General features: G+C 53.0%; 2 protein-coding genes and 1 pseudogene across 2 annotated transcripts; 2 read left to right on the top strand and 1 right to left on the bottom strand.

Moving 5' to 3' along the window:
- Positions 1 to 16,342: 16,342 nt before the first annotated feature.
- Positions 16,343 to 22,286, top strand: LOC129082707 (kallikrein-7-like). The gene is made up of 7 exons (XM_054588420.1): positions 16,343 to 16,380; positions 16,880 to 17,028; positions 17,459 to 17,612; positions 17,786 to 18,099; positions 18,567 to 18,703; positions 20,209 to 20,276; positions 22,229 to 22,286. The coding sequence occupies exons 1-7, from the start codon at positions 16,343 to 16,345 to the stop codon at positions 22,284 to 22,286; spliced, it is 918 nt and encodes a 305-aa protein (XP_054444395.1).
- Positions 22,287 to 26,846: 4,560 nt separating this feature from the next.
- On the top strand, positions 26,847 to 40,858 carry LOC129082706 (kallikrein-7-like). The gene is made up of 7 exons (XM_054588419.1): positions 26,847 to 26,884; positions 27,346 to 27,476; positions 27,942 to 28,095; positions 28,270 to 28,517; positions 28,921 to 29,057; positions 30,570 to 30,682; positions 40,654 to 40,858. The coding sequence occupies exons 1-7, from the start codon at positions 26,847 to 26,849 to the stop codon at positions 40,856 to 40,858; spliced, it is 1,026 nt and encodes a 341-aa protein (XP_054444394.1).
- Positions 40,859 to 43,680: 2,822 nt separating this feature from the next.
- On the bottom strand, positions 43,681 to 49,914 carry LOC129082705 (histone acetyltransferase p300-like; annotated as a pseudogene).
- Between the last annotated feature and the right edge of the window lie 16,332 nt (positions 49,915 to 66,246).

Below are 66,246 nucleotides of genomic sequence, written 5' to 3'. Positions count from 1 at the left end.
TTAAAAGATTTTATTTCTTTATTTTTAGACAGAGGGGCAGGGAAGGAGAAAGAGGGGGAGAGAAGCATCAATGTGAGGTTGCTTCTCGCGCGCCCCCCACTGAGGACCTGGCCCGCAGCCCAGGCAGGTGCCCTGACTGGGAATCGAAACGGCGACCCTTTGGTTCACAGGCTGACACTCAATCCACTGAGCCACACCAGCCAGGGCTGCTTACATAAAATTATTAATGACATGCAAGAATGTTGATGCTATCTGATATAAACTAAAAAAGATACAACAATGCGTATGCATGCGCTCCTCACTGTGTAAAACAAAATGGTCACAGAATACAGTCCTGAAAGAGCAGGTACTAACAGCAAGAGGTTATAGTCATGGGATGTCTCCTTGCTTCCATTTCTGTTTCTGCACCTGCGCACTTTTATAACCTGAAAAACACAGGTGGGAGCCTCTGAAGAGCTCAGAGTCAGGAGAGACAACCTAAAGAGAGAAAGACAGGAGAGAAAAATGCATCTGGTTCTGAGATTTTACTATGTCTCCTTTGCCCCCACTGCTCCAGTGGCAGGTTTCTCTACAATTTCCAGGCATCGGCTTTCCCCATCCATTAAATGAGGGGGGGGGGGGCAGAGAACGAGAGCAAGAGAGAGAGAGAGAAGGAAGAGGGGAAGAAGGGGGAACAGAAACGCTCCCGTGAGCACCGAGAGCTTAGAGTAGGCGAAGGCATTGGGGGTGGGAATCGGGGGGTGGACTTCTGTCCTCATAGAATGTGGGGGGGGGGCGACTCTGGAAGGAGGAGGGAGGAGGACGAGCCCCCTGTGGCTGAGAGCTTGGCAAGGTCTCCAGACGCCTGGCCTCCTGGGCCAGGGGCAGTCAGGCCCTGCTCACTCAGGGGGCTTCTCCCACCCAGGACTCACCCCTCTCCACCGTTACCCAGTCTTTCTCTGAGAAGACCCTTCTGATCAACATCCTGAAGATATGGCCTCCCCTTATCTCACTCCTCTTTTGACCCTTTCTCCACACTTAGGTAAACACCTCCAAACGGCAGATATTGTGCTGAAACAAATATTATACAGAGAGGAAACCAAGACGCACAAAACAAAGGAGCCAAGGCTACATAAACCTTTGCTTAGACCCAAAGCCTAGGCCCCCGGCCTCCGTTCACACCTGGAAGTCTGAGCACCCAGACCCCTCGCTTTTTCAGACCCAGGATTCTGGCCCCACACCCCTCCTCCCTTAGACCCAAAATGGAAAGCCCCAGGCGTCTCCTCCCTTACACACAAAAGCCTGGACCCCTGGCCTCGCCCTTTCTCTGAGTCACTGTTAAAAATGCAGGTTAAAAAATGCCTGTGGTTTTGGCCCCCCCCTCCACGGAGCTCTGTCACCTTCCCTTCTCTCCCACATGCTACTCCACGTCAGTGTTCCATCTACAATGGTCAAACGTAGCAAAACATGGCAGCCGCACAGAGTCTGGCTGGAGATGCTCGGCCCTGCCTCTCAGCTCTTCTCTACGGGTCTGGAGGCGGAAATCTCTGCTGGGACTTGTGATCGTTCTCTTGTGGGACTTTTACAAAGAAAGCCAAGGTATCGCTAAGCTTGGATAGAAAGTCAGATGCAGAGAACGTGTTTCTATTACAGGGCATGTGATGTAGTTAACATCTCACATCAAGACTTGACCCCGATATTCATAAAAATTATAACAGTCAGGAATGTTGGGGTCATCTTAAGGAGGTAGAATGTCTGTTACACCAAAACACATGAGGGTGGAGGTTCCTAAGTGGGGAGATGTCTCTAAGGAAGGAAGAAGTGAGTCCAATAGCTCAGAAACAGTTAGTCTTCAAATCCAAGGTGACGCATCCAGAGATTCCGGGGTCATTGTCCCTGGAATCCCCCCACCCAAGGCACAGCTGGCAGGACAGTTAGAGTCCAGTTCTCAGGTGTGACCATGAGCTAGAACATCCGTCCTCACACGTAGGTTCAGAAGGTAGATTTGAGGGCACGGGTCGTAAAGGTCAGGGGGTCTGGATGGGATTGAGGAAGGAGTCAGGAACTAAAGTGAAGGTCATGTCAGGACTGGCAATTGGGAACATTGTCAACCATGGAGGTTGCATTATGAATAGACTCACGGGGTCCTGAGTTTGTCCAGCCAACCTAGAATCTGGCCGAATGGGAGGGAGTCTCAGGACTCCTTCCTTTGCAGAGCGGAGGCTTGTGCAATGGTGAGACCCTCAGCAGCCCCCGGCTTTCAAACGCTGTCTCTTCTGCCTTCTGAGCGAGATGACTTCTCTCAAGAGACCTCACCTATTTTAAACCTCCTTTTTCTCCTCTACAAACACAAGGAAGGCAATACTCGCATGAATCTAGGTGAGGAATAATGACAAGTTCTCGCAAGTGTCTGACACACCACGCTACACTTACAACAAGAAGTGGAAGGTGCTGTGCAGTGGAGAATTCTGTCAAAACAAACATTGGAGCTGGAATTACGCTTGAATTCAGGGACCGCCATCATGCTCACCTTCTCTTGAGCTCTCGATTAATCCCACCGGGCCTGCCCGTTGCACGGCAACACCGCCCATCAAGCGAGAGAGCCGGAAGTCCCACCCACCAACTCCCTCACCACTAGCGCCGTTCCGCCCATTGCCGTGGTCTGTTGGTTTTCTCCCCTAAATGCTCCTCGAGTCCATCCACCAATTACTGTCTCCACCTCCCAAATGGCCTCCCCCGCGTCACCCTCATCTCTCCCCTGGACAACAGCATCGGTCCCTTGGGACTCCACACCACTTCTGATCTTCCTTCACAGAGCAGCCGGACTGATGTTTCCCGATAACAAAGGATTTATGTCCATGCCCGGAATGAGGCCAGTGGTTCCTTATTGTGCATCAGGAAAGGCTACCTCGCCGTGACCTTCCATGGGCTTCACTGTCTGGTTCCGGACAACCTCCTTCTCCGAGCTCCATCGCGACCGCGTTCCATCCCACGACGTTTGCACCTGCTGTTTGCTCCACCTGACACTCCCCAGGCCCCTTCCTTTTCTCCCAGGCCTTCCGTGCTCACAGCCCTTCCCACTCTCAGGTCCTTGTTCCTCCCTGGGTCAAAGCCACCTGGAAGGGCTCTCGCAATCCTCTGCACCTGTACTGCAGAGCGCACATCGAGGCTGTGAGTTGACATTTGTACATCACGGATGTGACTACTTTTCCTATTACACTTGACTCTGTTGCTGGGAGAGAGGAACTGTGAGGGTCCGGGTCTGTGCTCCCCTGTGTCCTCAGCCCCGAGCCCAGCCCGGGACACAGCTGACCTCAGCGTGTATTTTCTAAGTGTGTAAATGATGAGTCTGGAAGGGGCTGTGAGAGGAGAACTGGAGAAAGAGCCACGACTGCAGGCAGCGTTGGGATTCTTTGTTACTTTGGTTCCACGTGGAGATTCTAGTTAGAATGAGACTTTGGTTTATGGTTTGGGATTAAATTTTCAACTTGATAGGTGTGAGAACAGAAAAGAAGTCAAACCAGAACACAGACCAGCAGATGACATGAGAGGAAGGGGCTCCATGGAGCGTTAATTCACCAGCTCAGCGACCTCACCGTGACCCAGACCACCGCCATCTCTCTGTCTGTCTGTCTGCGGGGCTACGGCTTTGTCTAAGGGAGACTTTGCTCCCTGCTTCCAGGAGGGCTGCCTCACTTCCAGAAATTACATCCACAAGGGACGCCATCCAAAAGGAGGATGAGAACTCCTCCTGTGTCCCACGATGGAAGCAAGAAGAACTTCCCAGAACTGACCCAGGGCTGATCGCTCACTCTTCATTGGTCCGCACTGCATCACATGTCCAGTTCTAAACCAATCCCTGCAAAGCAGAATATGGCTCTCTCTTTGGGGCGGTAAAGCTCCTCTGCACTCATTGAGGAGAGCAGATTATCCAAACGAAATCCAGGTTCTGACAAATGGCAGAAGGACCAAATAAATGCCTGGGTAGGCAACAGGAGTGTCTACTCTGGGGCCAAATTATGGGAGAGAGAGAGAGAGAGAGAACTGTATTAGAGGTCAGAATTGAGATATAAAAAGTGGACTCCCATTCAGGAATGAAACATATTTTGGTGCTCACTCTGCTTAGGATTCGCTGATCCCAAGGAGCCCCATGTGTCCTCCCACTCCCTCCCTCCGCATTCTGTTTAGATGTGTTCTTCACATGGAGTCATTCCAACCATCTTGCCTAATGTAATAGCCACAAGGCTCCCGAGGAAGAGGGACACCAGCAGCACCCTGTCCCTGCTCCTGGTCTGCTTTCCTCCATTGCACTTACGGCCTCATGGAAACTAAATCTGGAGCTGCCGTTTCTTTATTCAAGTTCTCCACTCCCTGGGACAAGAGCTTCTGTGAGGGGGTTTTGGCTGTTTTGGTGATGCCGTGTCCTCGGGGGTAGGACAGATTCTGGCTCAGAGCAAACACTCAGTGGGTATGACTGGAATGAATGCAATGCACAGAGATGAACGTTCAAAGGCATGCCTGCCATTGTTGTTACGATCAAAGTGATTCCAACCCTCTTCAAAGGGAACGAGGTCACTAAAATCGGGGGAAAACTGTAGTGTAGAATATTATAGCACAATATCAAAGAAGGAGAAATGATCTAAATGTACTAGGAGGAATAAATGTTTCAGACTTTTATAGAGTAAATAAATTGTTATCTGAGATAAAATGTAGTACATTTTCATTCAAATACATATGTTTAAAAATCAAAGTGAAGCAGTGAACATTTCGTGGCTGGAGTGAGGAGAGCCTTCTATGAGATTTGTACACTGTATCAGTGTAGGGGTGGGGTCGGCCTCAAAGACACATCTGGAGTTCGGCCTGGAAATGGTCCTACAGGCTGACCAGGGTCGGGTGTTGGGTCCAGACCACGCAGGAGAGGGAATGAGGACCAAAAAAAAAAAAAAAAAAAAAGACCAAGGCAGAGGCCCCAGGACACAGTCCCTTCCTGAGCACGGCGGGTCCCTGACGCCTGCTCAGCCCCTTGGCGCCAGCCCCTGGTCCCTGGGCCACCGGGTGGAGGTAGAATGAGCTGGGGCCAAACCCCCAGGGACGGCCCTGCCCGGGCCTCAGAAGTGAGGATGAGGGTAGAATGCAGGCCTGTGGGTTCAGCGGCCTCAGGGGTTCCAGGTGAGCATTCGAGGACCCCGGGCACAGCGGCAGGTGTGCTATAAGAGGAAACCACAGCACAGGGTTTGACATGGTGTGATAAGGACAAGGATGAGGACCAGGTCAGGTCAGATCCACCGCAGGTGAGAAGACCTCGCGTTTTGGGTAGGGAGGTGCATCTGGATGCACAGCTGACTCTTGCTCCTAAGGGGAGGGCCGCAGGGGCTGAAACTCCTGGTTGTGAGAAGCGGGGGCTCAGGTCTGCCGTTCTCTGGTCTTGTGCTTAAAAAGAACCCTGATATAGAATTATAAATGGGGAGGGAGAGAACGTCCGATCCCTAGGGTCTGAGTGGAAGGGAGTCCCCAGCCTGGACCTCGGTGGCTGAGGAAGGAGGGGCGTGCAGACCAGGGTTCCCGGGTCGGAGGGAGCAGAGGGGCCTAGGGACCAGGACCTCTGCTTCCTGACCTCTTTGTCTTCGTAGCCCCAGCAGAAGACGCGTGTCCTCCGCGTGGCAGCCCCCGGAGGCTCAGAGCAGCCCCATGGCCGGTCCCCGTCTCTCAGTCCTGCTGACCCTGCTGCTGTCCTTCGCCCTGGGATCTGCTGGGCTAGAAGGTAGGCCGCCCTGGGAGGCCCGACCTTGCCCCTGAGCCTCACACTGTCCCCGCATTCTCTCCGCGGGCCCCCCACCCCCTGCAGCCGCTTCCTCCCAAGCAGACAGGATCCTCCTCCTGGGCCTCTTTCCTCCTGCTTCCCTCTCTCTCCTGGGGTCTCCGTGCCCCCCACACTGCCTCCTGCCCTCAGTGTCTCTCCCATCAGCCTCTGGGGTTACCTCCTGCCCAGACGCTCTCCTGGGTCCTGAGCAGGATCCCTCCGCCTCTGCCTGCAGCGGCCTCTGCCCTGTGCTCAGCCCCTGCCTCTGCCCTTCTCCACGTCCCTCTGCCTGCCTGTCTGTCTGTCTGTCTGTCTCTCCATCGCTCTCTGGGAACCCTGCCCCGGTGGCTTCAGTTTCCCCTGGTGCCTGCTACCCATGCTTTCTCCGTGTCTCCATCCAGCCAACAACACCAGGGAAAGGATTGTTAATGGATTTCCTTGTGCAAGAGGCCACCAGCCCTGGCAGGTGGCCCTGTTTCACGGTGATGAGTTCCAGTGTTCGGGCGTGCTGGTCAGCAAGTTTTGGGTGCTCACTGTCGCCCACTGTCACACGAGGTACATGACAGGGGAGCCACGGGGACCCCTTTTCTCTTTTGGGTTCTTGTCTACGTCTCTCACTGGACCTCTGACCTACTAGTACTGGCTCCTTGTCCCCTTATGTCTGGGGATTTGCCCTTGTCTCTTAGTCATAGTATCTCTCTCTGAATGTTGCCTTTTTTTCCCCCCCGCCAAAGTGAGTACCTTGTGCACATGGGCAGTGAGATTCTGTTCGATGTGAATCGTGAGGTGATCAAGGCAACAGCGTCGTTCATCCACCCCCGGTACAACAGTGTCACGTTCGCTCATGACATCATGCTTGTGAAGCTGAGCCACCCAGCCCCGCTCTCGCCAGCTCTGAGCATAGCCTATGTGCCCTCCAGCTGCGCACACGCTGGGGCCCGATGTACCGTGTCTGGCTGGGGCCTCACCTACTACAAAGCAGGTGAGGCTGCCCCTCTGACCAAGTAGCCCAGGCCCTGCTCCCTTTGCCCTCAGATCCAGGAGACACATAACAGACCCACGATCCCAGGCTCCAAAGCCCCTCCTCCTTCAGACCAGACACCCGGGAGTCCAGGCCCTCCGCCATCAGACCCGGAAGCCCTGCCCTGCAGGACATTCCCCGTAGACGCATGGTCCTTGGACCCCAGACCTCGGTCCCACGGACCCACAGACCTCAGGCCCTTCCACCCTTGGTCCCAGGAGTTCAAACACAAGCCCCCTCCTGCCTCCGAACCAGCAGTCAAAGAGACAGGTCCCTTTTCATGACCACAGCATCGTGTTGCCCAGCCTCACCTTTTCAATAGCCCATGCCCTCATTCTTTACGTCAGTATTCAGGGGTCCCTGGACCAAGCCTCTGACCATCCCCTACCTCCCCCAACAGCGACAAATCCATCCGTGCTCATGTGCTCCAACGTCAATATCATGTCTGCCCACGACTGCAGTAATTTCTTCGATATCGGGAGAGGAAATCATGCGATATGCGCTGCTCCCCCTGATGAAAACTCCCAGACCTGCAAAGTGAGTCCCTCCTCGCCTGCCGGGGGCCCTGCTTCCTCTCAGCCCGGAGCCTGTCCTCCCTCTCCCTGGAGCCTGGGGCGCCACCCTGGTGCCGAACCTTCCCTACCCCCTGACTAGGCTCGCTTTCCTGCTCTCTCACCCGTCCTCTGCTCGCTCAGAGTGGGATCGCGGGGGGCGGGGGGCCCGGTGTGGCCCTGGGGGTAGACGCGAAGTTGAAGGTTAGAAACCAAGGAGGGTGGGGGGAGAATGGGGCGGGGCTATGGAAAAAGCTGAGCAGCCCGGGCCACAAGCACAGCTTGAATGGGCACCAAAAGCTCGGTGACCAAGATGAGTCTTATTCCAATGAAATATTTAAATATACTCCATGTAAAAAAATCCATGATGGACAAAATATCAAAATTGTTAACAAAGAGCAATGAGAAGCAACAGGATTTTCCATGGGCCCCTCTGTGCTTCAGCACAGCACAGTCCTGGCCTCCTGTTGATCAAGACTTGGAATGTTGGTTTCTCATGGATTTTTTCATGTTGAATTCATTTTTAAGGTGTGCATGAATATGCTCATTGAAATCACCGAGATGTGCCTGAGCTGAGGTCCTGCTCATGTATCTTTGATCCGGGTCCTAGATTTCGGAAAAGAATGAGTCCCCACCCCCCACCCACTCTGTGACCCCCTTCATCATCTCTGTCACCCCTTCTTTGTCTAGAGAATCTTCTTCCCTCATCACTCTTCACACCTCATTTCATTTCCTATTTTCTCCCGGTCCTCTCTGTGTTGGGTCTCTCTCTCTCTCTCTCTCTCTCTCTCTCTCATCTTTGCCTCTTAGCGTCCCCACCACCGTTTCTCATGTCGGCGCTGGGAACTTTCGGGGGGGTGAAATGGAGTGTGTTGGACGGTTGATGGGACAGGGGGGTGTGTTCTCAGCATCAGGGGGTCCCCTACCCCACTGGGGGCCGAGCTCACTACTGTGCAAGCTGTGCTGGGACCCAGCGCCCCACCCTCGGGACAGGCCCACACCTGGTCCAACGCGCTCCTCTTGCCGTCTGAACCGGCGTGTGCTTGAAGCGGGGGGTCCGCACTTGTATTTCCCATGGCTCCCTGTGAATGAGGGCGTTAGTCCTGAGCTTGGTGTCCCTGACGACCCTGTCCTCCATCCCTGGGTGGGGAAATGTTTCAGATTCTCTGAGGATGATGAACCTTCTCCCCGGGGGGCAGGCAGTTGACGAAGTTAGTTGTTGGGGAGAAAAACAAAAACAAAAACAAAAACACGTACGGGCGCTGACTTCTTTAACGGCCACACCCCCTCCCTGTGATTGGTTCCCTTGGGCAGAGCTAAAGCTACTGTCTTCAGAAAAGCTGATTCGTCCTTTGCACGTGATAGTATTAATTCCTGCTCTCCCATTGGTCCACAGAGACAATGAGCCTCTTCCCATTGGTCAGGGTGGAAGGATGAGGTCTGGCAGGGCAAGGACTTGATAACCATGGGGTGTGTGAGGCCTCAGTGCTGGTGGCTCTGAGGCCAAAGGTCATCTCCTCTCTCCCCTCCAGGGTGACTCAGGGGGACCGCTGGTGTGCAACGGCATGCTGCAGGGCCTGGTGTCCTTCGGCTTTTTCCCTTGCGTCCCTAAATTTGAACCGGTTCTGTTCACCCGAGTGTGCAAGTACCGCAAATGGATATACGAGACCATTAGAGCTAATTCTTAATCTCAACATGCTCCCATCTCCCCATCCCTACGCCCTGAAAGCAAATTGACAGAAATGAAGACACCCCGATTGGTCATGAGCAGAGAGAAGACAGGGTGGGGGCTGGGAAGGGAGGCCAGAAGGGGGAAATGTAGGCATCTGTCCTGGTGTCAACTACAAAAATAAAGAAAAATAGACATGCATGACTTATGGCTGTATTTGACTTTACCATTTTCAAAGTCTCATGAAAACATATTCTATGTCCTAATAAAACCATAAAATTAGCAAAAACCTATAAAGACAACACACACACACACAAACCTCAGTCTGGAAAACATGCAGTGAGACCTGATTTTTGTAGAAGGAAGGGGAAACGAGGCGAGTCCAGAGTCTTATTCATCACATTTCACCCAGGAATTGCAGTGAATCCAAAATGTGGGCAAGGACTGAGTTCGTGGCAGCACCATGTGTCCCAGCAAAACAGCGGGAACCCTGAACATGTCCTTAGTGGTTGCGTTGTTTATATAAACAATAAGCTGTTGTAGGACAAGGACACTCATGGAGCTGTTGAGCATAATACTTGTGCAGAGTTGTCAGTGTCCTGCAAGGACGTTGATGCTGCCCTGACCGATGGCTCAGTCGGTTGGGCGTTGTTTCTCGGGACAAGAGGTCTCTGGTTCGATTCCCGGTCGGGGTGCGTGTCTGGGGTGTGAGTATGGTCCCACGTCAGGGTGAATGCGAGAGGCAACCAACTGATGTTTCTCTCTCACATCCATGTTTCTCTCTCCTTCTCCTTCTCTTTTCTAAAACGTATAAGTAAAATGTTTTTTACAAAATAATTGTTAATGCTATGTGATGTTAAAAAAAAGGAAAACACGAAAATGTATATGCATGTGGTCCTCACCATATAAAATGAAGGATTCACAGAACAAAATCTGACCGAGCACGTACCAAAGCACATGTGCACATAGTCATGGGGTGTCGCCTTCCTTCCATTACCATTTCTGGGCCTGCGCACCTTTATAACCTGAAAAAAACTGGTGGGAACCTCGGGATCTCAGGGTGGGCAGAGGAGGCCTCGGGAGAGAAAGACGGGAGAGGGAAGTGCTTTTGCTCTTGCGCCCTCCCCCTGCACCCTGATCACCCTTGTCCAGTGACGTGTGTCTCACATTGTCCAGAACAGACTGAGAGAGAGAGAAGGAAGAGGGAAGATGGGAGGAGAACAGAAACGCCTCCTTCGTACGTGGCAAAGGGATGGGAGAGAGCCTCTGAGCATTTCACAGGTGACAAACTCAGACGGCGGGAGGAGGTTTGCAGGATGGTTAGTGCCGGCCCGTGGGCAGGACACAGGGCCCCAACGAGGGCCTGCTCACGTGAGCACCCAGAGTCTGGAGTAGGAGAGGCCAATGGGGCTGGGAACCCTTTGTGTGAGGGTGGGCGACTGTCCTCACACAATGCGGGCAGGGGGCTCTGGAAGGAGGAGGGAGGAGGAAGGGGCGCCTGTGTCTCGGGGCATGACAAGGTCTCCGGAGCCCTGGCCCCCGGCTCCTGGCAGTGAGGCCCTGCTCACAGGCGGCTTCTCCACCCCAGACCCACCCCGCTCCACCGCCACGGCGGGCTTCCTCCCAGAGGTCCTTCTGACCGACTGCCTCCCAATCTTCCTTGTCCTCATCCCACCCCTCTTTTGAGTCTCCCTTCATCCCCAACTAAAGACGCCCCCGTGGCAGAAATCGCGCGGACGCCAATATTCTGCGCAGAGGACACCGAGCCCCCCTCCTCCCACAACACGCAGCGGCCAAGGCGCCCACACTCCCTTCCTCAGACCCAAAGCCTAGGCCCGCGGCCTCCGCTCACACCTGGAAGTCTGAGCACCCAGACCCCTCGCTTTCTCAGGCCCGGGATTCTGGCCACGCGCCCCTCCTCCCTTAGGCCCTAAATGGAAAGCCCCAGGCGCCTCCTCCCTTACAGACAAAGCCCGGACCCCTAGCCTCGCCCTTTCTCTGGGTCACTGACAGGTTAAAAAAATGCCTGGGGTTTTGGCCCCCCACCCCCACGGAGCTCTGTCACCTTCCCGTCCCTCTCACATGCTACTCCATGTCAGTGTTCCATCTAGAATGGTAAAAAGTAGCAAAACATGGCAGTTGCAAAGAGTCTGGCTGGAGACACCCGGTCCTGCCTCTCAGCTCCTTTACAGGAGTCTGGAGGCGGAAAACTCTGCTGGGACTTGTGATCGTCCTCTCGTGGGAGTTTTACAAAGAAAGCCAAGGTATCGCTAAGATTGGATAGAAAGTCAGATACAGAGAACATGTTTCTTTTACAGCGCACATTGTATAATAAACATCTCACATCAATATTTGACGAAAGTATTTGTATAAATTATAACAATCACGAGTGTTGGGGTCATCTCCTCCCAATACAAGGGTATTTATCTCTGCAGGCCTGGAGAAGAGATCATGCTGGCCTTTAAAGTTGTTTTTGTTCCAGATGCATAAAACCAACGACCAGGGCTGGCTCAAGGGTAAGGCTAACCTAACATGCAGGCCTTAGGACATGACTTCTCACAGTAACGCGCTCAGTTAAAAAAAAAAATTTTTTTTCGGAAAATGCTGGGGGGCTACTTTCAGTCAGCAACCTTGTAAGCGTTGCCAGGCAGTTATATTCTCACTCTTGTTTCTCCTCATTTCATCACCCCCTCGAGTCACTCGCTGCCCCACACTCCTCCTCGCTTCCTCACGGCGTAGAAGCTCTGCAGCCAGGGAACCAGTACACACGCAAAGCTAAGACCCGTCCTCACGCAAAACTGGGAGCAACTCTGCCAGACCCTTATCCCTCCGGCCCAGGAGACCAGACCTTCCTGCCACAGAACCCACAGTCAAGGGCCAGGCCCTTTCATCCCGAGCGCAGAAGTCTGGACGTCTGCTGAGGTCATTTCCTTGGTGATTTCACGTGAAGACGACCCCTCATTCTACTTCATAGTGAAGCAGGGCTGGGTCCCCTCAGAGAGGCACTGTGATTCACCAGGAAGCAGCAAAGCTGCGTCAAGTCCTGCCCACCTATCACTTCTAAGGAGACCGTGGGAGGCTGTGGAACCCACCAAGGGGGTCCTGGCCTGGACTGCGGACCAGGCTGCCCCCCAGACGTTACCAGTGACTCCGCATTTTCCATCTTCAGTGCTGAAGCTGACGAAGTCCTCAGTGACCCTTGTGTCCCGCTCGTTCCCCGGCATGACCATGGACTTGACTACAGGAACAAGATGGTGGATCATATGGTCCATGCGGCATCCAAATGCTTAGAGCCCCCGGGACCACCAGCTCCAGTGAGCGGAGGACAGGCCCTCAGTTACTTGTAAGCTCTTGGGCCAAATCTATCCGTCAATCCAGTGATAATGCCCTGACCTCCGCGTTTTATATACCAAGCCGCTCATGTAGAAATGGGGGGCTTCGGGGGCCCCGTGTTGTCAGGCACCATCAATAAAATGTTACCCAGCCCCCCCTCTCAAGAAAAAGCTGTTCTGATGATGACGTGAGAGGTGAGAGGATAATATAGCTTCCAGCTCATAAAAGTGCCAGGCAGGCTTTTTACCCCTCTGGTCTGTAGCTCAAAGGCCAATGAGACAGGTCAACTCACCTTCAGTCACTAATTCAACACTTTCTTGAACGGATCTGACGGGCCCAGGACTCTACCATATGAGGCCCGATTCCTGTGGGGATGCACGTGAGGTGGGGGAGCCGGACACGAACACGTGCGTATGAAATAAACAAGATACAAGGTTAAGTGCTATAATGAAACATCGTAAATGATAAAGAGATGGAAAGTGACAGACAACTGGCTTATATTCTGAACCAGGAGAGAAGGCCTCTAGCAGGGAGTGACATTTGGCCAAAGTAGGATTTAGCGGAGATTGAGAACCTCGGGATCGGCCGTGGTTCTATTCAAACTGGAGAGAAAGGCTCAGAGCGTCACAAAGGGCTCCTGCGAGCCCTCCAGTTCCCCGCTTCTCCGTGGGAAAATGCGTCAGAGCAAGACACAAAAGGCAGGGTCCAACGGTCCTCCTCCAGGTGGAAAAGGACACACCAGGGACCACAGTTTTGTTCGATGGGTGAGAAGCGATGAGCCCCGAGAAACGTGTCAGAAATCTCACGGGCAACTGCGGACCCACGGAAGGGGCGTTAGACGCGGACGGGGGTGGAGGGAAGGGTTGCTCTCTCTGGGAACTTACACCTCTGCCCCCTCAGCGGCCCTCGGTCGTGCGGAAGTAGAACTCTCCCCACGGGCCGTGGGAGGACGACTACCCTGGGCAAGTCCCAGAGGCACACGACCTCCCTCTCCCTGTCTGAGTGTCCGTTTGCGACAATTGTGCTGACTCTGCCATCGACCGGCTAGTCAGCCACTTTTGTTTGGCATGTGATTGGGTTTCCGAGCGCTGCTGCCTGTTACTATTGCTTTCGGGGGAGTAGTGCTCTCTTCCTGTGGTACAAGTAACGCTGACACGCGCCTCGCTGCTGCCTCAAAGACACCCCATCCCCAGGATGACAAATTTGGGGATTTCCCGCAGATAAAACACTCTCTCTCCCATTGGCTGCACCTCCAGTCCTCAGGGCCCTCCCTGGCTTCGTCTCCTTCATGGAAGCCCCGCCCCCCTTTGTCAATGATTGGTCCCTGAAGACGATGCTCTAGTGCGCTCCTCCCCATTGGCCAGGGTCACTGTCATTCTTTCAGTGCTCCTGCCCTGAGGGCCAGTGTGTCTGGATAGTTCCTAGAGACATTGCTTTCTTTCCTCAGAGTTTCCCATCATTGTGTGCGTGCGTGCGTGCGTGCGTGCGTGCGTGTGCGTGTGTGTGTGTGTGTGTGTGTAGAACACTACCCAATTCTCCGATGTTAGGTAAATGGATTCAATGCTCTCCTCACCAGAGGCCAGGAAGGAAGACTTACCAGCTCAGTCCCCACGGTCTCCTCTCTGCATTGGACCCTCAGGGCACCATCCTCTTCTTTCATTAGCCAGGATTTTCCTCACTACCCTTAGATATCCTATTATGTCCCAGTACACAGAGAGGTTAATTTCTAGTATTAAAATTTTGAGTGGCTGATGACATGGAGGGGAAGAGACTTGTCCAAGGTGAACCTGGAATTCAGAAGCAGAGTGGACTGTGCATAAGGAGAGACCACCTCCCCGTGACCTTCCATGGGCTTCACTGTCTGGTTCCGGACAACCTCCTTCTCTGAGCTCCCGGCGCCCGCATTCCATCCCACAACGTTTGCACCTGCTGTTTGCCCCACCTGACACTCGCCAGGCCCCTTCCTTTTCTCCCAGGCCTTCCGTGCTCACAGCCCTTCCCACTCTCAGGTCCTTGTTCCTCCCTGGGTCAAAGCCACCTGGAAGGGCTCTCGCAATCCTCTGCACCTGTACTGCAGAGCGCACATCGAGGCTGTGAGTTGACATTTGTACATCACGGATGTGACTACTTTTCCTATTACACTTGACTCTGTTCCTGGGAGAGAGGAACTGTGAGGGTCTGGGTCTGTGTTCCCCTGTGTCCTCAGCCCCGAGCCCAGCCCGGGACATAGCTGACCTCAGCGTGTATTTTCTAAGTGTGTAAATGATGAGTCTGGAAGGGGCTGTGGGAGGAGAACTGGAGAAAGAGCCACGACTGCAGGCAGCGTTGGGATTTTTGTTACTTTGGTTCCACGTGGAGGTTCTAGTTAGAATGAGACTTTGGTTTATGGTTTGGGATTAAATTTTCAACTTGATAGGTGTGAGAACAAAAAAGAAGTCAAACCAGAACACAGACCAGCAGATGACATGAGAGGAAGGGGCTCCATGGAGCGTTAATTCACCAGCTCAGCGACCTCACCGTGACCCAGACCGCTGCCATCTCTCTGTCTGTCTGTCTGTCTGTCTGCGGGGCTACGGCTTTGTCTAAGGGAGACTTTGCTCCCTGCTTCCAGGAGGGCTGCCTCGCTTCAAGAATTTACATCCACAAGGGACGCCATCCAAAAGAAGGATGAGAACTCCTCCTGTGTCCCACGATGGAAGCAAGAAGAACTTCCCAGAACTAACCCAGGGCTGATCGCTCACTCTTCAAGGTCCGCACTGCATCACATGTCCACTTCTAAACCAATCCCTGCAAAGCAGAATATGGCTCTCTCTTTGGGGCGGTAAAGCTCCTCTGCACTCATTGAGGAGAGCAGATTATCCAAACGAAATCCAGGTTCTGACAAATGGCAGAAGGACCAAATAAATGCCTGGGTAGGCAACAGGAGTGTCTACTCTGGGGCCAAATTATGGGAGAGAGAGAGAGAGAACTGTATTAGAGGTCAGAATTGAGATATAAAAAGTGGACTCCCATTCAGGAATGAAACATATTTTGGCGCTCACTCTGCTTAGGATTCGCTGATCCCAAGGAGCCCATATTGCCTAATGTAATAGCCACAAGGCTCCCGAGGAAGAGGGACACAGCAGCAATCTGTCCCTGCTCCTGGTCTACTTTCCTCCATTGCACTTATGGCCTCATGGGAACTAAATCTGGAGCTGCCGCTTCTTTATTCAAGTTCTCCACTCCCTGGGACAAGAGCTTCTGTGAGGGGGTTTTGGCTTTTTGGTGATGCTGTGTCCTCGGGGGTAGGACAGATTCTGGCTCAGAGCAGACACTCAGTGGGTATGACTGGAATGAATGCAATGCACAAAGATGAACGTTCAATGGAATGCCTGCCATTGTTGTTACAATCAAAGTGATTCCAACCCTCTTCAAAGGGAACGAGGTCACTAAAATCGGGGGAAAACTGTAGTGTAGAATACTATAGCACAATATCAAAGGAGAAATGATCTAAATGTACTAGGAGGAATAATGGTTTAGGATTTTTATAGAGTAAATAAAAGGTGATGTGAGATATATTTAGCACAGACATTTTCTTAACAAATACATAATATGTTTAAAAATCGAAGTGAAGCGGTGAACATTTCGTGACTGGAGTGAAGAGAGCCTTCTATGAGATTCCAACCCTGTATCAGTGTAGGGGTGGGGTTGGCCTCAAAGACACATCTGGAGTTCGGCCTGGAAATGGTCCTACAGGCTGACCAGGGTCGGGTGTTGGGTCCAGACCACGCAGGAGAGGGAATGAGGACCAAAAAAAAAAAAAAAAAAAAAGACCAAGGCAGAGGCCCCAGGACACAGTCCCTTCCTGAGCGCAGCAGGTCCCTGACGCCTGCTCAGCCCCTTGGCGCCAGCCCCTGGTCCCTGGGCCACCGGGGGGAGGTAGAATGAGCTGGGGCCAAAACCCCAGGGGACGGCCCTGCCTGGGCCTCAGAAGTGAGGGTGAGGGTAGAATGCGGGCCTGTGGGTTCAGCGGCCTCAGGGGTTCCAGGTGAGAGCAAATGCAGGGAGGGGTGCCCAATGCGGAATGCATAGGCACTCCAGGACCTGGGCACAGCGGTGGGTGCGCTATATAGGGACCCTCTGTGCAGGGCTGGACACGGTGGAATCCAATCTCCTCTGAGGACCAGGTCAGGTCAGACCCACCGCAGGTGAGAAGGCCTTGCGCTTTGGGTGGGAAGGTGCATCTGGATGCGCAGCTGACTCTTGCTCCTAAGGAGAGGGCCGCAGGGGCTGAAACTCCTGGTTTGAGAAGCGGGGGCTGCAGGTCTGGCATCTTCCGGTCTGGAACTTAAAAAGAACTCTGGATATAGAATTATAAATGGGGAGGGGGAGAGCACCCTATCTCTAGGTTCCGAGAGAAGGGGGTCTCAGATTTGGACTTCAGCGCTATAAGAATGAGGAGGGTGCAGACCAGGACTCCTGGGTCCGAGGGAGCAGAGGGGCCTGGGGACCTGGACCCCTGCTTCCTGACCTCTTTGTCTTTGCAGACCCAGCAGAACACGCGCGTCCTCCGCGTGGCCGCCCCCGGAGGCTCAGAGCGGCCCCATGGCCGGTCCCCGTCTCTCACTTCTGCTGACCCTGCTGCTGTCCTTCGCCCTGGGATCTGCTGGGCTGAAATGTGGGGCTGCCCTGAGAGGTCTGTCCTTGCCCCTGAGTCTCACACTGTCCCCACCGTCTCTGTCCAAAAAGTCACTGTAAGGGCCCCACCCCTGCAGCCGCTTCCTCCCAAGCAGACAGGACCCTCCTGCTGGGGCCCTTTCCTCCTGCTTCCTTCTCACTCCTGGGGTCTCCATGCCCCCCACGCTGCCTCCTGCCCTCAGTGTCTCCCATCAGCCCCTGGGGTCGCCTCCTGCCCAGACGCTCCCCTGGGTCCTGAGCAGGCTCCCTCCGCCTCTGCCTGCAGCGGCCTCTGCCCTGTGCTCAGCCCCTGCCTCTGCCCTTCTCCACGTCCCTCTGTCTGTCTGTCTGTCTGTCTGTCTCTCCATCGCTGTCTCTGGGAATCCAGCCCTGTGGCCTCAGTTTCCCCTGATGCCTTCTACCCATGCTTTCTCCGTGTCTCCATCCAGCCAACAACACCGGGGAAAGGATTGTTAATGGATATACTTGTCCAGGAGGCAACCAGCCCTGGCAGGTGGCCCTGTTTTTTGACCATGAGTTCCAGTGTTCGGGCGTGCTGGTCCACAAGCAGTGGGTGCTCACTGTCGCCCACTGCCACATGAGGTACGTGGAGGGGAGCCACGGGGACCTCTTTTCTCTTTGGGTTCTTGTCTACGTGTCTCACTGGACCTCTGACCTGCTAGTTCTCAGTCTCTGTCCCATTGTCTCTGGGGTTTGCCCTTGTCTTTTAATCATAGTATCTCCCTCTGAATGTTGCTTCTTTTACTTTGTCAAAGCGAGTACGTCGTGCAAATGGGCAGTGATCTTCTACTCGATGTGAATCTCCAGGAGATCAAAGCAACAGAGTCGTTCATCCACCCCCTGTACAACAATGTCACACTTGCCAATGACATCATGCTTGTGAAGCTGAGCCGCCCAGCCCCGCTCTCGCCAACCGTGAGCACTCTCCACGTGCCCTGCTACTGCGAACCCCCAGACACCAACTGCACCATTTCCGGCTGGGGCCTCACCTCCTATGATTCAGGTGAGGCTGCTCCTGTGACCAAGCAGCCCAGGCCCTGCTCCCTGTGCCCTCAGATCCAGGAGACAGGTAACAGACCCACGATCCCAGGCCCTGAGCCTCCTCCTTCAGACCAGACACCCGGGCGTCCAGGCCCTCCGCCATCAGACCCGGAAGCCCTGCCCTGCAGGACATCCCTTCTAGACCCAGGGTCCTGGGAACCCAGGCCTCGGACCCACCGACCCAGAAGGTTAGAGACCTGGGTATGGAGGGCCCAGCTTCCATGCCCCACAAATGCTCCAGACTTGCTCCCTGGAACCTCCTCCCACAGAACCAGGGGTCCAAGCCCTCAGGCCCTTCCACCCTCGGTCCCAGGAGATCAAACGCAAGCCCCCTCCTGCATCTGAACCAGCAGTCAGAGAGACAGGTCCCTTTCATAACCAGCGTATCGAGTCACCCAGTCCTGCCTTTTTGAATATCCAGGGCCCCTATTCTTTACATCAGTAACCAGGGGTCCCTGGAACAAGCCTCTGACTGTCCCCCAACTTCCCCAACAGGGTTCAATCCATTACACCTCATGTGCTCGGACGTCAAAATCATTTCCACCAACTGCTGCAAAAAGCTTTACAATGTCGTGTTGGGAAGACACACCATGTGCGTGGCCGACCCTGACAGAGGCTCCCACACCTGCAGAGTGAGTCCCTCCTCGCCGGCCCTGCGCCCCGCTTCCTCGCAGCCCGGAGCCCCAGCTTCCTTCCCCCCAGGGTCGGGGGCCGGACCCTGGTGCCGAGCCGTCCCTCCCCCCTGGCCAGTCTCGCCTCCCTGTCCTCTCCACTCGGCCTCTGTCCCGCGCAGAGAGGGAGCGCAGGGGCCGGCGTGCCCTGGGCGGGCACAGTGTTCAGGGTTAGAGGCTGGAGGTGGGAGAATGGGCCGGACTAGGGAAGGAGTGAGGCGCCGGCTACAAGCACGAGCTCTTAGGGGCACCGAGCGCTCAGTGTCCAAAACAAATCCCATTCCAGTGAAATAGTTTGAAAATTCCCCATGCCCAAAAAAATAAATAAATAAAAATCCATGATGAACACAATATCAAAATTCTCCACTTAAAACGATCAGAGCTGACTGGATTCTCCAGTTTCCTTGAGGTCCTCTACGATTCGGCGCAGCACAGACTGACCCTGTGTTTATCTAAACGTCAAATAGGTTTGTGATGGATTTTTCCATATGGAATTTGATGTTTAAGGGGTGCATTTGAATGCTCACTGCAGTCACTTGGAGGTGCCTGAGGCTAATGTCCCGATCACGCATCTTTGTTCCTGGTTCTAGATCTGGACCAAGAATGAGACACGCCGCCCCCTGTTCTCTGACCCCTTTCATCATCTCTGTCGCCCCCTCTGTAACCCTCAGAATTTCCTTCCCTCATTGCTCTTCACGCCTCACTCCATTTCCTCATTTTCTCCCGGTCCGCTCTGTGTTGGGTCTCTCTCTCTCTCTGTCATCTTTGCCTCTTAGCGTCGGCGCTGGGAACTTTCCGGGGCAGGGAAATGGAGTGCGTTGGACGGTTGATGGGACAGGTTGATGGGTGTGTTCTCAGCATCAGGGGGTCCCCTACCCCACTGGGGGCCGAGCTCACTACTGTGCAAGCTGTGCTGGGACCCAGCGCCCCACCCTCGGGACAGGCCCACACCTGGTCCAACGCGCTCCTCTTGCCGTCTGAACCGGCGTGTGCTTGAAGCGGGGGGTCCGCACTTGTATTTCCCATGGCTCCCTGTGAATGAGGGCGTTAGTCCTGAGCTTGGTGTCCCTGACGACCCTGTCCTCCATCCCTGGGTGGGGAAATGTTTCAGATTCTCTGAGGATGATGAACCTTCACCCCAGGCTGGCAGTTGACAGGCTTGTTCAGGGTTTATTAAAAAAAAAAAAAAAAATAGGCGCTCTGACATCCTTAATAGCCCCACCCCCTCCCTGTGATTGGCCCCATTGGCCGGGGTTCAAGCCAATGTCTTCAGAAAACCTGGTGTCTCCTTTCCATGGCAACATTAATTCCTGCTCTCCCATTGGTCCACAGAGACAATGAGTCTCTCCCCATTGGCCAGTGGAAGGCTGTGGTCTGGCAAGACCAAGGACTTGATAACCACAAGGTGTATGAGGCCTCAACCTGGTTTCTCGAGACCAAAACTAACGTGGCTCTCTCCCCTCCAGGGTGACTCGGGGAGCCCCCTGATGTGCAACGACATGCTGCAAGGCCTGGTCACCTCCGGATACTCCCCGTGCCGTCCTCAATTTCAACCAGTTCTGTTCACCCGTGTGTGCAAGTACCACAGATGGATATACGCTACCATACGAACTAATTCTTAACCTCTCCATGCTCCCATCTCCCCATCCCTACGCCCTGAAAGCAAATTCACAGAAATGAAGACACCCGACTGGTCAAGAGCAGAGAGAGAAGGCAGGGCGGGGGCTGGGAAGGGAAGTCAGAAGGGGGAAATGTAGGCATCTGTCCTGGTGTCAACTACAAAAATAAAGAAAAATAGACATGCATGACTTATGGCTGTATTTGACTTTACCATTTGAAAGTCATATGAAAACTTAAACCATAAAATTAGCAAAAACCTATAAAGACAACACACACACCCAAGCCTCAGTCTGGAAAACATGCAGTGAGACCTGATTTTTATAGAAGGAAGGGGAAACGAGGCGAGTCCAGAGTCTTATTCATCACATTTCACCCAGGAATTGCAGTGAATCCAAAATGTGGGCAAGGACTGAGTTCGTGGCAGCACCATGTGTCCCAGCAAAACAGCGGGAACCCTGAACATGTCCCAAGTTATTGGGTGGTTTATGTAAACAACAAACTGTTGTAGGACAGAGACACTCATGGAGCTGTTGAGGATAATATTTGCGCAGAGTTGTCAGTGTCCTGCAAAGACATTGATGCCGCCCTGACCGGTGGCTCAGTCGGTTGGGCGTTGTTTCTCGGAACAAGAGGTCTCTGGTTCGATTCCCGGTCGGGGTGTGTGTCTGGGGTGTGGGTCTGGTCCCACGTCAGGGTGAATGCGAGAGGCCAACAATTGATGATTCTCTCTCTCTCTCTCCTTCTCCCCCCGTACCCTCTCTAAAATACATAAGTAAAATGTTTTTGAAAAACATGACTGTTTATGCTATTAACATACCAAATTGTATATGCACGCTGTCCTCACCATGTAAAATGGATTCACAAAACAAAATCTGACAGAGCACGTACCAAAGCACATGTGCACATAGTCATGGGGTGTCGCCTTCCTTCCATCACCATTTCTGGGCCTGCGCACCTTTATAACCTGAAAAATACTGGTGGGAACCTCGGGATCTCAGGGTGGGCAGAGGAGGCCTCGGGAGAGAAAGACGGGAGAGGGAAGTGCTTTTGCTCTTGAGCCCTCACCCTGCACCCTGATCACCCTTGTCCAGTGACGTGTGTCTCACATTGTCCAGAACAGACTGAGAGAGAGAGAAGGAAGAGGGAAGAAGGGAGGAGAACAGAAACGCCTCCTTCGTACGTGGCAAAGGGATGGGAGAGAGCCTCTGGGCATTTCACAGGTGCCAAACTCAGACGGCGGGAGGAGGTTTGCAGGATGGTTAGTGCCGGCCCGTGGGCAGGACACAGGGCCCCAACGAGGGCCTGCTCACGTGAGCACCCAGAGTCTGGAGTAGGAGAGGCCAATGGGGCTGGGAACCCTTTGTGTGAGGGTGGGCGACTGTCCTCACACAATGCGGGCAGGGGGCTCTGGAAGGAGGAGGGAGGAGGAAGGGGGCGCCTGTGTCTCGGGGCATGACAAGGTCTCCGGAGCCCTGGCCCCCGGCTCCTGGCAGTGAGGCCCTGCTCACAGGCGGCTTCTCCACCCCAGACCCACCCCGCTCCACCGCCACGGCGGGCTTCCTCCCAGAGGTCCTTCTGACCGACTGCCTCCCAATCTTCCTTGTCCTCATCCCACCCCTCTTTTGAGTCTCCCTTCATCCCCAACTAAAGACGCCCCCGTGGCAGAAATCGCGCGGACGCCAATATTCTGCGCAGAGGACACCGAGCCCCCTCCTCCCACAACACGCAGCGGCCAAGGCGCCCACACTCCCTTCCTCAGACCCAAAGCCTAGGCCCGCGGCCTCCGCTCACACCTGGAAGTCTGAGCACCCAGACCCCTCGCTTTCTCAGGCCCGGGATTCTGGCCCCACGCCCCTCCTCCCTTAGGCCCGAAATGGAAAGCCCCAGGCGCCTCCTGCCTTACAGACAAAGCCCAGACCCCTAGCCTCGCCCTTTCTCTGGGTCACTGACAGGTTAAAAAAATGCCTGGGGTTTTGGCCCCCGACCCCCACGGAGCTCTGTCACCTTCCCTTCTCTCCCACATGCTACTCCACGTCAGTGTTCCATCTACAATGGTCAAACGTAGCAAAGCATGGCAGCCGCACAGAGTCTGGCTGGAGATGCCCGGCCCTGCCTCTCAGCTCCTCTCTACGGGTCTGGAGGCGGAAATCTCTGCTGGGACTTGTGATTGTCCTCTCGTGGGAGTTTTACAAAGAAAGCCAAGGTATCGTTAAGATTGGATAGAAAGTCAGATGCAGAGAACGTGTTTCTATTACAGGGCATGTGATGTAGTTAACATCTCACATCAAGACTTGACCCCGATATTCATAAAAATTATAACAGTCAGGAATGTTGGGGTCATCTTAAGGAGGTAGAATGTCTGTTACACCAAAACACATGAGGGTGTAGGTTCCTAAGTGGGGAGATGTCTCTAAGGAAGGAAGAAGTGAGTCCAATAGCTCAGAAACAGTTAGTCTTCAAATCCAAGGTGACGCATCCAGAGATTCCGGGGTCATTGTCCCTGGAATCCCCCCACCCAAGGCACAGCTGGCAGGACAGTTAGAGTCCAGTTCTCAGGTGTGACCATGAGCTAGAACATCCGTCCTACCACGTAGGTTCAGAAGGTAGATTTGAGGGCACGGGTCGTAAAGGTCAGGGGGTCTGGATGGGATTGAGGAAGGAGTCAGGGACTAAAGTGAAGGTCATGTCAGGACTGGCAATTGGGAACATTGTCAACCATGGAGGTTGCATTATGAATAGACTCACGGGGTCCTGAGTTTGTCCAGCCAACCTAGAATCTGGCCGAATGGGAGACTCAGGACTCCTTCCTTTGCAGAGCGGAGGCTTGTGCAATGGTGAGACCCTCAGCAGCCCCTGGCTTTCAAACGCTGTCTCTTCTGACTCCTGAGCGAGATGACTTCTCTCAAGAGACCTCACCTATTTTAAATCTCCTTTTTCTCCTCTACAAACACAAGGAAGGCAATACTCGCATGAATCTAGGTGAGGAATAATGACAAGTTCTTGCAAGTGTCTGACACACCGCACAACACATAGAAGTGGAAGGTGCTGTCTTCTCCGCGTGATGTGGAAGGCAGTAATATTTCTTCAGTTCCAGCTACTGCGCATCCATTTTGCTTTTATCATTTCAATCAATCCGCCCATTTGTCTTGAGATGCAGTTTGGAGGGCTTGGCTTGGATTTGTGTACTCAATATTGTGTCAACATTACTATGTTGTAATCCACTAAACTGTATTAAAGATTTTGTGAAGGGAAGAGTCAAGATGGTGTGTAGCGTTGACCAAAGGGTGCAGGAAACAGTTGGGAATGCCAAAGAGGTTAGAATTGCAGGTAGAGAGCGAGCTGGAAAGCCGCGTAGGGCTGGGATTGGGAATGGGAGAGCTAGGACTGGTGTCAGCTGTGGCCGGGAGGTGGTTGCAGGGTGAGGATGTCAACGTGGACGTCCTGGGCTGGGACAGGGAGGCAGAGAGAAGCCTGAGTCATGCCAGGGGTCTGGTTTGGGATACTCCATGGGAACATCTAGGGTGTGGGACAAGGTTTAGTGCAGTTTATGACTATGGTTTCAGGGTTCAAGTCAAGAGTCAGGGTTCATTCAAATTGGCTGGGGTGTGAGATGTAGCTTGAGTTGATATTCAAAGTCAGGAGCTTGTTCAGGAAGTAGATACCACATTGGGGAATAAATTGGATTTAGTCAAGAATAAAGCAGTATTGGGGTTTAGGTGTAGTTCAGATTGAGGTCACGGGTTAAATCCTGGGCTTCTGTTGAGGTTGCAGTGGAGAATTCTGTCAAATCAAACATTGGAGCTGGACTTACGCTTGAATTCAGGGACCGCCATCATGCTCACCTTCTCTTGAGCTCTCGATTAATCCCACCGGGCCTGCCCGTTGCACGGCAACACCGCCCATCAAGCGAGAGAGCCGGAAGTCCCACCCACCAACTCCCTCACCACTAGCGCCGTTCCGCCCATTGCCGTGGTCTGTTGGTTTTCTCCCCTAAATGCTCCTCGAGTCCATCCACCAACTACCGTCTCCACCTCCCAAATGGCCTCCCCCGCGTCACCCTCATCTCTCCCCTGGACAACAGCATCGGTCCCTCGGGACTCCACACCACTTCTGATCTTCCTTCACAGAGCAGCCGGACTGATGTTTTCCGATAACAAAGGTTTTATGTCCATGCCCGGAATGAGGCCAGTGGTTCCTTATTGTGCATCAGGAAAGGCTACCTCGCCGTGACCTTCCATGGGCTTCACTGTCTGGTTCCGGACAACCTCCTTCTCCGAGCTCCATCGCGACCGCGTTCCATCCCACGACGTTTGCACCTGCTGTTTGCTCCACCTGACACTCGCCAGGCCCCTTCCTTTTCTCCCAGGCCTTCCGTGCTCACAGCCCTTCCCACTCTCAGGTCCTTGTTCCTCCCTGGGTCAAAGCCACCTGGAAGGGCTCTCGCAATCCTCTGCACCTGTACTGCAGAGCGCACATCGAGGCTGTGAGTTGACATTTGTACATCACGGATGTGACTACTTTTCCTATTCCACTTGACTCTGTTCCTGGGAGAGAGGAACTGTGAGGGTCCGGGTCTGTGCTCCCCTGTGTCCTCAGCCCCGAGCCCAGCCCGGGACACAGCTGACCTCAGCGTGTATTTTCTAAGTGTGTAAATGATGAGTCTGGAAGGGGCTGTGGGAGGAGAACTGGAGAAAGAGCCACAACTGCAGGCAGGGTTGGGATAATTTGTTACTTTGGATCCACGTGGAGGTTCTAGTTAGAATGAGACTTTGATTTATGGTTTGGGATTGAATACTCAACTGGATATGAAATTTGGACTCAACGTTAAGAGGTCTCAGTAAAAAGAACTTAGGTGTGAGAACAGAAAAGAAGTCAAACCAGAACACAGACCAGCAGATGACATGAGAGGAAGGGGCTCCATGGAGCTTTAATTCACCAGCTCAGCGACCTCACCGTGACCCAGACCACCGCCATCTCTCTGTCTGTCTGTCTGTCTGTCTGCGGGGCTACGGCTTTGTCTAAGGGAGACTTTCCTCCCTGCTTCCAGGAGGGCTGCCTCGCTTCCAGAAATTACATCCACAAGGGACGCCATCCAAAAGGAGGATGAGAACTCCTCCTGTGTCCCACGATGGAAGCAAGAAGAACTTCCCAGAACTAACCCAGGGCTGATCGCTCACTCTTCATTGGTCCGCACTGCATCACATGTCCACTTCTAAACCAATCCCTGCAAAGCAGAATATGGCTCTATCTTTGGGGCGGTAAAGCTCCTCTGCACTCATTGAGGAGAGCAGATTATCCAAACGAAATCCAGGTTCTGACAAATGGCAGAAGGACCAAATAAATGCCTGGGTAGGCAACAGGAGTGTCTACTCTGGGGCCAAATTATGGGAGAGAGAGAGAGAGAACTGTATTAGAGGTCAGAATTGAGATATAAAAAGTGGACTCCCATTCAGGAGTGAAACATATTTTGGTGCTCACTCTGCTTAGGATTCGCTGATCCCAAGGAGCCCCATGTGTCCTCCCACTCCCTCCCTCTGCATTCTGTTTAGATGTGCTCTTCACATGGAGTCATTCCAACCATCTTGCCTAATGTAATAGCCACAAGGCTCCTGAGGAAGAGGGACACCAGCAGCACCCTGTCCCTGCTCCTGGTCTGCTTTCCTCCATTGCACTTATGGCCTCATGGAAACCAAATCTGGAGCTGCCGTTTCTTTATTCAAGTTCTCCACTCCCTGGGACAAGAGCTTCTGTGAGGGGGTTTTGGCTGTTTTGGTGATGCTGTGTCCTCGGGGGTAGGACAGATTCTGGCTCAGAGCAGACACTCAGTGGGTATGACTGGAATGAATGCAATGCACAGAGATGAACGTTCAAAGGCATGCCTGCCATTGTTGTTACGATCAAAGTGATTCCAACCCTCTTCAAAGGGGACAAGGTCACTAAAATCAGGGGAAAACTGTAGTGTAGAATATTATAGCACAATATCAAAGAAGGAGAAATGATCTAAATGTACCAAGAGGAATAAATGTTTAGAACTTCTATAGAGTAAATAAAATGTTATCTGTGATAAAATGTACTACATTTTCATAACAAATACATGTGTTAAAAATCGAAGTGAAGCGGTGAACATTTCGTGGCTGGAGTGAGGAGAGCCTTCTATGAGATTTGTACCCTGTATCAGTGTAGGGGTGGGGTCGGCCTCAAAGACACATCTGGAGTTCGGCCTGGAAATGGTCCTACAGGCTGACCAGGGTCGGGTGTTGGGTCCAGACCACGCAGGAGAGGGAATGAGGACCAAAAAAAAAAAAGACCAAAGCAGAGGCCCCAGGACACAGTCCCTTCCTGAGCACGGCGGGTCCCTGATGCCTGCTCAGCCCCTTGGCGCCAGCCCCTGGTCCCTGGGCCACCGGGGGGAGGTAGAATGAGCTGGGGCCAAACCCCCAGGGGACGGCCCTGCCCGGGCCTCAGAAGTGAGGGTGAGGGTAGAATGCGGGCCTGCGGGTTCAGCGGCCTCAGGGGTTCCAGGTGAGCATTCCAGGACCCCGGGCACAGCGGCGGGTGCACTATAAGAGAAGCTGACAGCACAGGGCTGGACACAGTGGAATCAGACCTCCTCTGAGGACCAGGTCAGGTCAGATCCACCGCAGGTGAGAAGACCTCGCGTTTTGGGTGGGGAGGTGCATCTGGATGCACAGCTGACTCTTGCTCCTAAGGGGAGGGCCGCAGGGGCTGAAACTCCTGGTTGTGAGAAGCGGGGGCTCAGGTCTGCCGTTCTCTGGTCTTGTGCTTAAAAAGAACCCTGATATAGAATTATAAATGGGGAGGGAGAGAACGTCCGATCCCTAGGGTCTGAGTGGAAGGGAGTCCCCAGCCTGGACCTCGGAGGCTGAGGAAGGAGGGGCGTGCAGACCAGGGCTCCCGGGTCGGAGGGAGCAGAGGGGCCTGGGGACCAGGACCTCTGCTTCCTGACCTCTTTGTCTTTGCAGCCCCAGCAGAACACACGCGTCCTCCGCGTGGCAGCCCCCGGAGGCTCAGAGCAGCCCCATGGCCGGTCCCCGTCTCTCAGTCCTGCTGACCCTGCTGCTGTCCTTCGCCCTGGGATCTGCTGGGCTAGAAGGTGGGGCCGCCCTGGGAGGCCCGACCTTGCCCCTGAGCCTCACACTGTCCCCGCATTCTCTCCCCAGGGCCCCCTCTCCCCATGGTTTCCCTGAGCCAGGGCACCGCCCCCTGCAGCCGCTTCCTCCCAAGCAGACAGGACCCTCCTGCTGGGGCCCTTTCCTCCTCCTTCCTTCTCACTCCTGGGGTCTCCGTGCCCCCACACTGCCTCCTGCCCTCAGTGTCTCCCATCAGCCCCTGGGGTCGCCTCCTGCCCAGATGCTCCCCTGGGTCCTGAGCAGGCTCCCTCCGCCTCTGCCTGCAGCGGCCTCTGCCCTGTGCTCAGCCCCTGCCTCTGCCCTTCTCCATGTCTCTCTGTCTGTCTGTCTGTCTGTCTTTCTCTCCATCGCTGTCTCTTGGAATCCAGCCCTGTGGCCTCAGTTTCCCCTGGTGCCTGCTACCGTGCTTTCTCTGTGTCTCCATCCAGCCAACAACACCAGGGAAAGGATTATTAATGGATATCCTTGTCGAGGGGGCTCCCATCCCTGGCAGGTGGCCCTGTTTTTTGACCATGAGTTCCAGTGTTCGGGCGTGCTGGTCCACAAGCAGTGGGTGCTCACTGTCGCCCACTGCCACATGAGGTACGTGGAGGGGAGCCATGCGACCCCTTTTTTTCTCTTTGGGTTCTTGTCTACGTCTCTCACTGCACCTCTGACCGGCCAGTTCTCAGTTTCTGTCCCGTTGTCTCTGGGGTTTGCCCTTGTCTCTCAGTCAGAGTCTCCCTCCGAATGTTGCTTTTCTTTTCCTTTCCAAAGCGAGTACGTCGTGCAAATGGGCAGTGATCTTCTGCTCGATGTGGATCTCGAGGAGATCAAGGCGACAGCATCGTTCATCCACCCCCTGTACAACCATCTCACCCTTGACCATGACATCATGCTTGTGAAGCTCTTCCGCCCAGCCCCGCTCTCGCCCACCGTGAGCACTGTGGAGGTGCCCTCCAGCTGCCACCGCCCTGGGACCAGCTGCACCGTGTCTGGCTGGGGCCTCACCTCCGAAACCGCAGGTGAGGCTGCCCCTGCAACCAAGCAACCCAGGCCCTGCTCCCTTTGCCCTCGGATTCTGGAGACACGTAACAGACCCACGATCCCTGGCTCCAGAGCCCCTCCTCCTTCAGACCAGACACCCGGGCGTCCAGGCCCTCCGCCATCAGACCCGGAAGCCCTGCCCCGCAGGATGTCCCCCCTAGACCCAGGGTCCTTGGACCCCAGACCTTGGTCCCACAGACCCAGGTGTCCAGGCCCTCAGGCCCTTCCACCCTCGGTCCCAGGAGTTCAAACACAAGCCCCCTCCTGCCTCCGAATCAGCAGTCGAAGAGACAGGTCCCTTTTCATGACCACAGCATCAGGTTACCAGTATTCAGTATCCAGTGGACCAAGCCTCTGACTGTCCCCCAACTTCCCCAACAGGGTTCAATCCATTACACCTCATGTGCTCGGATGTCAAAATCATTTCCAACAACAGCTGCAAAAAGCTTTACGATGTCGTGTTGGGAAGACACACCATGTGCGTGGCCGACCCTGACAGAGGCTCCCACACCTGCAGAGTGAGTCTCTCCTCGCCAGCCCTGCGCCCCGCTTCCTTGCAGCCCGGAGCCCCAGCTTCCCTCCCCCCAGGGTCGGGGGCCTGACCCTGGTGCCGAGCCGTCCCTCCCCCCTGGCCAGTCTCGCCTCCCTGTCCTCTCCACTCGGCCTCTGTCCCGCGCAGAGAGGGAGCGCAGGGGCCGGCGTGCCCTGGGCGGGCACAGTGTTCAGGGTTAGAGCCTGGAGGTGGGAGAATGGGCCGGACTAGGGAAGGAGTGAGGCGCCGGCTACAAGCACGAGCTCTTAGGGGCACCGAGCGCTCAGTGTCCAAAACAAATCCCATTCCAGTGAAATAGTTTGAAAATTCCCCATGCCAAAAAAAATAAATAAATAAAAATCCATGATGAACACAATATCAAAATTCTCCACATAAAACGATCAGAGCTGACTGGATTCTCCAGTTTCCTTGAGGTCCTCTACGATTCGGCGCAGCACAGACTGACCCTGTGTTTATCTAAACGTCAAATAGGTTTGTGATGGATTTTTCCATATGGAATTTGATGTTTAAGGGGTGCATTTGAATATGCTCACTGCAGTCACTTGGAGGTGCCTGAGGCTAATGTCCCGATCACGCATCTTTGTTCCTGGTTCTAGATCTGGACCAAGAATGAGTACACGCCGCCCCCTGTTCTCTGACCCCTTTCATCATCTCTGTCGCCCCCTCTGTAACCCTCAGAATTTCCTTCCCTCGTTGCTCTTCACGCCTCACTCCATTTCCTCATTTTCTCCGGGTCCGCTCTGTGTTGGGTCTCTCTCTCTCTCTGTCCCATCTTTGCCTCTTAGCTGTCGGCGCTGGGAACTTTCCGGGGCGGGGGTGAAATGGAGTGTGTTGGACGGTTGATGGGACAGGTTGATGGGGGTGTTCTCAGCATCAGGGGGTCCCCTACCCCACTGGGGGCCGAGCTCACTACTGTGCAAGCTGTGCTGGGACCCAGCGCCCCACCCTCGGGACAGGCCCACACCTGGTCCAACGCGCTCCTCTTGCCGTCTGAACCGGCGTGTGCTTGAAGCGGGGGGTCCGCACTTGTATTTCCCATGGCTCCCTGTGAATGAGGGCGTTAGTCCTGACCTTGGTGTCCCTGACGACCCTGTCCTCCATCCCTGGGTGGGGAAATGTTTCAGATTCTCTGAGGATGATGAACCTTCTCCCCGGGGTGGGGGGCAGGCGGTTGACAGAGATGTTCAGAGGGAAGGAAAAAAATAATGAATCTGAGCTGACTTCCCAGCGGCCCCACCCCCTCCCTGTGATTGGCCCCATTGGCCGGGGTTCAAGCCAATGTCTTCAGATAACCTGGTGTCTCCTTTCCACGGCAATATTAATTCCTGCTCTCCCATTGGTCCACAGAGATAATGAACCTCTTCCCATTGGTCAGGGTGGAAGGCTCTGATCTGGCCGACAGACTTGATAACCACGTGTATGAAGCCTCAGTGCTGCTTGCTTTGAGGCCAAAGGTCATCTCCTCTCTCCCCTCCAGGGTGACTCGGGGAGCCCCCTGATGTGCAACGGCATGCTGCAGGGCCTGGTGTCCTCCGGATACTCCCCGTGCCTGCCGCAATCTGAACCAGTTCTGTTCACCCGCGTGTGCAGGTACCGCAAATGGATATACGATACCATACAAACTAATTCTTAATCTCTCCATACTCCCATCTCCCCATCCCTACGCCCTGAAAGCAAATTGACAGAAATGAAGACACCCCGACTGGTCAAGAGCAGAGAGAGAAGACAGGGCGGGGGCTGGGAAGGGAGGCCAGAAGGGGGAAATGTAGGCATCTGTCCTGGTGTCAACTACAAAAATAAAGAAAAATAGACATGCATGACTTATGGCTGTATTTGACTTTACCATTTTCAGTCTTATGAAAACATATACTATGTCCTAATAAAACCATAAAATTAGCAAAAACCTATAAAGACAACACACACACACACACACACAAGCCTCAGTCTGGAAAACATGCAGTGAGACCTGGTTTTTGTAGAAGGAAGGGGAAACGAGGCGAGTCCAGAGTCTTATTCATCACATTTCACCCAGGAATTGCAGTGAATCCAAAATGTGGGCAAGGACTGAGTTCGTGGCAGCACCATGTGTCCCAGCAAAACAGCGGGAACCCTGAACATGTCCTTAGTGATTGCGTTGTTTATATAAAGAATAAGCTGTTGTAGGACAAGGACACTCATGGAGCTGTTGAGCATAATACTTGTGCAGAGTTGTCAGTGTCCTGCAAGGACGTTGATGCCGCCCTGACCAGTGGCTCAGTCGGTTGGGTGTGGTTTCTCAGGACAAGAGGTCTCTGGTTCGATTCCCGGTCGGGGTGCGTGTCTGGGTCATGGGTCTGGTCCCACGTCAGGGTGAATGCGAGAGGCAACCAACTGATGTTTCTCTCTCACATCCACGTTTCTCTCTCTCTCTCCTTCTCCCGCCCTTCCCCTCTCTCTAAAATATATAAGTAAATACAATGTTTTTTTAAATAATTGTTAATGCTATCTGATGTTCATTTAAAAGAGAAAGATACCAAAATATATATACATGTGGTCTTCACCATGTAAAATGAAGGATTCACAGAACAAAATCTGACCGAGCACGTACCAAAGCACATGTGCACATAGTCATGGGGTGTCGCCTTCCTTCCATTACCATTTCTGGGCCTGCGCACCTTTATAACCTGAAAAATACTGGTGGGAACCTCGGGATCTCAGGGTGGGCAGAGGAGGCCTCGGGAGAGAAAGACGGGAGAGGGAAGTGCTTTTGCTCTTGCGCCCTCCCCCTGCACCCTGATCACCCTTGTCCCGTGACGTGTGTCTCACATTGTCCAGAACAGACTGAGAGAGAGAGAAGGAAGAGGGAAGAAGGGAGGAGAACAGAAACGCCTCCTTCGTACGTGGCAAAGGGATGGGAGAGAGCCTCTGAGCATTTCACAGGTGACAAACTCAGACGGCGGGAGGAGGTTTGCAGGATGGTTAGTGCCGGCCCGTGGGCAGGACACAGGGCCCCAACGAGGGCCTGCTCACGTGAGCACCCAGAGTCTGGAGTAGGAGAGGCCAATGGGGCTGGGAACCCCGGAGGGTGGGCGACTGTCCTCACACAATGCGGGCAGGGGGCTCTGGAAGGAGGAGGGAGGAGGAAGGGGCGCCTGTGTCTCGGGGCATGACAAGGTCTCCGGAGCCCTGGCCCCCGGCTCCTGGCAGTGAGGCCCTGCTCACAGGCGGCTTCTCCACCCCAGACCCACCCCGCTCCACCGCCACGGCGGGCTTCCTCCCAGAGGTCCTTCTGACCGACTGCCTCCCAATCTTCCTTGTCCTCATCCCACCCCTCTTTTGAGTCTCCCTTCATCCCCAACTAAAGACGCCCCCGTGGCAGAAATCGCGCGGACGCCAATATTCTGCGCAGAGGACACCGAGCCCCCTCCTCCCACAACACGCAGCGGCCAAGGCGCCCACACTCTCGTCCTCCCTCAGACAAAAGAATCTAGGCCCCCAGCCTCTTCTTTAGACCTGTGAGTTTGGGCGTCCAGACCCCTTCTACCTCAGACCCAAGACTTCAAACCCCTAGGCCACTGATGTCTCAGACCCAGGAACCCAATACACTTCTTTCTCAGACCCAGAATTCCAGGCTTCAACCCCTTCCTTTCTCAGATGCACAATTTTGAGCTCTCCTGCCTGCCCCTGATGCATACCCAAGACTTAAAGCCCCCAGACCCTTCCCCACTCAACCCAGGACAGCAGCCCTCAAGACGCTCCTCTCTCAGACAAGAAGCTCTGGCCTCCATCTCACACATCCTTCAGGTCCAAGAGTTCAAGTCCCCAGCCCCCGCATCCCTCAGACCCAAATTTCTGGGCCCACAGCCTCCACCTTTCTTAGACGCAAGAGTTCAGACCTACAGCCTCATCCTTTCTTTGGATCAGTGACAACTTAGACAATGTCTCAGGTTTGGGTCACCCACCCCCACGGAGCTCCATCAATGTACCCTCTCTCCCACACGCCACCCCAAATCAATACTTAATCTAAAATTTTAAAAAGGAACAAAACAAGGCAGTTACACTAAGTCTGGTTGGAGGCGCCTGGCGCCGCCCCTCAGCTCCTGGAGGAGGAGTTCTTTCCAGTGATTTGTGATAGTTCTCTTGTTGAAATTTTAAAAAGTGAGGTGGAGAAATCTTTAGGAGTAGATACAAAGTAAGTGGGTGAGATACACGTTTCTCTGACAGGGCAATGCAGAATAGTTCCCATCACACATCAAGAGTTCGTGGAGCTATCCCTGTAAAAGGTAACAAGGAGGAATGTGGGGGTCATCTCCTCCCAGGGTCAGGGCAGAATTCATCCCTGCAGACCTGGGGAAGAGAGCATGCTGAGGTTTGAAGTACGTTATTGCTACAGATGCACAAAATCAAGGGCCAGGGCTGGCTCACGATTAAGGTTAATCTATCATACAGGCCCTAGGACATGACTTCAGGCAATAACTCAGTCTGTTAAAGAATGTTTTTCATGATGAGAGCACCTCGTGTGGTTGCTTTCAGTCATGGACTTTGTCCGACTTGTCAGGCAGCTATGTTCTCCCTCGTGTTTCTCCTCATTTCCTCACCCTCCTGAATCTCCCCGGACCCCACCGTCCCCCTCGCCTGCCCGTGGTGTGGAAGCTCTGCCGCCTTTGATGCACTACACAAGCAAAGTTAAGCCCTCTCCTCACTCAAAGCTGGGAGCCAAGTCTCCCAGGCCCTTATCCCTCAGGGAGCCCAGGTCTTCCTGCCACAGAACCCACAGTCAAGGGCCAAGAACCCTTTCATTCTGAGCCCAGAAGCCTGGACGTCCACTGAGGCCCTCCCTTTGGGATTTGGGAGCCCAGGCAGCCTCTCGCCCTGCTTCACAGTGAAGCACTGGGGCTCAGCTCAGAGGGGCGCTGTGACTCACCAGGATGCAGCAAAGCCGGGACCCAGGTCCCGCCTGCCTGACCCCCACTCCCAGGGAGCCCGTGGGAGGCTGTGGACGCCCACCCGCTCGTGTATCAGGCAGGTTCGCGCCAAACCATGGCTCTGTCCCTTGCCCCTGGACAAGTCTTTTCCAGTCTCTCAGCCTCACCTTCCTCACCTGCAAAATGGGGGTAACTACCCAAAGGACTTCAAAGCTCCATAACGGCTCGAGTTGTGTCTATTTCATTCATTCTGTATTTCTCTTGCTCATGTTGGAGCCCAAAACATATTTTTTGAATGAATTTGTTGGATGAGTAAATAATGAAATGAATGAATGCACCCGTCCTTCTGAAAGATGCTGTGAGGATTATATGAGACGTGAACTCACAGTTTCTGGCACAGCAAAGTGGCCAACCGGCGGGTGTCTCCCCAAGTCTATTGCTCAAAGGCTAATCAGAAAAATGAATTCCGTGGGTGCAGGAATTATTGGAGGGAAATGTTGTAATCTATATAATTGCCGAACCACTATGAAGGCACCTGAAACTAATATAAAATAATCATGAATTTCAACAACAATTGAAAAATAAAGTAAATATGTATTTACGTAAAGAGAAGAAGAAAACTGAATTCTACTCCGAAACATTAATTCGACACTTGCTGGTGAGGATCTGACAGGCCCCGGCGGCGCTGTGCTGCCGGAGTCCCTATGTTCGCGGGGCTGCCCGGTAGGCGAGGGAAAGTGACAATAAGCAAATGCCTGTGACGGGAAACATGAGGCAGGGTCAACCGCTATAATGAAATGCCATAGGCAGTAAGAAGGTGGGGGGAAGGAGGTGTTTCCATTAGAATGGTCAGGGAAGGCTTCTAGGAGGAGGTGACATTTGGAAACATAGGACTTAGCTGAAATTGAGAACCTGGTGGTTTCTGTATGCGGGGAGATTGCAGAGAGAGGGACAGAAGTGTCACGAATAGGCCCCTCCAAGTCCGCCAGTCACCTGGGCGTTAATTTGAAAATGACCCAGGCAAGACACCGAAGGCGGGGTCCAGGGGTCCCACTCGAGGTGGAGAAAACGAAACAGCAGGGCCCACGGCTTTGTTTCCTGGGTGAGAAGGGCTGAGCCCGGTGGGATGGGCCAGAAACGGCCCGCGCAGGTGCGGGTGCACTAAAAACGCTACGTGCAGTCGGGGTGAGGGAAAGGTCGCTCTCTGTGGGAACTTGCACGCTCAGAGGCCTTTCCTGGTGCCCTGGGCTGCGCAGAAGCAGAACTCCTTTCTGGAAGCCGCGTGAGGACGCCTGCCCTGGGCGAGTCACAGCGGCGTGGTCCGTGCAGGAGGCGGCAGTGGGGCGGACCCGCGGCAGGTCCGCGACTCCGAGGCCTCGTTCTCCCCTCACCTCTGCCACCCTGAAGAGGCTGGAGGGGTGGCAGCAGGTGGCTCTGAAGGGTCCGCGCACACTGAGGTCACCGTATCAGATGCAGAGGAGGCCTCGCGTTCCCTGTGCGTCCCACTGCACACGGGCGGAGGGTGTTAAATGTTTGCTTTCGTTGTCTTGGGAACCCCATCTGCAGGATGAGGGCCAGGGAGGGGGGCGTTAAAGGGGGTGAGAGGAGATGCCCATGAAAGAGAGAGTCTGAGGCTAGAGGACACACAGCCTTCCGCTCCGTGTCTGAGCGTCAGTTCCTGACGTTTGTGCTGACTCGGCCTGCGACCAGCTAGGCAGCCACGGCTTCCTGGCGCCTGACCGGGCTCCCTGGCACAGCGGCCTGCTCCTCTGATGGGTTTCATGGGGAGCAATGTTCTCTTCTCCGTTGTTCAGCGAATGGCGCCCTGGACTTCACTGCTCCTTCAAAGACGTCCTGTCCCCACGATAACGAGAACAAGTCTTGGGATTTCCCGCAGATAAAACACTCTCTTTCCCATTGGCTGCACCTCCAGTCCTCAGGGCCCTCCCTGGCTTGGTCTCCTTCGTGGAAGCCCCTCCCCCCTTTGTCAATGATTGGTCCCTGAAGACCATGCTCCAGTGCGCTCGTCCCCATTGGCCAGGATCACGGTCCTTCCATCAGGGCTCCAGCCAAGAAGTTGTCTCTCTGGAGAATTCTGCTCACTCTTCCTATGGTTGGCAAGTGGATTCAGCAGAGGCCGGAAAGGAAGGCTTACCAGCTCAGTCCCCACAGTCTCCTCTCTGCATTGGACCCTCAGGGCACAACCCCCTTCTCTCATTGGCCAGGATTTTCCTCACTACCCTTAGATATCCTATCATGTCCCGGTACACAGAGAGGTTAATTTCTAGTATTAAAATGTTGAGTCACTGGTGACATGGAGGGGAAGAGACTTGTCCAAGGTGAACCTGAAATTCAGGAGCAGAGTGGACTGGGGAGGTGGGCGGAGGATCAGAGCACCCAGGAGCGGGCAAAAGCTGGAAGGACCCACGTAGATGGGAGCTCAATTCTGCCCTAGTCAGGGAACACTTGGGTGCAAGTGGAGCCTCACACAACCTGGCAGACGTGCAAGGGGCCATTGGCTCACTGCGGTGGCTGAGAAGGCCGTGGGCATGGCTCCAGATCGGAGGAAGTGACATGGATACCAGAATGTCCAGTTGTTCCCATGGCCACTCAAGCCAATGAGCTCTCCTTTTCTCACACTCTGCCTCCTTCTTTCTTCCTCTGTTTCTCTCTCTCATGTTTTTCAGCTGTTTCTCATCTCTGCTTGTGTCTTTCCTTCCTTCCTATGTCTCTTTCTAGCCACCCTTGACCTCGAGGAAAAGAGCAGCCACAGACGGACTTGGTTAACAAACTGAGCAAAAACGGAGACCTCCTTTCTCCTGGCGTCTTGATATGAATCCCAAGGAAGAACTCTGACTGGTCCGGCATGAACAGAGCCCCTTCTTTTGCCTCAATCCTTATTTCTAGAGCAGAAACAACAGTGCCCTTGTTAGCTTAACCTGGGTCGTGCATTGACCCCTGTGGGTGGGAGCTCTTTGAGGAGTATAATTGGCAGTTACCCCAAAAAGATAGGAAGGGGGCAGCTTTTCAAGAAGTGAGATGTCCTGGAAGAAGGGGGAAGTGATTCCAGGAAGTCAGGAAAAAGAAGGCTTTCAAGATCTCAAGGCGCTAAACCAGAAGGTTTCAAGATCAGTGTCCAGGATCCCCGAGGACAAAGGACAGCTGGCAGGACAGGTAGGTGCCAGTGCTCGGGTGTGATCATGAGCTAGGAGGTAGGGCATCAGGCAAAGGTCCAGGCAACAGCGGTAGGGCGAGGGCAGGGTGAGCCAAGGTGTCTGGGGGAAACTTACGAAGTGGTCAGGGGTTAAAATGAAGGGCAGAGCAGGGCTGAGATGTGGGACTTTTGCCAATGCGGGTGGTGGCCTCATTTGGAGGTTCGTGGGGTCCTGAATCTGTTCTCAGCCAAATGAGACTCTGAGAGTTGCAAGGGCATCTCCGGGAAATTTCTTTCACAGAGCGTGGGCTTGCACTTTGGTGACACTATCAGCCGTTCCCAAGATTCAAATTCTGCCCCTTCTGGACCTTGAGCTGAATCACTTTGCTCATTCGGCCTCACCAACATCAAACCTCCCTTTCTCACCTACAAACGTGAGGAAGATACCTGTCGCTTGGGCCTCTGGGGGAAATAGTGAAAAGTTCCAAGGAGTGTCTAACATATCACACCGAATGTAAAAGAAGAAGTTGAAGTTCTCCAGATGATGTGGTAAGACAGCCAATGTTAATTCAGTGCCTATCTATTTTTTTTTTAATTTAATAAAGATGTTATTTATTTATTTCTAGAGAGAGGGGAAGGAAAAGAGAAAGAGAGGGGGAGAAACATCAATGTGTGGTTACCTCTCACACGCCCCCTACTGAGGACCTGGCCCACAACCCAGGCACGTGCCCTGACTGGGAATTGAACCAGTGACCCTTTGGTTCTTAGGCCAGCACTCAGTCCACTGAGCCACACCAGCCAGGGCAGTGCCCATCTATTTTTAAATCATTTTATTTAATCCTCCCATTTACCTTGAGAAGTTGATTTGGAAACTTATCTTGGATTTATTTAGTCTGTGTGAGGTCAAACTTAATATGTTGTTTGTCGACTTTATGTTAGACTTTTTGTGATAGAAAGTCCATACAGTGTGCGCAGTTGAAGAAGGACGGGAGGACAGTTGGATGTGGACATGAGGAAGGAGTTCAGGTAGAAAGGGGTTGGGAATGAGAACAGGGCTGGGGCTGGCGTCAGAGTGTGCGGACTCGTGTCAGCTGTGAACTGGAGGTGGTCGCACAACGCGGATGTCAGTGTGTACGTCCTGGAATACGACAGGAATGTACACTAAAGTCTGAGCTGTGCATGGGGCCAGGTTTGGAACTGAGGCTATGGTGACATCTAGTGTTTGGGATCAGGCTGAGTCTGGCGTATGGATAGCAGTTCAGGGTTCAAGTCAAGAGTCATGGCTAAGTTTGCTCGATGTAGGAGACGTAGCATGAGTCGACACGTGGAGTCAGGAGCTCGGTCAGCAGGTAGGTGCCACGTTGAGGCGTAAATTGGACAAAGAAGGACAAAGAAGTACTGAGGGTGAGGATTAGGTACCACTAAGGTTGCAGGTTAAACTCGAGCTTGTGTTAAGATTGCAATTGAGAGTCGTGGCCAAAATATAAACTAGATTTGGGATTATGGTGGAAATCAGGGACTGCGGCCTCTCTCACCCTCTCGTTATTAGCTCTGAATCAGATATGGCCATGTCTGTCGTCGAATGGCACCGTGGTCATTCCACGAGAGGGGAAGACGCAAACTCACCTTTCACGCTTTACAGGGGCACACAGATGCGTAAGACGCAAGCCTCTGCTTTTACACACAGTGGGTTTTGAAAAGTCTCATTCCAGGACGATTTGGAATGCAAAGAACTCACGGCCCCCGTGTTCTCTGAGTCCCTATGACACTCCCACGGGCCAGGGCTCAGTGACAACACAGCCCAGCACCAAAAATGAAGAGGGAGGGAGTTCTGTTTTTCAGCGTCTCTCGAATTAATTCTCTGGAAACGGGTCTTGTCGATGCCTTGGGAAGGCAGAAGGGGCGAAAAGAGATGGCGTGAATCAGCAATGGTGAGAACTACTTCGACTGCCTGCAGAGCTCGGGAAACCAGCGGGAAGGTGAAAGTGAGGCTGACGCACCATCTGAAGGAACAAATGAAGCCCCAGCAAACGCTTGTATGTCTGCCAAGTCGAGGCAGCCTCCACAAGAAGGTGGTTATTTTCTGCCACAGCGAAGTACGGCTGTGGTTTAAATGCACATTGTACCCAGGGGCACAAGGCTCGCCGGACAGCCATGTTTTTAAAGCAGAGACAAACCCGAACACTCATGGATTTTCACTTTGAAGCTTTAATGCGTTTAACTCTATTATCTAAAAGCATCCTGAGTTCCTGGATCTGTACTTAATCTTCAAACACTTGGGATTTCACATGCTGTCTATAATGAGAAATTCACGTAACAGACTCCAACAGTTCAGATATTTGGATGGAGAGTTCATTCACAGCAGAGTGGTATCACTGGTAGATTTCAGAATCACCCTTCTTTACCACTTCAAAAAAATGTGTTTTAATCCTCACCTGAAGATATGCTTTTATTGATTTTAGAGAGGGAAGGAGGGAGGGGTGAGAGAGTGAAAGAGAGAGAGAGAGAGAGAGATCAATTAGTTGCCTCCTGCATATACCCTGACTGGGGATTGAACCCACAACCTTTTGGTGTCCAAGACTACGCTCCAACTAACTGAGCCACCCGGCTGGGGCAGAACCCCCTTATTTTTATTTTATTTTATTTTTATTTTTTGGTAGAGATGTGTCAGCCAGCCCCAGCTCCTCCATCTCTGCATTTAAATCCTAACTCTGGCTCTCGCCTTGTGTAAGGTTCTGGGCGGCATACACCACCTACTGGCTCAGAGAGGGGTTGCTTCAAGGCGGCAGCCGTCCAGGAGCAAAGGGAGGCCATCCCGCTCCCTGACCCTGCCTTGGTGATCTTTATTCTTGCAACACGCATTTCCAATCCAACGGAGGCGATGAGTCCCAAACCACTGAGCAATATTTGAGGAGCCACCTTTCGCTTTTATGCAACCACAGGGACTGAGGATGTTTGCGGTGTCACTGCCGGCTCCATGAGTCAGTCGCCAAGGCTGAATCACTCTTTCCTGGCAGCCCTGAGAAACGCGGAGCTGAGCGGATCGGCATCCGCCGTCATTCCACGCAGGGGGTGACTGTAGCCTGCGCCTCCCCGTCAGCAAGCTGCTGGGAGGTCAGGTTCAGCACACGCTTGCACTGCCCGCCAAAAGTGCTTGCCATCAACTTGGCAGGGCTCAAAAACACAGGGACGTGCCCTGGCCGGGTGACTCGGTTGGTTGGAGCGTTGTCCTGAACACCAAAATGTCGAGTGTTGGATCCCCAGCCGTGGCCCACACCTAGGTTTCCGGTTCAGTCCTCGGATGAGCGTATGGGAGGCAATTGATGGGTGTTTCTCACATCGATGTTCCTTCTCTCTCTCCCCCGCCCCCCATCAATAAACATATCCTTGGGGAAAGATAGGGGGAAAAAAACATCCAGGACTCTTTGGAAGATAGTCTTGGGCGTCGTTTTTCCATTCTGCTGCTCCGTAAAGCGCGCTCTCAGCCTGTGCCCCGCCTCCAGGTCCTGGATCCGCGCGGGCGCCGCAGTCCCGGACCTCCGGGGGCTTGTCGTTTCCCAGCCTGACCACCAGGGGGAGCAGCAGGAGGGGCAGCGCCCCTCACCCTCTGAACCCAGACGCCGCCTCAGCGGACATCAAGCCCGCAGCCCCTTCTTCCTCAGTCCCAGGAGTCGGGACTACCGGCCCCGTGCTCCCCCTAATCAGTGACACGTTGAAGGAATGTCTGGGATTTGGGGCCACCCATCTCCATGAAGCTCCATCGGCGTCTCCTCTCCCCCACATGCTACTCAAAATCAACACTCAATCTAAAAATGTTCAAAAGTAGCAAAACATGTCGGTTGCACTAAGTCTGGCTGGAGACGCCCGGCGCTGCCTCTCAGCTCCTCCCTACGGGTCTAGAGGTGGAATTCTTTGCCATGACTTGTGATAGTCCTCTCATGGGATTTCTTAAAAGTCAAGCCAGGAAATGTCTAGGATTGGGTTCAAAGTAAAATGGAGAGATGCATGTTTCTTTTACATGGCGATGCCAGATGGTTAACATCTTATACAAGTATTTTACCCAGGTCTGCGGGTAAAAGATAACAACTGAGCGACGTTGCGGTCATCTGCTGCCAGTATTTATCGGGGCATTCATCTCTGGAGGTCTGGAGAAGAGATCATTTTGACATTTACAGTCATTATTATTGCAGATGCACAAAAGTAATGGGCAGAGCTTGCTCAAGGTACAGGCCACCCTGTCATGGAGGCCTTAGGACGTGCCTCTGCAATAACCGGCTCCGGTAGGAATTTTGTAATGATCAGGACCGGGTGCGCAATTGTTTGTGTTACTGACCTTGTCAGACTTTGCAGGAAGCCCCATTCTTGTTCCTATTGTTTCTCCTCTTTCTCACACTTGAGAATCTTTTAACCACCCGCTTTTCCGCACTTCTCCATGTTGTATCGCATTGTATTGGGATGCAGCCATCCCAAACGTTTTGATAGGTCGTATTGTCATCCCCATTTGTCTCTATGTATCTTTTAATCTCACATATTATTTCTTCTTTGACCCAGTCATGTTTTAGTAGGATGTTGTTTAATCCCCACATATTTGTGGGGAGGTGGCTTTTTTTTTCTTTCTTTCTTTCTTTCTTTTTTTTGGCAGTTGATTTCTGACTTCAAAGCATTTGGTCAGAGAATATGCTTGGTATATTTCCAATCTTCTTAAACGTGTTGAGGCTCGTTCTGTGTCCCGACATAGAGCCTATCCTTAATCATGTTTGCTGCGCCCTAGTGAAGAGGGCCTAACCTGGTGTTCTGAGTTGAAAAGCTCTGTAAATGTCAATCATGTTCATTTGGTCTAATGCGTCATTTAAGACTGATATTTCTTCATTGGTTTTGTGTTTGGATGGTCTATCTATAGCTGTCAAAGGGGTACTGAGGTCCCCAACTATGACTATGCTTTTGTCACTTCCCCTCACTCGTTCTGTTAGTAGTTGTTTTATGTAATTCTGTGCTTCCTGATTCCTGCGTATAGACTGAGAAGTGTTATGTCTTCTTGATGTACTTCCCCCTTTATCATTATAAAATGTCCATCGTTGTCTCTTGCTATCTTTTTTATCATATTGACCTTGGTCTGAGAGAGGATTTTATGAATTTGACCCCAAAGGCAAAGGAGCAAAGGCAAAATTAAATGACTGGGACTATATCAAACTACAAAACTTTTGCACAGCAAAAGAAACTGCCAACAAAAATAAAAAGGCAACCAACCGAATGGGAGAGGATTTGTAAACAATGGCCCCACTGGAATGCTACTCATCCGTCCAGAAGAAGAGATGAAATACTGCCATTAGTGACAACATGGATAAATCTTGAGAATAGCATGCTAAGTGAGAAACGTCAGATGAAAAAGGACAAGGATCATATTATTTCGCTCTCACGTGGGACCTAAAACTGCAAGCAAAAAATAAACAAACAAGAAAAACAAAAAATACTCATAGACACAGACAACAGTATAGTGGTTACTGGAGGGAAGGGGGATGGATGGGAGAGCAAAAGGCAAAGCGGGTCAAATATACGGTGACGAAAGATTTGACTTGGGATGTGAACACCCGATGCAATATACAGATGACATATCATAGAACTGTACGCTTAAATTTAATGAAACAATGAGGTTTAAAAATAATGTCATGAGAAAACAGTAAAAAGAGAAAATGTTTTCTTTGACACCGAGCCTTTGTAACAGTTAAAATAGGGACAGAAATACAGAACTCAGAGGTACCAGGTAAGTCCCTCTCACAGTGCGTTACATCATCGCAATTCTAGTCATGCAGGAGGCTAATGCTGCATAAATTAATAGACCAAACGAACAATGGACATCAGTGCATTTCATCATCCCTCCTAATTTCTATTTTAAAGCTGAAAAAACTAAAAATAGACAGTCAAAAGACCTTATTTTAAAAAAAAAAACAGATCTATAGTTTTTGTTAGCCATTTTAAGTAACAAAAAAATCAAAACTATTTCTGAAAAACTTAAAAGGAACTACCAGCAGACATATAAACACTGCATAAAATATAAGCTAAAAATGTATAATCTACACAACGAATTACGAAGAAAAATATACTATATTACAGGGTTGACACAGCAAATGAAAGAGAAAAATGTAATAATGGAACGGGCACCTGAAAAGACAAAACTGATGAGAACAAATAAAAAATTATTTCAAAAAAATTTTAAAAACGTATTGGCGGTGCAAGGCAGGAGCAGGTGGCCTCACAGACCTCAGCCTCCCCCATGCACACCTGGCGCGCACACGATGGGGAAGAGAGGCTGCCGTTAACCAGCCAGGGCAGAAACATATTCTTCGTAAGCTGTCATCGCTCAAGTTCCTCTCGCGTGTTTGCTTTAACCCACAAGCAGCTACTGCACAGTTCTTATGCGTTCCAAGGAAACTTGTCTTTTAGACTGAGAGAGATTTTTTAAACGTTTTCAGTGCAAAACAGTCTTGTTAAGGGAAAATAATCATGTGTCCCCAAAATGCTCCAAGGAGCCTCTAGTGGACATCTAGTCGCTCTGCGAGAGGTTGGCATTTGAGTCCGTGTTATGGGTGCTCAGCCCCCCCGTTGCTGGCGCCCACGCCAGGAAGGCCTGCCATCCCTGGATTGCCAGTGACCTGAGAAAGCATCGGATTCTGGTTTGAGCAAGTGAAATGCACTCGTTCCGCGGGGTTGGCCGGGGCGCTACCAGTCCCGGATGCGGTGTGTGGGGGGATGTGCTGTGGAGGAGGCTGAGGCTACCTCCCTGGGGAGGGGCCGGAGTCGGGGGTCTGAGACTGTGGCCATGGAGAAGAGACAGGCGGGGGAGAATGCACTTGATGGAAGAGACAAGAAGAGATCTGCTGGCCTTGCGGGTGTGGGGACTGAGCCAGATTTGGGAGCATATGCTTTGGGGGGCTCATGGGGCTGGGCTGAGCAGGAGACCCCATCTGTTGCTGAAGGAGTCACTGCTGATAGGCCTGCAGACTGGCTCCTGCCTCTGCTCCCCAGGCCTGGGGGCTGGTGCACCTGCGCCATGTTCCCTTGGTGCACCTGTTGCATGTGATGCTGCATCCGCTGTACGCGATACTGCTGCTGCTGCGGTGGAGCGTGGCCCAGTCCTTGGGGCTGCTGGAACACGTTGCTGTTGCCCATCTGCTGCATCCTCTGCCGCCGTCTCCAGATGTCTCAGAACCGTGAAGTCATGGTGTCGTGATTCACGTTCATCTGCTGAGCCTGGGGGCTTCTTCCTCCCACGGGAGGCTGGGGTGGCTGCTGCGGCAGGCCTGCCTGCGTGGGCTTCCTGTTCTGCGTGGCCGGACTGGCACAGACCCCCTGCTGGCCTGGCGTGGCACGGGGCTGCAGCCTTGGCTGGCTCTGGGACAGGCCCGGCTGCCCAGGGAGCAGGTGCCGATGAGTGGCGGCGTACTTGGCAATCTGCTGCCTGACGAACACAGCCAGCAGCAGGGGGTTGGCACGAAGAATACGAAGCACCTGTTGCTGCTGGAGGGGAGAGCTGGGAGACCTGAGAATCCGCAGAAGGTTTTGCAAGGCCTGTGGAGACACAGTGCCTGGTTTGAGGCGGGGCACGGCGACCTGGCCCCATCCTGGCTCGGGAGCCATGTTCAAGGGCTGGCTGTGTTGGGCCACTGACATCACGGCTGGCTTTGGCATCCCGGCCTGTTGTTGCTGGGGCTGAGGCAAGACTCCCTGGGCCCACGGTGGCTGTTGCTGCCTCTCAGGGGGCCCCACCCCTGGCTCCAAGTGCCCACCAGGACCTCTGGCCACGGGAGGCGGGTCCATACCCATGGAGGCCACTGGGGTCACCTGGGGCACCTGGAGCTGGATCGGCCTGAGAAAAGTCCGCGCATGTGCCATCCGGTGCTGCGTCTCAGCCGCCCTCTGACCGTGCACCGCCACGTCCACTGCCGCAGGCGGGGACCCTGGGAAGGGCAGCTGAGCAGCCTGCGGGGGGGCTGGAGTGGCAGGGGCTGGAGAGGGCGGGCCCCGTTGCTGCCCCACCACGCCAGCCCGGCGCCCGCCAGCCGTCCTGCAGTGCGTCTGGGCCTGCCGGAGCTTCTGCTTGATGTGCGGGCACAGCAGCACCGGGCATGTGTGCTCCTGGCAGAGCCTGGCGTGGTAGCAGCAGAGGGCGATGAGCTGCTTGCAGATGGGGCACCCACCGTTGGTTTTCCATGTGCAACCCTTGGTGTGCTGCACAACCCGCTTCAGCTTCTGGCACGGGGCCAGGGAGCAGCCGCCGTGGCGGCACTGGCAGGCATGGGCCAGCCACTGGATGCAGCGCAGGATGCTCCGGTGGTGAGAATCTCCCGGGCTCACGCTCAGGGCGGCCGCAGCCTGCTGGCCGCTGCTGTCATCATCTAAGCCGAGACCTGGTCTCTCCATTGCGTGGTCATGGTTTGTAGTGTTAGAGCAGGGGATACACCGACCTCCGCACCAGCGCGTCTCCACGTGGCACGCGTGGTGTGGACGAGGCGGTCCTGTCTGGGTGTGATGGACTGGTTTTCAGAGACGCCTGAATCCTTAAAAACACCCAGAGAAAATTATAATAAGAAACTGAGACAAAATCTATCAGGATCAAGCAAATGCAAATAATTGAATCGGGGAAAGCAATAGTCACAGTAGCAGGTTAGCAGATGTAAGATAAGGCATATTATGCCCTGGCTGGTGTGGCTCAGTGGATTGAGTGCCGGCCCATAAACCAAAAGGTCGCAGGTTCGATTCCCAATCAGGGCACATGCCAGGGTTGCAGGCCAGATTCCCAGTAGGGGGCGCGCGAGAGGCAACCACACATCGATGTTTGTTTCCCTCTCTTTCTCCCTCCCCTTCCCTCTCTCTAAAAATAAACAAATAAAATCTTTAAAAAAAAGATAAGACGCATTAAATGGGCTAAAGTAGAGATTAATATGGTAACATGAATCAGAAGTTTTAGTGTGGCTACTGTGTGTAGCAAATAGCAGGGAACTAAGTCACATCAAACAAACTCTTTTACAAAAACAAGGATGTTTGACACAAACACCACCGGGAATAAAGATATTAAAATACCACTGTAAATCTGTGACCGATAAAGTAGGCAAATAGTATTTTATATACATGGCCTAAATATTACAACTAAAAAAATTGACTTCTGCAATCCACCAAAGATGATATGCTACATATTGAAAATATACATTCTTTTCAAATATTTGTGTGTAACTTTTTAAAAATACCATATATTAAATGCAATGAAAAGCCCAATAAATTCCTCTAAATAGAATTAGGGATAACAACAAACATAGCAGCAAAAAATTCCAAGTGAATCAGAGAATTAAAATAAAAAAATTATCCTAAATGCCTCTATGCAAAGAAAGAATAGAATAGGCAATTATTGCATATTTATAAAATGATCAGTGTTTAAATATGAAAACTTAGGGTGGAGAAGCATGAACACTATCAGAATAATTGTGATTATTTGGGTGGAAACAGGATTAGGATGCTATCAAAGGCATCATCTGCATACGTGAAGATTAAAAACAAGTAATGAAAAAAATAATTGAATGTTTTATACGTGTCTTACCTTCCCAAAGTAATTTATAGTTTTAATGTACTACTAGACAAGATTTCTAATGTGCATATCAGGTAACAGATTTTAGAAACAAGTAATAGCTCACATGAGTCAACATTCACAAAGGTGCAAAGGGTCTCAGTCATCGGAGGTCCTTCAGCCACCTGCGGCCTCTTCCAGGAAGCCATTTTCCTAGAATTTGGTAACTCCTTCCAGTGGCAATCTATGCCTAGACAAGCAAATACATTTAAACAAATCAGTTTGGATTTTCTTAGTCTCTGATAGTTTTAAAACATTGAACTTTTGCCCCGGCTGCTGTGGCTCAATGGATTGAGCGCTGGCCTGTAAACCAAAGGGTCACCGGTCGGATTCCCAGTCAGGGCACCTGCCTGGGTTGTGGGCCAGGTCCCCAGTAGGGGGCGCGCGAGAGGCAACCACGCACTGATGTTTCTCTCCCTCTCTTTCTCCCTCCCTTTTCCTCCCTAAAAATAAATAGATGAAATCTCTTTTTTTTAAGAAACACACGACTTTTGTAGAGACAGTCAAGGGAAGGGGCGACTTGGACAGAGGAATGGGTTTGAGGAGTGGCTTGATGCGAACAGCTGGTAAGGTGTTGGCAGAGACGGAGCTATCACTGTATAAAGTCCCTTCCTGTCAACAGGCTGGAGACCCAAATCAAGGGCCCCCAGGGAGTCCTTCCCCATCGCTGTCCCCACAGGCCTCCCAAAGCCACAGCTCCCACCAGCGCCCCAGTCAGACGCCGACACTTAGGCCTCCCGATCAGGACAGGGTCACACCGCCAACTCGGTGGTTCACGGAACTCCGTTCAGTGATGACCTGCCCCAGTAACAGTCATAAAACTATTGACCCCACCCCCATCAGTGACCTCTCCAATCCCCTGTAACCCCCGACGGCGCCCCCCCGCCCCCTAGCACCTCACCCTTGACTCCTACAACCTCCACGTTATGAGTACCCCACAGGCCCCCCGGTCCCTGACCTCAAGGCTCCGCACAGCCCTGTCAGTGACCCCACAAGCCTCCCCGATCGGTGACCGCACGAGCCCTCGGCACTGACCCCCAGGCCTCTCCTTTTGACCCCCACTTCCTCTCCATCGCTGACCTAGACATTTGCCCGTTAAAACCTTCACACGTTCCGTGATAACCGGTCCCAACGGACTCGGCGCATGGGATGCACAAACGGCCGGTCAGCCCCGTGCGCCCCGTTACGCCCTTCACCGTCCCCCAAGACCCGCCGCACCCCTGGCGCCCACAGACCTCGTCACCGGTATTCAACCCCGAGCCCCACACACGTGTCCCCTCTTTACCACGTCTCCGGGCCTGGTCGCTGCAAACCCCCACCCGTAGTCACCGGCTCCTTTCCCACGCGGTCGCCTGGCAAGCACCCAGCTCGCGCACTGCTCAGACTCGGTAGCGCCTCTGAGCCAACCGTCGCGGCCGTCGCGGCGGCGGGGCGTGCCGCAGGGATTCGGACCCTGGGGACTCAGGCCTTCGGGGCGGGGAAATTATGGGGCGCCTGTGGGGTGGGTATTTTTCAAAGGTGTGCAGTAAACAAGAGGGAACCTCTCTCTCTGGGCATCTCGGATGTGACAATTCCATCTCCCCAAGGGCCAGCGACAGGGAGGCCCACACGCCCTCTCTAAGGACGCAGTGCCTTCCCCGCCCCCGCTCCCTCTCCGCCCCCCCCGCCCCCCGCAATATAGGACCAAGACTGAAGTCGGCTGCGCCCACCAAGTCTCCTTTGTTGTGTGGGGACATCAAGAGTAAATTTTATTGCCCTGGCTGGTGTGGCTGAGTGGATTGAGCGCCGGCCTGCGAACCAAGGAGTCGCTGGTTCGATTCCTAGGCAGGGCACATGCCTGGGTTGCCGGCCAGGTCCCCAGTGGGGGGTGTAGAGATGCAACCACATATTGATGTTCCTCTCCCTCTCTTTCTCTCCCTCCTTTCCCCTCTCTATACAAATAAATAAATAAAATCTTTATTAAAAAAAAAGAATAATTTTGAGCCCTGGCCACGCAGTTCCGTGAATTCGAACGTTGTCCTCAAATGTCAAGGCTGTGGTTCCACCTGCTTCAGGGCACATAGAAAAATCAACCGATGAATAAATAAGTGGAACAACATATCAATGTTTCTCTCTGTTTCCCTCTCTCTCTCTCTCTCTCTCTCTCTCGTTAAAATAAGTAAATAGTAACTTTGATTGTCTGCTTTTGTGGGACGGCCACAGACCTTAAGGGGCAGGAGAAGATGGAGAGAATCACCAGTATATTTTGTGGAAAAGTCGGCACTAAAGATGAAGGGGCGCAAGCCTGGAGGAACCCATGATGGGCGACAGCGAATGGGAACAACGCTTCATGCGACATTTACGGAAAACTGAAAAGTGTGGCTCACCTTTGAAATAGGACACAATCTCAGTCACTACCTACACCTTAGAAGAAATCGATTCTCAGTGATTTACTGATCTAAATATTAAAGATAAATGATGAAATTTTTGAAAATCAAAACCAACTATGACCTAGTTCTCATTAAAGAAATCCGCCCTCACCACTCTCCCGCCTCCCCCCGCCACACACACACGCGCGCGCGCAAGACGTGTTTCCAGCGCAAAGAACTCTCCCAGGCCATGCCCATCAGCCCCAGGAATTCCTCTTGGAAGGACCTTAAAGTGAAAGCTCCCAAGTACAATGGATTCTCCATTGCATTGGGAAGGAGAAAGCAGTTTCCAGAAGTAGTACAGTGGTCTTCCCCACCTTGCTCTTTGGCCAGAATGGCATCCCATGTCCATTTCTAAACCAGCCCCTGGAAGGCAGAATATGCCTTCCGTGCTTGGTGCTGTAAAGCTTATTTGTAGTCACAGGAGGATACAAGGTTATCCAACTAAATCAAGTTCTGACAGAGCGGCAGAAGGAGTGAGTGCTTGGGCAGGCAATAATAATGTCTATAATAGGTCAAATTATGGGACAGAAGTAGAACTGGCTTAGGCATCGTGGCTGAGATAAGATTTGGGCTCCGATGAGGAATGAATCATATCTTGGAGACTGACTTAGAAGTGAAGTCAATTCCACTATTAGAAAATTGCCGTCTAGTAATAATTTGGCTATGGTTCTCTTCTTGCTCAAAGCCAAAGTCGTACCTAGGTCCACAATGCCCGTGTCGTTCAAGTCATGTGGCATCTCTGACTTCCTTGGCTGCCCTTCTCCCTTTGCTTCATTCAACTCGTCAAAAAGCCTTCCCTGCTAGAACATTCTAGGTTGCCTCTTGCCATCTCACCTGTGTGTTTGCTGTCTGGGGCTCGCGTGATCCCAAGTAGCTACATCTACCACATCCTGCAAGATTTTGCTCAAATGTCTTTTTCACATGGAGTCTTCTTTCCTTCCGTCCTTCCTTCCTTCCTTCCTTCCTTTCGTTCTTTCTTTCTTTCTATTGTTGTTCAATTCCAGTTGTCCCCATTTTCGCCCCATTACTCTCCCCTGCCCTACCCACCCCCACCTCCCACATTCAATCTCCCCGGCACCCCATTGTCTCTGTCCCTGGGTCCTTTATACATGTAACCCTGTAACGCCAGGGGTCCCTGAGAGGAGAGGAAACCAGTAATGCCCTATCCCTCCTTCTCACCTTACTCTCCTCCACAGCACTTCCTGCCACCTAACAAATTATTCGCTTTATGTTTCCATTTTTCTCCTCAGATGCCTCGGCCACTGGAAGGAGAGCTTCCGTGAAAAAAAATCTTTGCTCTTTTGTTGACCCCATGTCCTCAGGGGACAGAACAGTTTCTGGCTCAGAGCAAATGCCCAGTGGCCGCTTCTTGAGTTAAAACAATGAGCAAAGATGATTCTACAAAGAAATTTTTATGATAATGAGAACCATTTAAATGTACTTCAACGTGAAACAAATCCCATGAATCTAAATAATACTATAGTGTGAACTATTATGCAACCGTACAAACGAAGGAGAAATAACATAAATAACATAAATGTAGTAAGAGGAGAAATGCTCAGGATATTTTATTGAGTAAATAAAATTTTACATTAGACAATGCTTGCTAAGGACATTTTTCTTACAAAGACATGGCGTACAAAGAAATCTATGTGTAACATGAGACAGAGGCTAAGTGGGAACAGTAAGAATTAGTGAAGTTAAGAAAGTCTTCCTTTTGTTATTCATGGCCCTATGTTAGCGTTGAGGCTTTGGTTCAGACTCTAAGACTTGTCTGGGACCCGGCCTGGACAATTTCCCACAGGCTGCTCAGAGTTAGGGCGCACGGCCTGGGCCACCCTGGAGAGGGGGGTGAAGCGGGGGAGCTCCGGGACACAGTCCCTTCCTGAGCTGGGCAGGTCCCTGACTTCTGCCCCTGCCCCTGGCCCTCAGCGTCAGCAGCTGGCCCCTCCCTGGGTAGCTGCCACCGAGGATAGGAGAGCCAGAATGTGCTGGGACCAAACCCAGACCTGCCTTTACCTGTCCCGAGTAGTAAGGGTGGAGGTAGATCGTGAGCCTGTCGCCTTTGCTGCCTCAGGGGTTTCAGATAAGAAGGGATGCAGGGAGGGGCGTTTCACAAGCTCTCGGCCCCTGCGGGCTGGAGAGGGGCCAGTGTGCGGTGAGAGCCGCTCGGCACAGAACCGGAAGCGGTTGACCCCCAGCGTCGCCGGGAACCCAGAGCAGATCAGATTTACTGCAGGTGAGAAGGGGTCTCATGCAGGGGCGGGGTAGGTGAGTCTGGGCCCACAGCGGCCCGAACTGCTGGTATTGACAGGTGAGGGGCCGGCGGTCTGCAGTTCTCTATCCTTTGCCTAAGAGAATTTTGAGATACTGAATTGCGGATGTGGAGGGATTGAAAGTTGCGTTCCTGGGTTACATCTGAGTCTGAGGAAGGAGCAGCTTTGGCACTGGGCCCCTGGTCTGAGGGAGGACACGCACACAGGCTAGAAATTCGGGGTCCGAGGAAGGCGGAGGTGAAGGACCAGGACCCTTGCTTCCTGGCCTCTTTGTCTTTCCAGCCCCAGCAGAAGACGCCCGTCCTCCGCGTGGCCGCCCCCAGAGCAGCCCCATGGCCGGTCCCCGTCTCTCACTCCTGCTGACCCTGCTGCTGTCCTTCGCCCTGGGATCTGCTGGGCTAGAAGGTGGGGCCGCCCTGGGAGGCCCGACCTTGCCCCTGAGCCTCACACTGTCCCTGCCTTCTCTGTCCAAAAAGTCCCCGAGCCAGGGCCCCGCCCCTGCAGCCGCTTCCTCCCAAGCAGACAGGACCCTCCTGCTGGGCCCTTTCCTCCTCCTTCCTTCTCACTCCTGGGGTCTCTGTGTCCCCCAGGCTGCCTCCTGCCCTCACTACCTCTCCCATCAGCCTCTGGGGTCGCCTTCTGCCCAGAGGCTCTTCTGTGTCCTGAGCAGGCTCCCTCTGCCTCTGCCCTTCTCCATATCTGTCTGTCTGTCTGTCTGTCTGTCTCTCTGTCTCTCCATCACCGTCTCTAGGAACCCATCACTGTGACCTCAGCCTTCCCCTGGTGCCTGATACTCACGCTTTTCCCATGTCTCTGTCCAGCCCACGATCGTGGGGATGGGATTGTGAACGGAGTTCCCCGTCCAAGGAGCCCTGGCAGGCGGCCGTGTTAAATGGCAGTGAGGTCGAATGCGCAGGCGTGCGGGTCAACGAGAAGTGGGTGCTCACCGTCACCCACAGCTATAGAAGGTAGGTGCGGGGGAGCCGCAGAGATTCCACCTCTCCTTCCAGGTCACTGTCCTTGATTCTCTCTTGTCTGGTGTCTTCCCCTCTTTCTGGCCCTGGCCCCTCTCTCTGCGTCTCTCTCCGCCACACTTGGGGTCTCGTCCCCTTTTCTCTTTCGGTCCCTCCCTACCTTTCTCTGTGTCTCTGTCTTCCTCTCACTTTCTGCCCCTGTCACCCTCTCTTAGTCACAGTGCTTCTCTTTAATGTTGCTTTCTTCTCGCAGCGAGCGCACATGGGCAGTGACCGGTTGAATGGTGTGAATGCCCAAAACATCAGGGCTGCAAAGCCCTTCACCCACCCCAAGTCCTCCAGCCTTGTCCAGGTTCACGACACCGTGCTTGGCAGCCATCGACTGTGAGGAAGGTCAGCGTTCCCTTCGAGTGCGTGCGCCGTGGGACCCCATGTTCCGTTTCTGGCCGAGGCACGACCGCCATCCCTTCTGATGAGGCTGCCTCTGTGACCCACTAGCCCTGTCTTTAGCTCTGTCTCTCCTCGAAGCTAGGAGTCCGGGCCCCAGCCCACTCCTCACCGAACCAGGGGCCCAGAGCCCTCACTTAACCCCCCCCCCATCCTCCCATTCAGGAGCCTTTTCTTCTTCTTTAAAAAAAAATTAATTTTTAGAGAGAGGAAGGGAGGGAGAAAGAAGGAGAGAGAAGCATCAGTGTGTGGTTGCCTCTCTTGCGCCCCCTACTGGGGACCTGGCCTGCAACCCAGGCATGTGCCCTGACTGGGAATAGAGCCAGCGACCCTTTGGTTTGCAGACCAGCATTCAATCCACTGAGCCACGGCGACCAGGGCAGAGTTAGGTGCATTTTATGACAATAGTATTGAGCCACCCAGATCTTCTTCCTTCAATATCCAAGGCCCCCATGTTTCCTCATTGTCACGCCTGGGTTCGCAGATCCAGGCCTCTGACTCCCTCCTCCCTTCCCCACCAGAGCGCTCCTGTGCACAAATGTCACCACCATCGCCTTTAAGGACTGTGAAGGGCATTTCAAACACCTGAAGAAAAATGACACGGCCTGCGCTGGCACCTCCGACAGCAAGTCCGACGCGAATGCCCGGAGAGCCACTCGCTCGGGGGCCCTGCGTCCCGCCTCAGCCCGGGGCCCCGCCTTCCCCGCCACCGGCGCCCGGGGTCTCCCCCCCGCCCCCACCAACCCAGCCGCTGAGCCTTCGCTCGCACCCCTCTCGGGCCGCTTTCCTGGGCCTCTCTACTCAGTCCTCCGCCTGGGTCAGAGCGGGAGCTGGTGTGGTCCTGGGGGAGGTGCAATGTTGAAGGGGGTGGGGGGGCCGGAGTACAGCACAAAACGCTGGGACTAGGGGAACAGGGCGCGGGGCACAGGCTGCAAGCACAAACTTTAAGGGGGCACCAAACGCTCAGTGTCCAACATAAGTTGTATTCTAATGCAATATTTTTTAAAAATCCAATCAAAAGATCCAGGGTGAACAAAATATCAGGCATGTCAACAAAACAGCAATCAGCCTCGATCGGGATTTTCCACGGCCTCCGGCTCTAACAAGGTCGGCGGAGCTCGGTACTGACCTTGTATCGATCTAAAATTGAGATCACCTGTTTGCCATGACTTTTTGTCATATAGATTTTAATTTGTGAGGGATTGCATTAAAACGCTCATTGCAAACACTGAGTTGCCCCCGAAGCCATAGTCTTGCTTATGTATCTTTGTCTCTGGTCCTGGTTCTGGGAAGAGAAGGAGCTCCTTCCTGCTCCTTGTCCCTGCTCCTCATCTCTGCAGCCCCTGCCGTGTCTCTGAGAACCATCTTCCCTCATCTCTCTTTCTACCTCATTTCATTTCATTTCTCTCTTTCTCTCTGTTCTCTCTGTGTTGGCATCTCTCCCCACCCCCATCTCTCCCTTGATCTGTCTCCGCCACTATTTTTATTTCCCCCATCCCTGCCTTCCACCCCCAACATTTCTTTTTCTCGGTCGCCTTCTCCTTCCTTTTTTTCTCTCCACCCTTCTACCTCTTTCTTTCCATTTGATTTTTTTTTTGGGAGGGGGGGCTTCTTCCTGTTCTCAGTCTTACATCTGCCCTCTCACCTTTCAGCAGTGGGAGGGATGGTGGGTGTTAAAGAGAGGGACGATGGGACGGGGCTCTGCGCCCTAAAGAATGGGGAGGCTCCCCTTTGTCCCCCACAGAGGGCTGATTCACGGATGCACAATCTGTGCAGGGACTCAGAGCCCCACACTCAGGACAGTCCCATGCTTGGTGTAACGCACTCCGGTTGCTGTCGTGAAAAGTGTGTATCTGAATATAACGGTTTGCATTTTCAGTTTGCACCTGACTCTATGAATTAGATCATTGGCCCTGCTCCTGGTTTCCGGGACTACCCTGTCCTCCACCGCTGGGTAAGGGAATGCACCAATTCGCTGGCGATAACGTTCCTTCAACTTGGTAAAGAGCCGTTCACCAGGGAAATTAAATGAAGCTCGGAGTACCAAGAAGCCCCGCCCTCTTGTGATTGGCCTCATTGGCCAGGGGTCAAGCCAATGTCTTCAGAAAACCTCGGTTCTCCTCACCATGGTAACATTAATCCCTGCTCTCCCATTGGTCCACGGAAACAATGAGCCTTTTCCCATTGGTCAGGGTGGAAGGCTGTGGTCTGGCAAGACAGAGACCTGATAACCAGGGGTGTATGGTGGCTCTGAGGCCAAAGGTACTCTCTCCCCCCTCCAGGGTGACGGAGGGGGACCATTGATGTGCAATGGCGAAGCCTGGCGTCCTGGGAACCTCTGTCTGTATTCCACCGCCTTCACCCAGTTGTCTTCACCCAAGTATGCAAATACTGCCAATGGCTCTATAATACCGTGAGAAAAAAATCCTTAATCTCTCCAGACTCCCATCTCTTCAGTACTATGCTCTGAGCAGGAAATTCACAGAAATAAAGCACCATAGTCTAAACTCATATTTGACTTTAGCATTTTATTTTATTTTATTTTTATTGAATTTATTGGAGTGACACTGGTTAAAATTATACAGGTTTCAGATGCGCAGTTCTACAACACATCATCTGTACACTGTATTGTGTGGTCACCACTTCAAGTCAAGTCTCTGTCCATCCCCTTTATCCCCCCTTTACCCTCCTCCACCCCCTCCCCACAGCAATCACCACACTGCTGTCTGTGTCCATGAGATTTCTCTCCCTCTCTCTCTCTCTCTCTTTTTTTTTCCCCTCAATCCCTCCATCGCCCCACTTACTCCTCACTTCCCAGCAGCAATGAGCCTACTCGCTATCCCTGGGTCTGACTCTACTTTGCTTGTTAGTTCATTTTGTTCATTAGAAAGTCATATGCAACATCAACAACATGCCAGACGTGTATACCAATAAATGCGCAAAAACCTACAACCGAAACACAAACCAGGAAGTTCAGTGCTGGTAAAGATGCAGTGAGACCCACAGCCTTCTCCTGTGGGAATGTAAATTGATACACCTTTGTATGGAAGGCAATTGCACAAGGCGAATCCAAAAGCTTATTCACCATTTTTGGCCCAGTAATACTAGTAAATCCAAAATGTAAGCAAAGTTTGAATTCATCACATACTGTCACAGCAAAACAGTGGAAACTCCAAAAAGGTCCCAAATGATGAGATTATTTATGTAAACAATAAACCAGTTTAGGACAAGATACTAATAAAGCTCTTCAGGAAATAATTGTGCAGAACTGTTACTGTCATGCAATAAGGTTCATGCTATCTGATGTTGAATAAAAATAGAAATGTACAAGTATGTAATATATGCACGTGATCCTTGCCAAGTAAAATAAAATAGTCACAAAATGAAACCTGAAACAGCATGTACCAAGCTGCACGTGGACATAGTCATAGGGTGTCTCCTTCCTTCCACTTCCCTTTCTGGGCCTGCACATGTTTATAACCTGAAAAATACAGGAAGGAACCTCTGAAGAGCTCAGATTGGGAAGAGGAGACCTTAAGAAAGGGAGGCAGGAAAGAAAAATGTATCTGATCCTGAGCCCTCACCCTATTTCCTGACCCCTCCTCCCACAAAAGGCAGGAGCCGAGGCCCCCAGCCACTCCTCCCTCAGTCCTAAGAGTGTGAAGCTTCAGGAATCCGTCCATCCATTCTCTCCTCCTTCAGAGTTAGGACTTTGCATGCCCAGCCCCCTCAATCCTCCACCCACGGAGTCCAGGCCCTCAGCCCCCTTTTATCTCCAAACCAAAAGTTTGAGTCCCCAAACCCCTCATTTCTGAGACCCTGGAGTCTTGATCCCGAGACTCCCATCTTGCGGATTTAGATCCCTGGGCCTCCAGCCTTCTCTCACCTTAGACCCAGGAGCTCAAGCTCCCAGCCCCTCATGTCTCAGACCCAGGAGCCTGGGCCCCAAGATCTGCCCCCTCAGTTCCAAGACCCTGAGTTCCAACACCCCCCTCCCTCAGACCCAGGGGTTTGTGCCTGCAGCCCCCTCCTCCTCAAAATCCAGCACTGTGGGCCCACAACTTCCTCCTAACCCAGAGTTCTAGCTTCGGGCCCTTTTTCCCTTAAACAAGAAGTGTGGTCCCAAGACACACCCGTTTCCACACCAAGTTCTGGCCTCCAGCTGCCTCTTTCCTCAGACCCAGCAGTTCAGGGTCCCCACCCCCGAAACCCAGAAGTCTAAGCGCCAATTTCTGCCCGCCCTCAAGCCCAGAAACTTGAGCCCAAAACCCTCACTTCTCTCAGACTCAGGAATCCAGGACTCCTGCCTCATCCCACCTGGGGACACGTTGCAGGAATGTCTGGGGTTTGGGGCCACCCACTCCCGCAAACTCCATCACCTTCCCCTCTCCCCCGCATGCTACCCCAAATCAGTATTCAATCTAAACATTCTAAAAAGTAGGAAAACATGGCGGTTGCACTAAGTCTGGCTAGAGACGCCCGGCCCTTCCTCTCGGCTCCTTCATATGAGTTTGGAGGTGGAATTCTTTGTCACGACTTGTGATAGTCCTCTCGTGGGATTTATACAAAGGAAAGCCAAAGTATCACTAGGATTAGATACAGAGTAAAATGGAGAGATACATGATTCTTTTAGAAGATGATGCAAGACAGTTAATATCTCATATGAATATTTCAGTGAGGTGCATGGGTAAAAAATAGCTATAAGGAATGTTGGAGTCATCTCCTCTCGGTATCAAAATATTCAATCTATAGATCTAAAAAAATCATTCTGACATTTAAAGCATATTCTTCTTACAGAGGCATAAAAATAAAAACAGCTTGCTCAAGGTAAAGGTTAACCTATCGTAGAGGCCTTAGGACGTGACCTTCCGTAGTAACTTGCTCAGTTGGCAATTTTTCATAAGAACAACCCATGGTAGTTACTTTTAGTTATGAGCTTGTCAGAGTTGTCAGAGAGTCCCATTTTGGTTCATATTTCTTCTCATCTCGTTACACTCTCCATTCTAAACCGCCTCCTTCCGGCCCATATTGTACAAATTCTACAGCCACCGAGCCTCTGCACACAGAATGTTAAGATACCTTCTCATGCAAAACATAGGAGCCAAGTGTCCCAGACCCTTACCCATCCATCAAGGAGAGAAGATCTTCCTGCCCCAGGACCCACAGCCAAGATTTCAGTTCCCTTTTCATTCTGGACCCAAAACTCTGGGCATCCACTGAGGACCTCCCTTTGGGACTTGCAGATACAGGGAGCCCCTCGCCCTGCTGCACAATGAAGAAATTGGGGCTCAGCTCAGAGGGGCGCTGGGACTCACCAGGACGCAGCGAAGCCAGGATCCAGGTCCTGCCTCCCTGACTCTCACTCCCAGGGAGCCCGTGGGAGGCTGTGGACGCCCACCCGCTCATGTGTCACCATCAAACCATGGCTCTGTCCCTTGCCTGTGGACAAGTCCCTTCCCATCTCTCAGGCTTACTTCCCTCATCTGCAAAATGGGAAGAACTAACCAATAGATTTCAAAGCTCCATAAGGTCTCATGTGGTATCTGTTTCCTTCCTTGAGTGTTCCTAGTGCTCAGGGTGGTGCTCCATAAACATTTGTTGAAGGAGTTTTTTGGATCAGTGAATGCTGAAACGATCGAATCCACCCCTCCTTCCAGAAGCTGTCGCGGGCTCTCTGCCCCTCCTGCCTGCCGCAGCGCCTTGCTCCTGAGTGGCGGGCGCCAGGATTCTCAGACATGACAGTGAAGGTGGTATAGCAAACAGTGACTGAAGTAAACATCACACCCTAACCAGGCGACAATCACAGGATAGGCTGTACTAACGAACTCATAGAAGATTCGTGTGTGAAAAGTGTCTTCGTAAGTACTTCATAAGACATCAGCCGTTGCAGCTTCTGCTTAACCAAGGACTGGACCTGACCGCAGGGAACTGGGCAAGCGTCCGCAACTCGTACCAGAACAGCAGCAACGCTGCCTGCCCCCGAGTCCTGCTCCCAGGTATCAGCAGCGACCCTGCGGCTGGAGCGACAAAAATGTAGGATGACTCGTGCAGGAGATAACAATGAAACCAGCTGAGCGCAGAGCTGAGAAACGAGAAACTGCACGTCCAGAAACTCCTGAGTTCACCTCTTCCCGCGGTTCCCCTCCACAGACTAGGCAGGAGGCCTGAGGTGTTAGACGGACTCTGAGATGAGCGTCCCTCAACTTCCAGGGGGCCGGCATCTGAAAAAAACCACTTTACTTTTCCTCAGCGCCTGCCTCTCGAGCACTGGCTTTTGAAGCAGCAGGCAGCTGGGCTCGTGTTCGGCTACCATCAGAGTGAACAGGTTTGACCGTTTCCGGCGCCTGGCCACCCAGGCTGCCTTTAACTCTAAGAAAAAAGATCGGTAGTGTCACCGTCGAGGACCCCTGCATTGAACTCAAATGCGTGTTCTACGGGTTTCAGGATGACGCCACCCAAGTTCAGAGGCACAGAGTAGGCCCCGCACTAGAAGCTTGTCATCCACGGAAAGCCCGTCTCCCCTTCCAGGAGCGAGGCCCCACGCACGTGCAGTGGGTGATGCTGGTGCTGAGCGGGCTGTGGCCTCCGTGGCCGTCTTCAATGCCTCGGAGAAAACTGCTGGGGCCTGAAGGGTGGGGCCAAGAGGGCCGCCATCTCTGCCCCTTCGGCAGGTGCTCCCCTGTTTGTGATGGGCGGGAACCGTGAGAAGCGTGACCAATCCCTCAGGTTGTCGGCAATGCCTCCTGTACCAAATGCGTGATCTCACGGCCAAGGTCGCCATGACAACGTGGGCACTGAGCAGTGACTCATAATGACAGTGCATGTCCTCATGGTCACCCCCTGTGGAGGGTCCCTTTGGGAAGCCGCGGCCTGATGGCGGAGGGACTGCCCAGAACGTCCTCTCTGCTTCTCTAGGCGCTGCCAAGGCTCTGGGCAAGGTCATCCCTGAGCGGAAGGGGAGGCTCGGGGGCGTGGCTTTTCTGGATTCGCCCCCCATGCGTTGCGGTGGATGCGGCCTCCCCTATGGAAGAAGCTGCCAAATAGGATGCCATAAAGAAGGTAGTGAGGCTGGCATCGGGGGGGCCCCCTCAAGGGCATCCTGGGACACACTGGGGACCAGGTTGTCTCCTGAGACTTTAACAGTGACGCCCCTTCTCTACCTCCATGCCTGGCTTGGCATTGCCCTCAGTGACCACTTGGTCAAGTTCATTTCCTGTTTTGACAATGAATCTGGCTACGGCCCGGGTGGCCTCCAAGGAGTAAGATTCCCACCGGAACTCCAGTCCCAGGGGGAGGAGGAGAGACCCCCAGATGCTAAAAGGTCCTTGCCCCAAATCAGTCACCCTACACACTAAAAGCCTTCTGACCCCCACAGTTTCCTTCCCGAGCCCTTGAAAAAGGGGAGGGGCTTAGGAAGCCCTAGCTGATCATGCACCATCAATAAAATTTACTGCCCTCAGCCCTCCCCCCCAAAAAAAGCTGTTGTGAAGATTAAATGCAACATGAGCACATTGTTTTTGGCACACAGAGGTGTCGCATAGACATGTTCCTTGACAAGCTTGTTGCTCACAGCCCAGAAAGAAACATAAATTCCACTTTCAGTCATTAATTTGACAGCTGTGAGGATCCGACAGGCCCAGCTGCTGTGCTGAGTGAGCTCCCATCCTACGGAGTTGCCTGCTGGGTGGGGGGACTAGGCAAAGAATAAATACACAGAAAATGAACAATGAGGTACAGCTAAGGAGTATAATAAAATATCATGGCTTCACGGGTGGTAAGAGGAGGGGTGGTGTTTTGTTTAGAAGGTCAGAGAAGGCTTCCAGGAGCAGGTGACGTTGGAAGAAGGAGGATTTGGCTGAGATTGGAAACCGAGTTGCCTGAGAGTGGAAAGACTGGAGAGACAGTGCCAGAGTGTCAACAGGGGGCACCTCTAAATCATCCAGTCCCCTGACCTTTAATTTAAAAATGACTCCGGGGGCCCTGGCTGGGTGGCTCAGTTGGTTGGAGTGTCATCCCGTACACCAAAATGTAGCAGGTTCAATCCCCGGTCAGGGCACATGTCTAGGTTGTAGGTTTGATCCTTAGGGTACACGTACAGGAGGCAACCAATCGATGTTTCTCTCTGTCTCCCTTCCTCTCTCTGTAAAATCGATTGATAAAAAAACATATCCTCAGGTGAAAACTTTTTAAAGTAAAATTTGTCTTAAAAATTTAAAAAATACCTGGTTGGTGTGGTACAGTGGATTGAGTGCAGGCCTGTGAAACAAAGGAGCACTGGTTCGATTCCCAGTCAGGGCATGTGAATGGTTGCAGGCCATGTCCCCAGTAGGGGGCGCACAAGAGGCAACCACACATTGATGTCTTGATGTCTCTCTTCCTCTCTTTCTCCCTCCCTTCCCCTCTTTAAAAATAAGTAAAGTATTTTTTTTAAATAAACATTTAAAAAATAAAAACATGACACAGGGCAAGGCAAAAAAAAAGGTGAAGTCCAATAGTCCTCCTCTAGGCAGAGAAAAGACAACAGCAGGACCATGGCTTTGTTTAACGTGGTGAGAAGTGATGAGCTCTGGGAAATCTGTCAGAAGCTCCCCTGGGCAGCTCTGGATTCCCAGAAGGGAGGATAGATGCAGACAGAGGTGAAGGGAAAGGGTTGCTCTCTCCGGAAAATCACACCTCTGCCCCGCCCAGAGAACTTTCCTGACGCCCTCCTCGTGCAGAAGTAGAACTCTCTCCCCACAGGCTGTGGGAGGACATCTGCCCTGGGCAAGTCCCAGAGGCACAGCCTGTGCAGGAGGCGGCAGCTGGGCTGGCCCATGCCATGCGAACTATATCTCTGAGACCTTACTTTTTCCTCACGTCTCACACCCTGTAGAGGCAGGAGGAGTGGCAATGTGTGACCCCAAGAAGTTGGCACCCAAAGAGGTCGTTCCCATCTCTATAAAGTCGGAAGAAGATTTAGAGAAGGCCACGCTCTCCCTACAGGACACACAGTGCAGGATCAGAAGCATGGAATAGCTGCTGTTATTTTTATGGAAACCAACCCCATCTTGCAGGATGAGGTTCAAGGAGGTGGGAGTTAAATGGGGTGAGAGGAGAGGCCCATGAAGGAGAGAGTCTGAAGGTAAATGACATACAAGCTTCCGCTCTGTGTCTGAGCGTCAGTTCCTGACATTTGTGCTGACTCGGCCTGCGACCAGCTAGGCAGCCACTGCTTCCTGGCGCCTGACTGGTTCCCTGGCACAGCGGCCTGCTCCTCTGATTGATTTCTTGAGGATCAATGTTCTCTTCTCCGTTGTTCAGGGAATGGCGCCCTGGACTTCACTGCTCCTTCAAAGACGCCCTGTCCCCACGATAACGAGAACAAGTCTTGGGATTTCCCGCAGATAAAACACTCTCTTTCCCATTGGCTGCACCTCCAGTCCTCAGGGCCCTCCCTGGCTTTGTCTCCTTCGTGGAAGCCCCTCCCCCCTTTGTCAATGATTGGTCCCTGAAGACCATGCTCCAGTGCCTCGTCCCCATTGGCCAGGATCACAGTCCTTCCATCAGGGCTCCAGCCAAGAAGTTGTCTCTGTGGTGTGTGTGTGTAACTCTACGCATTTCTTCTATGTTTGGTATCTGGATTCCATGTTTTCACCAGAGGCCAGGAAGGAAGAGTTACCAGCTCAGTCCCCACTGTTTCCTGTTTTTCTTTTTTAAAGACTTTATTTATTTATTTCTAGAGAGAGGGGAAGAGAGGAAGAGAAACATCCATGAGCGAGAAAAACATCCATCAGTTGCCTTTCACACGCCACCAACCAGGGATCTGGCCTACAGCCCAGGCATGTGGCCGGACCAGGAATCCAACAGGTGACCTTTCGGTTTGTGGGACAACACCCAACCCACAGAGCCACGCCAGTCAGGGCTCCACTCTTTCCTCTCTGGGTTAGACCCTCTAGTCACCATCCTCTTCTCTCATTGGTCAGGATTTTCCTCAGTACCTTTGACACCCTGTTCTGTCCCTCTACATAGAGAAACTGCTTTCCATTATTAAAATATTTCCATTATTAAAAATTTGGGTGACCCATGTTAAGGAGGGGAAATGACTTGCCCAAGGTGAACCTGAAATTCAGGAACAGAGTGGACTGTGGAGGCGGGCGGAGGATCAGAGCACCCAGGAGGAGATAAAAGCTGGAAGGACCCACGTAGACGGGAAGCTCAGTTCTGCCCTAGTCAGGGAGCACTTGGGTGCAGGTGTCAGAGCCCCACCCAACCTGGCTGACGTGCAAGAAGAGATTGGCTCACATATGTGGCTGAGAAGGCCGTGGGCATGGCTCTTGCTCGGAGGGCGTGACACGGGTACCAGAGTGTCCAGTTGTTGACTTGGCCACTTAAGCCAGTGAGCTCTCTTTTTCCCTCACTCTGCCTGCCTCTTTCTTCCCCTGTTTCTCTCTCTCTGCTGTTTTTCAGCTGTTTCTCATCTCTGCTTGTGTCTTTCCTTCTCTTGTGTATCTCATTCTAGCCTCTGTCGACCTAGAAGGAAAATAGATGCTACAGACAAACCCAGTTAAGCAAATCCAGCAAACACAGAGACCTTTCTCCTGGCATCGTGATATGAATCCCAAAGAAGAACTCTGACTGGTCCAGCATGAACAGAGACCTTTCTTTTGCCTCAATCTTTGTTTCTCGAATAGCAAGAACAGTGCTCTTGTTAGCTTAACCTAGGTCATACACCGACCCCCGTGGAGCTCTTTGAGGAGTTCGGCCTGGAAACGGTCCCACAGGCTGACTAGAGTAGGGATGTTGTGTCCAGACCATGCAGGAGAGGGAATGAGGACAAAACAATGGCCAAAGCAGAGACCCCAGGACACAGTCCCTTCCTGAGCTGGGCATTCCTGAGCAGTCCCTTCCTGAGGAGTCCCTGACGCCTGCTCAGCCCCTTGGCGCCAGCCCCTGGTCCCTGAGCCACGGGGGGCGGGGGTGGGGGGAGGTAGAATGAGCTGGGGCCAAACCCCCAGGGGATGGCCCTGCCCGGGCCTCAGAAGTGAGGGTGAGGGTAGAATGCGGGCCTGCGGGTTCAGCGGCCTCAGGGGTTCCAGGTGAGAGCAAATGCAGGGAGGGGCACCCGGAGCTGAACTGCACAGGCACTCCAGGACCCCGGGCACTGCGGTGGGTGCGCTATATAGGGACCCTCTGTGCAGGGCTGGACACGGTAGAGTCCCAGCCTCCTTTGGAGCCCAGAACAAAGCAGACTCACCCCAAGGAGGAGTCTCATTGGGGGTAAGGTAGGTGAATCTGAATGCAAGGCGGACTCTTGCCTCAAGCGGAGAAGGCGAGGAGTCCTGAACTTCTGGTCTGAGGAGGAGAACCGTGAGGTATGAGGTTTTGGGTCTTTTACCCAAAAAGAATGTGAGATACAGAGTTATAATTGGGTAGAAATAGGAAACTAGATTCCTGGGTCTGGAGTAGAAGGGTGTCTCAGGTCTGGACTTCGGAGGCTGAGGAAGGAGGGGTTTGGGAAACTGGGATCCTGGGTCTGAGAAAGAGGAAGCTAGCGACCGGGACCCCTGCTTCCTGACCTCTTTGTCTTTGCAGCCCCAGCAGAAGACGCCCGGCCTCCGCGTGGCACCCCCTGGAGGCTCAGAGCAGCCCCATGGCCGGTCCCCGTCTCTCACTCCTGCTGACCCTGCTGCTGTCCTTTGCCCTGGGATCTGCTGGGCTAGAAGGTGGGGCCACCCTGGGAGGCCCGACCTTGCCCCTGAGCCTCACACTGTCCCCGCATTCTCTCCCCGGAGCCCCCTCTCCCCATGGTTTCCCTGAGCCAGGGCCCCGCCCCCTGCAGCCGCTTCCTCCCAAGCAGACAGGACCCTCCTGCTGGGGCCCTTTCCTCCTGCTTCCTTCTCACTCCTGGGGTCCCCGTGCCCCCCACACTGCCTCCTGCCCTCAGTGTCTCTCCCATCAGCCTCTGGGGTTACCTCCTGCCCAGACACTCCCCTGGGTCCTGAGCAGGCTCCCTCCGCCTCTGCCTGCAGCGGCCTCTGCCCTGTGCTCAGCCCCTGCCTCTGCCCTTCTCCACGTCTCTCTGTCTGTCTGTCTGTCTCTCTCTCCATCACTGTCTCTGGGAATCCAGCCCCGGTGGCCTCAGTTTCCCCTGGTGCCTGCTACCCATGCTTTCTCTGTGTCTCCATCCAGCCAACAACACCGGGGAAAGGATTGTTAATGGATTTCGTTGTCGAAGAGGCTCCCAGCCCTGGCAGCACGTGCCTGCGTTCAGGTGTGCTGATCAGTGAGCAGTGGGTGCTCACGGTCACCCTCTGCCACATGAGGTATGATTCAGGGGAGGCACGGGGACTCCGTCTGTCCCTCTGGATCTTTGTCCTCACCTCTCTCTGCCTCTGTGCCTTGCCCTCTCTCTGGGCTCCTGTCTCTCTCTGCAAGTTTCTCCTCCACACCCTGGGTCTCTGTCCCCCATCTCAGGAAACCTGTTCCCCTCCCTCAGTCACAGGGCCCCCTCCGAATGCTGTTGTTTATCAGCGAGTACACTGTGCACATGCGCAGTGCACTTCTGCATGATCAGAAGGCACCGAAGATCAGGGCTACGGAGCCATTCATCCACCCGAGTTCAACGTTCAGAATTACATTCATGACATCATGCTCGTGAAGCTAAGCAGCCCGACCCGGCTGTCACTGACCCTGAGGAAGGTCAAAGTGCCTTCCCGCTGCCAACCCCCTGGGACCAGATGTACTCTCTCTGGCCGAGGCAGCATCAACATGAACGTAGGTGAGGCTGCACCTCTGACCTTGTAACCCGGATCCTCAAAACCATCCTCTCCCAGACCCAGGAGTCCAAGCCCCCAGGTTCTCTCCCCTCAGATCCAGGAGCCCTGGATCTTTCGACCCTCCTTCCTCCTCAAGACCCATCATTTTAAATCCAAGAGTCTCCGTCCCACGGAGCCAGGAGTCCAGAAGCACAGCCAGCTTCTCACTCAGACAAAGAATTCCTGTCCCCAGATGCATCACCAGAGACGTAGGTACCCAGGGCCCAGTGTCCTCCCTCAGACCCAGGAACCCTGGCCCCCAGCACCATCCTCCCTCGCACCCAGGAGTTTAGACACGGGCCGCTTTCTTCTTCAGGCCCGGGAGTCCAAGCTTAGCTGCCCGCTCATGGCCGTAGCATTGAGTCCCCCAGCCTGTCCTCATTCGACATCCAGGGCTGCTCTTCTCTTACATCCGCGCCCAGGGGTCCACAGGACCAAGCCGCTCACTGCCCCAACTTCCCCAGCAGCAACGAATCCAGCGGCGCTCCTGTGCTCGCACGTCACCCTTGTCTCCTCCGAGGACTGCGGCAAGTTCTACAACGCGCCACAACGTCCATTTGAAAAAATATACAATCCGT

The sequence above is a fragment of the Pteronotus mesoamericanus genome, unplaced genomic scaffold, assembly GCF_021234165.1.
Source record: "Pteronotus mesoamericanus isolate MK-2021 breed Mesoamerican mustached bat unplaced genomic scaffold, CSHL_Meso_final scaffold_137, whole genome shotgun sequence".
Taxonomy (NCBI): Eukaryota; Metazoa; Chordata; class Mammalia; order Chiroptera; family Mormoopidae; genus Pteronotus; species Pteronotus mesoamericanus.
This window is presented reverse-complemented; position numbering and strand designations above follow the sequence as displayed.

What these genes read in the sequence shown, in the direction of transcription:
- LOC129082706 (XM_054588419.1), top strand. Translation starts at nt 26,847, where the DNA reads ATGCGGGCCTGCGGGTTCAGCGGCCTCAGGGGTTCCAG. An exon ending in GGGATCTGCTGGGCTAGAAG is followed by an intron (nt 27,477 to 27,941) that starts GTGGGGCCGCCC and finishes GTCTCCATCCAG; the next exon opens with CCAACAACACCAGGGAAAGG. An exon ending in CCTCACCTCCGAAACCGCAG is followed by an intron (nt 28,518 to 28,920) that starts GTGAGGCTGCCC and finishes CTTCCCCAACAG; the next exon opens with GGTTCAATCCATTACACCTC.
- LOC129082707 (XM_054588420.1), top strand. Translation starts at nt 16,343, where the DNA reads ATGCGGGCCTGTGGGTTCAGCGGCCTCAGGGGTTCCAG. An exon ending in CCCTCAGATCCAGGAGACAG is followed by an intron (nt 18,100 to 18,566) that starts GTAACAGACCCA and finishes CTTCCCCAACAG; the next exon opens with GGTTCAATCCATTACACCTC. An exon ending in GAGGCTCCCACACCTGCAGA is followed by an intron (nt 18,704 to 20,208) that starts GTGAGTCCCTCC and finishes TCTCCCCTCCAG; the next exon opens with GGTGACTCGGGGAGCCCCCT.